The sequence below is a fragment of the Alosa alosa genome, chromosome 12 (assembly GCF_017589495.1).
Source record: "Alosa alosa isolate M-15738 ecotype Scorff River chromosome 12, AALO_Geno_1.1, whole genome shotgun sequence".
Classification (NCBI taxonomy): Eukaryota; Metazoa; Chordata; class Actinopteri; order Clupeiformes; family Clupeidae; genus Alosa; species Alosa alosa.
This window is the reverse complement of record NC_063200.1, coordinates 5,616,503-5,688,591: the sequence shown is the minus strand read 5'-3', so window position 1 is coordinate 5,688,591 and position 72,089 is coordinate 5,616,503. Positions and strand designations below refer to the sequence as shown.

At 44.2% G+C, this 72,089-nt stretch overlaps 2 protein-coding genes across 2 annotated transcripts in view; one reads left to right on the top strand and one right to left on the bottom strand.

Annotated features, from left to right (window-relative positions):
- Window positions 1-13,997, bottom strand: part of nr6a1b (nuclear receptor subfamily 6, group A, member 1b) — a 102,156-nt gene extending 88,159 nt beyond the window's left edge. Inside the window, 1 exon segment of the mRNA XM_048258471.1 lies at window positions 13,801-13,997. Within this exon segment, the coding sequence (XP_048114428.1) occupies window positions 13,801-13,861 (61 nt within the window). The 5' untranslated portion in view covers window positions 13,862-13,997.
- A 3,461-nt stretch (window positions 13,998-17,458) lies between these two features.
- Window positions 17,459-43,236, top strand: LOC125304596 (olfactomedin-like protein 2A). Its single transcript, XM_048258999.1, is given in 8 exon segments — window positions 17,459-17,729; window positions 30,527-30,793; window positions 33,736-33,843; window positions 34,714-34,899; window positions 36,187-36,424; window positions 39,795-40,106; window positions 40,634-40,819; window positions 41,586-43,236. Coding segments are annotated over 8 exon segments (1,980 nt in total). The 5' UTR covers window positions 17,459-17,660; the 3' UTR covers window positions 42,200-43,236.
- The last annotated feature ends 28,853 nt before the right edge of the window (window positions 43,237-72,089 follow it).

Sequence of the window (72,089 nt, the reverse complement as noted above, 5' to 3'; positions counted from 1 at the left end):
ATCCTACTCAGTTCATAACTATCCATGAGGGGTTGTCATTTTCATTAACCTTCCTATAATTTACATAAAATGTTTTTAGCTATTAATTAGCTGAAACAGTTTTAAAAACCATTTGAGTGACCTGACAGTAACAGTATGAATAGCCCAGCCACACTACTACATGCTGTTTTCTTACAGCAGTACAGGACTGACCTCTTCAATTAGTACATGCAGAACATTTTGAGAGAATCCACAGGATGAAAACCCCCCTCACTCAAGGCAAGAGAGTCTCTTTTTCACAGATTCGGTTTTCTTGCCCAGTGTGATTGGTCCAAAGCTCGCTAAACAAATCTGGTGTTCGGGGAAGAGACATGAAGAGAGGGTCCCTCATAAGACTTGAGCCTGAAGGCCTGACATTAAAAACTTGTTTTCCTGCAGCCCACTGTGGTGTGGGCGGCCGGCCGGAGTGGTTAATGGACACGGGCCGATCTGTAGGCACCATCTGGGGTGCCCAGCATGCAGCCCCACTGCCAGCATGGAGGCCAGCGCCTGCACCGCACTCTTCATCAATCACCACCTGGGTGAGAGTGAGAGCACGCTCATCAGTCAGGCCCACGCTACCCCTTACAGACAGACACACACACACACACACACACATGCTGCTGACAGCTGCAGCACTCTGACCCACCACGTGCCAAGTATCAACCCCCCTGCCCCCTGCACGCACACATGCACGCACACACACACACACACACACACACCACTGGCCAGCAGCATATGTTACCAGCAAGCACAGTTAGCAGCACACAGGGCATCCCTTTCTCCTTCCCTTTCTAATTTTCCTCCCTCTCACACAGAAACACACACGCATACACACACAAATGTGCGCACACACACACACACACACACACACAAAGTAGGCCATCTCTTCTGCTAAAGATAAAAGGATTGCATAGACATGGTTCAGCAAACAGTTATAGTGTGCACATCCCACCTTCTGGCAGGTGCAGCACAAAAGAAAACTATACTCAATTGAAAAAAATGTAATGTCCGCAACACTGCTTTTGACTCCCAATTATTTAATGCAACGTTTCGACCCTGCTGGGTCTTCTTCAGGCAAATGGACATATTTTTTTCAATTCTGCATAGACATGGTACCATCATAGTTCTAGTCAGTTTGAACAAAATCGAGACTTACTGGACTCATTCTTTTTCTTTCTTTCTCTCTCTCTTTCTCCCTCTCCCTTAAGGAACTGATTAAAAAGGAGAACAAATGTCTGTCATGGTGGCCTAAATGCATCCCATACATCAGGGCAATGTCCAGTCATCCCTATACTCAGTATCAGAGAGCACGATGACCTACAGCCATTTACACTCTCAACCTGACCCACCACATCTGCCATAGAGAGAGGTGTCGTATGCCAACACACACAGACCCCACAAGTCACAGAGTGAAACTTAGTCCTTCTTAGAGCGTCTCATCATCCCTTGAGTCATCCCAATACACCCCCCCACACACACACACACACACACACACACACACACACAGAAACTTCTATCCCAACTTGGCCCAGATGGCCATGGTTCCACATGGGCGATGAAGAGGTATGGCAACTTCTTATCTAGTCCTTATGAGTGTGTGTGTGTGTGATCTTGTGTGTGTGTGTGATCTTACAAGACTGAAGCTGGAAAACCGGCCCTGACAATATAACTCTGGGGGCATGAACATGGGGGCTCACGGACATGCCCCAAGAGTGTAGCGCTGTAGCTGCCTGGCTTCTTTTAGCTGTTGGAACTAGCAACTCCAGCTATACTAGGTAAAACCGATTGTTTTGGTTCTTCAAGAAACTGAGATCTATGTGAAAAAATGCCAGATTTCTCCTTTAACCCATTCGCGCCGGATGATGCATGACGCAAAATTCTATCTACCGCCGGTTGCTGCATAGCGCAACATTGAATCTCCCGCTGGTTGCTGCGTAGCGCAGCATGCTTTTTATTTCTTGTTTCGAGGTGCTACAGAGGATTAGATATTAAGGTTTTGGTAGATGTTGACAATTCTTAGTATTTTTTCAGAAAACCCTCAGGAAATAAGGTTTAGTCTAAAATGCTATAGGATTCTATAGGCGTTTTTAGCAGGCATTTTAGGAGTAAATGGGTTAACTGAACCTAGTCAACTAACTAGAATACATACTTTCTGCTTAAACAATACATTTACATTATATTGGGAATGCAGCCATATGAAAAGTGAACAGAAAAGTATGGCAGAAATGTAAACATATTTCCTAATCAAAGGTATCTACAAGAGCTACCAGGGGGATACATAGAGCTGCAGTTCAGCCCAACAGGAAGCAGTCAAAGTTGGCTGATGAGATGAGACATCCCAAGCTGCACCTTGAGGACAGCAGTGGCAACAGACATGCTCCCAAAATGGAGACTTGCCACCAATCAAATACGTGTCCTAACATATCAACATCTACATGAGTTAGTATCCACACACAAAGCAATCAAATATGTGTCCAAACATATCAACATCTACATGAGTTAGTATCCACATTCCACACACTAAAGTTGCCAACAAATAAGAGAATGAAATAGTAAAACCATGAAATAGTAATCTGTGAACACCAAAACTACACTGTAGGAATCTGTGGTGTCAATACTGTATCTGGCTTCTCCAAGTCCCCTTTTATGGTCATTCTCAAAGTTGACGGGCCAGTCTCGACTATGGTGTCGTTGGCCAGTCGGCTGCAGCTGGCCCTGGGGCTCAGGACAAAGAGGACTCCTCCATACCCTCAGAGGATCTCGGCGGGTCTATCCAGCCATGATCTTTAAAGAACCTCGGTGCCTCAAACCTGATCACTGAGACAAAAGAGATGGAGCCAACCCACCTATTCTGAGAGAAACTGAGAATTACGTTAATCACACTTCCTGCCTGTACCAGCTTGCAGATCTTGACTGTTGCTGCTGCTGCTGCTGCTGCTGCTGCGTGCGTGCGTGTGTGTGTGTGTGTGTGTGTAGAGAGAGTGAGACAATCAGAGACCGAAGCGAAGTGGGGGAAGTGGGAGTTAAATGACATGAGCATTCCACAACCAGGTCAGAACTAGTGTGCCAATATCCCCTCTCCTCCCTCCTGCCCACCACCATCACCACCTCACTGTCTCTGCTCACCCCGACACAACCAACCCCAGCCCCTCCAATTCATATCACCTCACAGGAGACAAACCAGACAGACAGAGCAACAGTGGCAAAGCCAATCCAGCGGAGTGATCCTTATAAAATAGGAGAGCAATACGCGTCAAGTCCTCATAAACTGCAAAAGGCAGGGTGACTGTGAGGTCACCACGAGCCTCCTTTGATCATGTGACTTTTAAATGACATCACAGGGGGGGTAAGTCTCTACAGTTAGAATGCATGAGGGACAGAGGGGGAAAAGCACTTAACCAGAGGACACTGTCCCTCAGTTCACTCCAGTGCAATAAGTGATGCAACACTGGGCTCCATGGTGTCAAAGCTGATGCTTTGTTGCCTTGACATGATCGCTGTATCATTTAGCCATTTAGTGTGTATGTGTGTGTGTGTGTGTTGGGGGTGGGGGGTAGATGAATGTGGGCCCTCTTGTTCTTGGCCCTACTGGTCAATCTGTGGCCAAAACCAGCAGCTTGCGTTGGGTGAATGGGTCCCATTCTAAGGGCCCCCTGTTCCAGTGACCACCCCAGTGACCTGGCGAATGACCTCTTACCCTCCGGCCACCGCTCAGCGCCGCACGGAGCATTGCCCTCTCTCCGTCCCCAGGGCTCATTGTTCACCCTCAGACGGCCCCTGCGTCACCACTACACACACATACGCACACACACACACACACACACACACACACACACACACACACAAGCACGCGTGTGCACACACACACGCACACACAAGTTTATAACTGTGACATGTCAATTGACCTCTTGGATTTGCCTGCTTGCTGTGGGAGAGAAATGACCTCTAGAACAAAACGACGCAGGAGTGCAGGACCTAGCCTGGACAAGCGACTCAACTGGATCTGGAGCAGGTATGACGCGCTTTTCTCTCTCCATTCCGCCCTCCGCAGACATCCCTTCAGTTCTGTCCAGTGGGTATTAAGAATTTCAAACATGCAACTGCAAGCTGCAAGCAGGGAGTCCAAGTACAACTAGTAGGTCCATCCAAAAAATTCCAAATGTGTCCTTCATACCTCTTTATCTCCGCTACTTTCCCAAACACCTCCATGTGTGCGTGCACGTCAGCAGGCACACACACACACACACACACACGAGGTCAAGCCCTGGTCAGGGGCAGCAGAGGGGGTGTTTATGATAGGGAAGGGGAGGCTGATGTTATTCCTCTGCACTGAGTGACAAGCTCAAAGAGACATCTTCTCTTTCAACATAAAAGGACGGGAGATTTACGAGGGCTGGCCTGGCTAGCGTAGCCTTCACACTGGCTGGACATGCCTGCAGGGCCATTCTGATCAGAGCATGATATGACGCTGCGTTGAAGCCTGAGAGGACAGGCCCGAGATGAAAAACAATCATAAAAGTGTAATGTGTGTGTGTGTGTGTGTGTGTGTGTGTGTGTGTGTGTGTGTGACTGCTGTTTGTTTGTGTGAGTGTGTGTGTGTGTCTGCTGTTTGTTTGTGTGAGTGTGTGTGTGTGTGTGTGTGTGGGGGGTTATATGGGTCTAGGCTAGGGAGTTAATATCAACATCCATATCAAACTAATCTACATGTACCTAGAAATACATCACTTCAAAAGCATATCTAATACACTTTAAATCATGTGTAAACATGTGGTTTAACCTTCACAACATCTTAAATTTACACTAAGGTGACCAGAGGTCATTTCCTATTACAGGAGGTCAGTGTGGAAGTTAGAGGAGCCAGCAGCTGCAGTGTGAAACTCAGTCGGGTGATGGGCCGCTGTGTTTGAAATTCCTGCATTCCTGTCGGATTCCTGCAGGAGAGAGCCCTCATGCTGTACGCTTTTGGCTGTTGACTGAGAAATATCCACTGTCTGAATGTGAATCAGATGTCATTTCTACCCAAATAAGGTCTTTTTTCTACTTTTAACACACACACACACAAATCTATACTACTTCACACACAAGATGCACTTAAACCTAAGTTCAGGAGCCTAAAGGCAGCCTGATGAGGAACAATTTGGAAAGTTTTTTGGTAAGTACGTTTTTAGTATGTACGTTTGATGGTGGCAGTTGGAGGGAGTCGGTCTGTTTTTTAAAGGCCTTTTCCCCACTCTCAGTCATCTGAACTCTCCTTCCTCCCAAAGTCACCTCGGAGCTCAGCATCTCCTGTAACACACTCCCCCTCCAATGCAGGAAATGAAACCTGAATGAAGATCAAAACAATCCAGGCCTTTTTATGGCCTACTCTCTCTCAAAAAAAGGAAAAGCCACAGAAAATCACACCCCTGGCCAACAGCCAAGGTTGAGGTGAGCTTACAGTTATCAAAGTCAGAAGCGGAGGAGGAGGAGGAGGAGGAGGAGGAGAAGGAGAGGAGGAGGAAAGAAAAGGGGCAGATTTTTTTATGAGAGGAGAGGGGAAGTGCTTTAGCTCGCTCTCCAGTTCATAGTGATAAATCTTGAGTCACTGTGAGTGCCTGTGTCCTCTGTGTGTGTGTGTGTGTGTGTTAATGCTGGGGAGGGCAGTGTGTCGCAGCCCTTCCAAGTTCATTGTTTTATTGGGGGACCCGTAAATGCCTCCCATTGGCCAAAAATCTAATCAAGCCACAGTGAGGGCTGGCTTTTATGGCCCAGTTGTTGGAAATCACAGCCTGCCGACAAAAGGCCCAGTATGGGATTGCAGCGGTCATTGTTACCGTACCAACTGGCTATAGATCCTTTACAGTACCATGCTTACACACACACACACTTTTATATGACCCTAAAATACTGCCTTCTGCTGTTTCATCTCCCCCTGAGAACTTGTATTTGATCCCAAATGTTCCAGCTGCTGGTTGCCAAACATCAATGATGTACTGAGACAGAGACAAAATAATGTTGCATTAAAACATTACAAATTTCATGCCAGCAAGTGCTAGTGCTAAAAAAGATCCTTACATGGTGACAAATGACACAAGTAATCACACCAACTGTGTAATTTGGACTGCTGAGCAACAAATATGGCCATACAAACTTTTGTTATTCCTGCATGTAGACAGGGAGAAAAGATGTGTGTGGAAAGAATGAAAAAGACTATTTTCAATGTTCCTGTTTTTTCCCCTACTGTAACTCTAAGAAGTTATACACACTCACACACACACACACACACACGCGTAGGATATCGGAGGGTCACCAGACCAACCTCCGTTTCGTGCAACATCTTGCTTTGTCTCATTCTCAGAGGAAGAGGAGTCAGTCAAATGTTCACCTCAGCGGCCTTCGGTGGCTGCTTTGACAGCGGGGTCAGGCAGCGGTGAGGGGTCAAGGCTGATGACTGCACTTGCACACACTGCTATGCGCATTGCGCACAGGGCCAAATGGGAGCCGCGCGCAGTTTTCCCATGGCAACACAGAGGGCTCTCCTATTCAGCCACCGTAACCTCAGACAAAGGCCAGGCAAAGGACTTGACTGCAGATGATGGTTTCTGTCGGTGGGAGTAGGTGTGTTATGTTTGTGTATGTCCATGTTCTGGCCTCCCCCATCTTTTAAGCAATATCTGTATGTCAAAATAAAAAGTACGACCAAGTGAATTGCTGGAGAGCTCAGAGGTCCAAGAGATACAGGGGCCTCAAGGTCTTAAGGAGACAATACCTTTTCTTAAAATAGTTAAATATATAGATATATAGACTTTACTTTATTTCTGCATTGTTGCACTGTTGGACTTACTCATTTGCACCATCACCTCTGATTGATTAATCACCACTATGTGGATACTGTTTTTAGAATTGATTTAGATTAAGTGTTAGTATAATTTGTATTTTAGTATATTCTTTATCTTCTACTGTCCTTATTGCTTAGTTGTGTTTTTATATTATATACTTTAATTACTCTTTCTGCTGTGAAAGAATGTGTTTGTGTTGTCTGTATGCTGCTGAGACCTTGAATTTCCCCTGGGGATCAATACAGTATCATCTATCTATCTATCTATCTATCTATCTATAGCGGGGAAAATAAGTATTGGACACATCAACATTTTTTTCAGTAAGTATACTTCCAATGAGGCCATTTGCATGAAATCTTCACCAGACATTAGCATTAACTCAGATAATCCACTCATAAAAAATCCAAACATTAATGTCCATAGGTAGAGTTATGTGTAATAAAGTGGAATGACACAGGAAAAAAAGTATTGAACACGCCTGCTGAAATTCTTTAAATACTTTGTGGAAAAGCCTTTATTCGTGATGACAGCTTCAAGGCATTTTCTGTATGACGAAACTAATCAGTCATAGTATTCTGGTGTGAGTTTGGCCATTCTTTTAAACAGATAGTCCTTCAATATTGAATATTTCAGGGGTCCCTCTTGTGAATCCTGATCTTTAGTTAACTTCCAAAACTGTTCAATTGAATTGAAGTCAGGGCCTTGATTTCCTTTCTCTGAAACCAATTGAGAGCTTCTTTTGCTGAATGCTTTGGATCATAGTCCTGCTGGAAGGTCTAGCCATGTCTCATCCTCATCATCCTGGTGGAAGTAAAGATTCTCCCAGAACAAAATGACTCCATTCATCATTCCTTCAACTGTATGAAGTCTGCTAGTGCCATGAGATGCAAAACAGCCCACACCATGATTCCACCACCTCCAAACCTCACTGTTGGTATGGTATTTTTAGGGTGATGCACAGTGCCATTTCTCCTCCAAATAAGGTGTGTAGTATGACATCTGAAAAGTTCAATTTTGCTCTTGCCTGACCAGAATACATTCTCTCAGTATTTCATAGGATTGTTCAAATGTTGTGTAGCAAACTTTCAACAAACTTTGACATGTTTTTCTTCAGCAATAGAGTCATGCGGGATGAGCGTGCATAGAGGCCATGGTGGTGGAGTGCATTACCTATGATTTTCTCTGTAACAATTGTACCTGCTGCCTTCAAATCTTTCTGGAGCTTTCTCAGAGTGGTCCTTGGCTCTTCTGACTATCCTTCTGACTTCCTGGTCAGAAATCTTGCAAGGAGATCCTGTGCATGGCCAGTTGATGATGCAGTGATGTTTCTTCCACTTGCAGATAATGGCTCCAATATTGCTTGCTGGATGATTCTGAAGTTTTGAAGTGCATCTGTAACCAGTTCCATTGATATGTTTTGCAACAATAAGGTTGCAAAGGTCTTGGGAGAGCTCTTTGCCTTTACCCATCATGAAATGTTTCTTGTGTGACACCTTGGTAATAAAAAAAACTTTTTATAGCCCACCAGTATGTACTAACCCATCTTATATCAATTTGCACAGACAGGAGGGATAATTTCTCTAACTACTTATAGATTCCAGTTTGTTCCTTGTCATTCCTCGCCTTTGTGTACTGCTTTTTCTTAGCGTGTTCAATACTTTTTCCCTGTGCCATTCCACTTTTTTACTCATAACACTACTTTTAGACATTAATGTTTAGAATTTTTATATATGTGTGGATTACCTAAGTTAATACTAATGTCCGGTGAAAATTTCATGCGAATAGCCTCACTGGAAGTATACTTACTGAAAAAAAAAGTTGACGTGTTCAATACTTATTTTCCCCGCTGTATCTATCTAACAGTTTTGCAACGGAACATGACTTTTTCCCTTCTCCACCTACAGACCCTTTCAAGAGAGTTCCATTATCAGCATCATAGTTGGCCCCCACAAGGCTTCCGTTGTAACATTCCATATGTTATCTTAATGCAGAGGAAGTAGATTGGGAACCAAATAGAATGTTCAAGCATTGTTTTTGTTTTTATTGTTGAAAGGGTCTACTGGCTTTCACGTGAAGCAAATAAATCCCACGTTGCCAGGTATCTGCACAACCTAGGTGGACTGACCCTGAAGTAGCCCTATGGCTCAAGGGCCAGCTCACAAACAAACACACAAACACACAACCTAGGTGGACTGACCCTGAAGTAGCCCTATGGCTCAAGGGCCAGCTCACAAACAAACACACAAACACACACACACACACAAAGAACCTTTTTTGCCTCCACTGCTGCAGGCCATCTGATTGCTTTTCCACCATATTATGGCCCCATCCATTGAACTGTCAATAACACATACCACAAACCCTCTGCAAGTCATTTGCATGCAAAATAACAAGTGTATGATAATGTTTTTTATGGAATTCGTTATTTGTTGAGCAGAATAGTCAGTATGTTTTAAAGAACAATTGCTCATGGTTCTAACTGATATCACTGAAGGAGATCCAGGTTCCATTCTATTTATTAATAATAATTTTAAAAAAGCTTAGATCTTCTTTATTACAAAAAATGCATTTGTTGGCTCACAAAATAAAATTAATTCAAATGAAATACACCAACACAGAGATTTTTTAAAGTTAGTTGCATTACATATTTCATAAAATCCTATATTTTATTAGATTATTCTATCCATAGGACAACAAAAAGACTCTGGCATGAAAAGGCCATTTTTGGGTACAACAGTCTTCTCAGTTTCCTATCAATCCTATGCAGCTAGGCCTACTGGTCATTAATTACAACCGCGGACATTTAGTGTGCATAGTTCCACTGATAAAAACAACCCAAGAGGGACCTTGGGCCACTACAGCAGTTACTTCCAGTCCTATAAAGAAATGCTGTTAATCAAACAAGAAAACGGCCTTAGAGTACAGCGAAAACAGTATCACATGTCCTGTGGTAGGCTAAAACCATCTCGATATACTAATACAGAGAACTACACAGTTCACCCAAATGGAGCAAGTAAGTGTTTGCTTAAGTGAAATTCAGTACGAGTACAAGTGCTGGGACTGTGGAGGAGCTATTTATTTGGGTGGCAGACTGTGACAGTAAGGGGAGAGAGATAGGGACGTATGGACAGGGGAGATGGGGAGGAAAGGGTTTCCTCCCAAGACGTGATCGCAAAAGGCACTTGATTGATCCCCCCCCCCCCGAGTCAGCAGAGCAAAACCGCAAGGACCCCCCTCCCACTGACACACACACACACACACACACACACACAGTCTTCCTCTACTGTATGCCTCCAGTCATTGTTGCTGGTCACTGCAGGGGAACTAAGCCAGCAACAACCTCCTCCACACACACATCCCAACTCAAAAACCCTCTCCTCCCCTGAATCCCTGACCCCACCAGCAACAACACGACACACCACCCCCCACCCCAGGGACGAGCGGCAACATGTCCCCACTCCCCACACCCGATCACTGCCACTGTGGGGAAATCTCAACAGACTCCTCGGCTACATCTCAAACATCTGCCAGGCTTTTTCCCTGTAGGCAAGAGCCAGAGCTCGGACACACACACAGACACACACACAAACTTCACCCATATACATAGCATGCCACAAGGACACAATCTGTGATCAAAAACATGCAACCTTTGATGCTCTTATTTTGCTAAAAGAAACATGTACATATTTGTGCATTATACTCTCTTTGGTGCCATAGAGATCGAGCTTGGCTCTGGTTAACTTTGAAAAGTAAAACAAGACATTAGATTCTAAAACTTATAACTTACTAATATAGCAACATACAACTGCAAAATAACAACCATCTCATTCTGCCAAAAAGCCCATTTTTAACAAGGACTTAAATGACTTCCCCTCTATGAAAATATGCCCCCATTGGTGTGCAGTGTTGAACTGGTTTAACATTAGGTAAGGCACAAAATGTATTTAACGAATTTGCATATATTTAGTAACAGATAAATCAGCAGCTATGTGTAGAACATTTTTAATAGAATATTTTTAAATGTTTTTTTAAATTATGAGACATGGCACACTCTTTAAATGTAGATAAATCAGGGCTCTACACTAACATTTTTTTTTAGGTTCACTTGTGCGCCCAAGTTAAAAAATTTAGGAGCACAGACAAAAATTTGGGCGCACAGTCAGTTCTGTACTTAACTTACATATAATCTAACATTATACTGCAGCTAACAGTTAAACATGCCAGTGCACCAATTGCGAATATTAAGAATGACTGACAACATTTAGGCTACAGGAAACAGGATTTTAAAGATCAGTGCCTACTTTATTTTCAGTCTGTTCTATTTTCCTACATTTTGTTAATGTAAAATAATATAATACATTGCCATATTTGCATTTAGCCTGTATATCAAGTATCCTGCCAAATGTAGGCTAATTTATTTATTTGTGAATCCATCTATAGCTAAACCAAATATGCCCATGGTGACCTATCTGACTGCATACTGCCTAATACTACTACTAAAACAGTCCATTTTCTCTTCCACAAAACCCAACATAGGCTAATCAAGGATATATGTTTTATACTTTTAGTTTTTATTTGAAATATCGGCATTGATAGGGGCAGTAGGCAAACGTTAGGCCTACTTTCGTTTTGCACTTCAGCTTGTATTCGGTGTAAACAAACAAGCATGCGTGGAAGCCTGGAGTTGTCAGTAGCGTTCTACCTTTGAATAAAATGGGAGTATTACGGGGAGGCTACTTTTGTGCCGGTTAAGCTACAGCTATATTTTGCATATTGCAGCCAATACGTCAACTGGGCTAAAAGGCATGTTAGGTTACCTTTCCTTCTATCACTGCATTCTCAGAATCTCATCCTGTTCTTCCTATATCCAATGAATTCGGTGGATAGAAGAACTAATTTCTTCAATCTTTGCATCTTGGCTGGCTAGTCTAACTTTCCGCTTTTTCTGCGCGCTCTTGGATTTGAAAGAAGCGACTACTAGCGAGTCACAACGCGAAACTGCTAACGTTGATGGGAGGTGTAGTTTTTATGCTGCATTCGCGACGTGATTCTATGGTTTGCACCAGTAATGTTTCTCGATGTTGCGGTGTATTTTGTAGACAAACATTGACATGGTTAAAAGTCATTCGCACCAGTGCGCCTAAATATTTTTTTGCACTCGCACGGCATCATTTTTACTCGCATGTGCGAGGGAAATGGGCGCACTGTAGAGCCCTGTAAATGTTTCAAACATGTCTCTGAATAGGCCAATATGCAAACCATCTAAACCAAAACATTATTTCATGATTGAACTGATATGTAAAGTATACATTTATTGTGGTTCATACTTTGCTAAAACTATTTATTTTTTGATCAAGGGGGTTTGGGTCTGCCACTGGGCATCCATCAACCTCCTCCTTTCATTCGTCATTTTCTTTAGCAAAGACTCACGATCTAGTTTTATTGGCTGGAAAAGCTTTCCTATAATGATCTTATCTTGATCTTGTGTGGAGATATAAAGGGAAAACAGAAGCCCTAGTCCTCATGTGACACAGACCAACATCAAACTGGTATAGCGCCATTGTTCCTTTTAATTATTTAAAGCTGGTCTATCAATACAATGGATAGACTATATCCAGCTCCCAATTCAACAGAAAATTCCCAAATTCACTACAAAAACGAATTTACTTTTATTTGAGACTAATAGAACGAAAGTGATACAAAACGATACACGTTTACTTGGCTGTCTAACCATATCCGGGATAAATGTATTGAGAAAATCTATTGAGATAGATTTCCCCAAAGAAAGCAATCAATACAGGAAACAGAAAAGCAAAACATTTAACCCAGGTGAGTTTGCTAGGTTACAGCACTTGCAAGTTGGCTTCTGTTATGTCATTTACGAACTATAATACATTTCAGAAATTGAATTTAACTTCAGTCAAAGTAAATAATCTTAGACGTAGGCTAGTCTAATAAATTAAAATAGCTTACAATGTAACGTGATAAATGTAACGTGTACAACCACTGATAGTAGTGTATTAGCTATTATAATATTTTATTTATATTTCAATGATTAGCCGACTGATAACCAGAGCAAACAAAAGCCAAATGCTCCAAAGATAACATGGACGCATTGTATTCTAGTCTGTGAAAGCGGACTATGGATAATCCACCAGTAGCCTATAGGACAATTGGTGCATTAAAGCATTGTCTGTCACTGTTGCCATTATTTGCATGTCAGATAAAATATACCCAGTTACATGACTGGACAGGTCTTTCCTCTCATTTAGTTGCAGAATTTCCATTCTCGGTTTGGTGGGTTGTTAGTGTCGAGTTGCGTGGTGCAGGGCGTTCGCTCAAGTTCAAAAGTTCACATTTTACGATCTCCACAGATCCTATAGCTACAGCCTTCCACATAAAAACATTCCTATAGCTTTTTATCTACCAGTTCGTTCGTATGTGCACCAATCGCAGTAGCCTAGCCCTAGCGTAAACCGTTGCTATATTATGAAATGCAATACATTTATTTATTTGCACGTGTTTCTGAACTCGGATGCTCAATAACACGTAATCGTCTACCTAATCGTATTTAGGCCTGCCCCTATGGGGAGTAAGGTCTGTTTAGTTGACTTGCCTTACGTCTTCAGTTAGAATATCCAACAAGTTGTCCGGAAAATATGTTCACTATTGCAGCACACAAATAAATAAAGTGGGTGGAAAACACAGCCTACTATGTAAATAACCTCGCCTATTGGTGATGGTGGGTCTGCTTTAGCCTAATTAGTAAGAATTTCGTTTAAATTAAAATAGGTTACTTTTAAAATTGGCGTCCATCCCTTAAACGGTTACAAATTAGCCTACTGTTGTACTGTTCTAAACTGAGAACATGAATTGCAGGGTTACATTTAAGTAGCTAAGACTCGTCGCAATAGTTTAGTAAGGTTCTGAATGACTACTGAATGAATGAAGCTTGACTCACCATTAATTGCCTTGCTCCGCTCGGCATACTCAAAACTGTTGGTTCGGTTTTCCACCTCCATCCTTATGTTCTGTCTGAGCGTCGAAATGGTCTCTTTCGCCAAAGACTACTTAACGGAAGCTGACTCTCCACTGTTTTAACTGTATGAATTTTAAAAGAAGCTGCGCCACTCCATGTTGCGTATCGCTGTCAGTTCACAGAGCTGTATGCCCGCGCGAGCACGGAATCAAAAACACCTTGCTGTAGTTTTAGCAATCACGTGACAAAATACCATATGGGGGTTCTGGGATATGTAGGACTAGGAGTCCTAGGAGTCCGCGCTAGGAGTCAGCGCTGCCCAACAAAGTCCTTTGCCAAGGTGCCCATCTCAGCTGCGCTCTTGATGATAATTGGGGCTGTTTACTTAGGCCTACATATTTACAAACTCGGTCCTACGCTTTATTTCTACCGTTTACTCTAAAAATACTTGCATGACATCCTGTTATCGGAACTCCCCTTATTACCGTCGGTCCCGTATTTCCGCCGTCTTGCGTGTATGTGTCACTTAATATCCATTTCTATACAAACCAAGACGGCGGACTCCTAAAGAAACGCAACCACCCACACCATAGGTGTATCTAAATTAGCTATGTACCAACATTTAATTTTACCGTGACTCGAAGAGCTGTAAACAGTGTTGTAAGGCTGCGTGTACACAACCGCTTGGAGCTCCAGTGAAATTTTAATTTAATGACGAGAATTCTCGGTCTAACCGTTCATGTGCCGTTGAAACGGCGTAAATAGGCAACCCATCAGGCCAGCATTATAACTCCGAGCGTGGTAAACAAAATCGGATATTTCAGGCAGTAAATGCTCCCGTTAAGAACCAAACCATATTTTGTTCAAATCTACACACCTATGGCTACTGAAAAATATAAGGTTCATTTAGCAAATGTTATTTTGAAGTGTTAAAAAACATCGTTGTTTTAGAATTTCTGAACAAAAGTGGTATTTCAAACTATATTTTTTTCATCAATTTAATAATAATAATATTTTTATCACTTACAAGGACATTTTCAATGAGCATGTATTATTTGATTATTATTTGAATGTAGCCCATTGTGTCATAATATTGTGGTGTGAAATATTAGCAGAAAGAAAAGAAAAACATTTAATCATCCTACAATATTCTCTCACACATTTTGCCATACAACAATACACAAGGTTGCTTGGTAAGTTAAAGGCATATTGGATATTTCAGCCCAGAGTTTCCAGAGATAAGCATCCAATGGATTTATTCTGATATTGATCGATGGGCTGCCCCATAATCTCAGTTGCTTTGGTGCTTTCCTCAAATAATCATTAACATTTGTATAAGAGTAAGTTCCAAGTAAGTGTAAACTGCACAACATTGTGGATTACCTATAGAGTATGTATCATGCAGTGGATTGTCTACAAAACCATGTGACTTGCTGTAACCATCAGTGCCATCAGAATGAAAAGTTCATGTGTCACTGTTATGAACAAAATTTTTCAGTCTCTTTGGTGCATTTCTCAAAACAATTAGTGCAAACTGCACAACATTGTGGATTACCTATAGAGTATGTATCTTGCTCAAAATGCTTAGTGTATGTCTCAAAAGTATTTATGCCAATGAAACGGTCAGTGCAATCAGAATGACAAGGCCTCAACATTGTTTATGAACAGGACAGTCAAACTGTAATGGTGATAAGTTGTTATAGCTTTGCACCAAGTATATTAAAAATCTATTTTTTTTCAAACAAAATACATACGTATCACAGGTGATCATTAGATAGCAATACAATTTACCTGTTTTAATTCCAATAGTTCGGTGCAGTCGTTTTATTGTCGTTTATAGGGCCTGTGCTGCCGAACTGGGGGAGCCACTGAACCACATCTTCAACCTGAGTCTCCGTCTAGAGTCCCAACACTGTGGAAGACGTCACATCTCATCCCCGTCCCCAAAAGCCACACCCAAGTGAGCTCAATGACTTCAGGCCGGTCACTCTAACATGACATGTAATGAAGACCATGGAGAAACTAGTTTTAGGGATACTCAGACCCCAGGTACGCCATGCACTAGACCCGCTATTTGCATACCAGGATAAAGTGGGCGTGGTCGATGCTATCACATATCTCCTACACCGGACACATTCACACCTGGACAAGGGGAAAAGTGCTGTGAGAATCATGTTCTTTGACTTCTCCAATGCTTTTAACACCATCCAACCCCTCAGACTAGGCGACAAGCTCCTGCAGATGGTTGTGGATACTCACCTAGTATCCTGGATTGCAGACTACCTGACAGAGCGGCCACAGTTCGTCAGACTGAAGAACTGCCTCTCTGACACTGTGATCAGCAGCACCGGAGCTCCACAGGGAACAGTGCTCTCTCCAGTCCTGTTCACCTTGTACACGTCTGACTTCTGCTACAACACAGAGTCATTTCACATGCAGAAGTTTTCAGAAGATACTGCAATTGTGGGGTGTATCAGGGATGGACAAGAGGAGGAATACAGGAGCCTGGTGGAGGACTGTGCAGTGGTGCAAACTAAACCACCTACAATTTAACACTGCTAAGACCAAGGAGATGGTAGTGGATTTCCGGAGGTCTAAGCCCACTCTGCTGCCAGTCACCATTGAGGGGGTCAATGTGGAGGTGGTAAACACTTACAAGTATCTGGGGATACACCTGGACAATAAACTGGACTGGTCAGTCAACACTGAAGCACTCTACAAGAAAGGGCAGAGCAGGCTGTATTCCTAAGGAAGCTGCGGTCCTTTAACGTCTGCAGCAAGCTCCTCTGGATGTTCTACCAGTCTGTTGTAGCTAATGTCCTCTTCTATGCTGTGGTATGCTGGGGAGGAAGCACTAAGAAGAGGGATGCTGGGCGACTGGACCGGTTGGTAAGGAAAGCTGGCTCTGTTGTGGGAGCTGAACTGGAGTGCATCACTTCAATATCAGACAAAAGGACCCTGAACAAACTGATTAACATTTGACAATGACTGTCATTCACTCCACAGCACCATCATAAAGCAGGAGAGCTTGACCAGAGAAGAGTTTGATCTATCCATTGTGCAATACTTCCATCTAGTGGTAATTGTAAGTGCCTCCATTTTTTAAATACTTGTACTAATCTACTGCCTACATGACATTATCACAGGCCACTTGCAGGAAAGACATTCAATTATATGTACAGCCGATAAAATAAACTCAAAACGTGTTTCCATTTGGTTGCAATTTGCATAAACTGATGAGTGAAAACGCTATTTACGACTATATGTTTTAATTGCAGAGTAGACTATACCAATCTAGGTTTGGGGACCTACTGGACTCTGTAACTCGTTGGTTTAGAAGAGCATCAGTCTGACTCTTACATCGTTTAGTTTGTTCCCATGGGGGATAAAATAGAACTAAGCAAAAACGTTGTGTGGCTAGAACATATGTAAAAGTATATCGAATCCACAAACAATACCATCTACCCAGACGCAAACGCAAACGCTGTGTTTACGATGCGGCCAAGGGAGGGCAGCATTGTTCTCTTATGTGGCGTGGAGAAAGCGGGAGATGGGTGAGAGCGCGTCTGGGACACAGCCTACACTGAATTAGAACAGAATTGTGTGATGTGTGCTAAGTGTGTGTCAGTGTGCAGGCGAGGTTGGAGCTCCAAACACATGCTGCAAGACTTGAGATATTTTTCTGATCCAGCCTGGGGTTAGCCTACTACAGATGGAACCATAATTCGTGTCTTCTCTTGGAGTGAATTAGATGATATAAACTGGAAAGCTTGTTTTTTACTCTCAGATAATCGGTTATAGGAAATAAGAGTTGCTTGACAGTTCATACGATCTCTGGCGAAATGTGGGGACTGGCAAGCATCATTTTGTGTTTACCTTTGTTTTCACAATATGTGGAGGCGCAAAGCAAGGTAGGTCTATTTTAACAATCTAACAATTGCTTTTTAACAAACTGTTTTAGATCCATTAACGTTATGCATTTTGGGGCTGACATTTTTAACTTTTAAACCAAACGCAATTATTATGTTGTTCTAATTATATAACAAATCATGAATTTAGGTTCATGCATCTTATCTTCTGGCTACTTTGATGTCACAAGAAAACGTATTATTTCAGTGTATGGGAGAGCCTTTCACTTGCAATCAAATTGTGAAGTTAGGCATCAATGATGGATTTTAGTTGCCTTTAGTACTTGTTTCTGATGGCTTTTCAGAAGTTATTTGTGCAGTGATGCATGCCAAACTATAGAGATTTCCTGAGCCTCCCAAACTCAACTCTTATCCTTTTTTTGTAAACCTCAATTCCTCTGGGATTGCATGAAGCGTCCCTTATTGAAAGATTATTGCAAGCAATGTTCGGGATGTTATTATTCTTAATGAACAGATTCAATTATGGTCAAAGACACATGGAAGGCTTTACATAGTTTTCACATCAGTAATTGAGAGCAGACCCTGTGAAGCTAGTCTGTATTGTGCGCAGAGAGCCAGGCAGCAGGTGGCCAATCCACTGAGCGAACAGGGTATCCATCGGCGCGCTATATGCATGGACCTGGCACCGGTCCAAACATCCGTGCTCAGTGAGACGAAAATGGTAAAGTTGCCAATTATGTTGAAATGTTATCTCGACAAGCCAACGCTGAGAGGAATTTGACTCATGACAGGCAGGTTTAATTGTGTTTTTAGTCCCTGTAGGCGAAACTCATTCCAGTTATAGCCTATCAGTTGTTTATAACTGGCAGCTGCCAATGAGACCAGTTTTAACAGAAATAATATAACACCGTCCATTTTTCTTATTGTTTTCAGCTGTAATAACGTCGTTTCATTAATGTCGTGAAATACCAATAATCTTCTTTAAACAAACCTTTGTAGAAGGCTATTTCACGGGCTTGTGTGCTCTTTGTTTTGTTAGTGACTAAAACCACAGACGGCCTCTCGGATTTATACCACACAAGTATTGGAGTACTTAAAAGCGGCTTGCCCAAAAGCAGAGTAGCCTCTTCGGGGTGGCAGCTTACGGACAGATCAAAGAGCTATTCGAGACGGGAACGGGGTAGTGGAAGTCACTTCTGGTATAACGGTTGGTTAACCTCGAATAAAACGGCAGGAGGAAAAGTGACATGGCGACGCCATGGCGCATCAGGACACACACTTAGCAGAGGGCATGGGTCCCAGGAATGCAACTCTAATCAGATAGCCCATGTGAGAGGACAGGGGCCCATGATGCGGAGGGTGGGCTATGATGTGCTGAAATGAATAGACCTTTTCTTGTGTTGTGCCTACACTTGTGTTTTCCAGTCACAGGCTTGCAGTAATGTGTAAATACAGCTGTATTGATATTCTTTACCTAGGTGTCTGACACTGACTCTATGCTACTCATATAAATCATACAATTGTATAGCCTAATTCATAAATTTGTAGTTGAATGTGGTTTGCAGCACTTGGCTCAGAATGGTTTTGGTGTGTACACAACACTCACACACACTCCCCTTCTCTCTCTCTCTCTTTCACACACACACACACACACACACACACACACACACACACACACACACACACACACACACACACACACATACACACACACACACACACTATCACTTAGTATAGAGATGTACTGTACATGCAAATAACTGGGAGGAAGGGGATGCCTAACACATGGTCACCCATTCTTCTTCAGTCTTGAGAACTGGGTAGGCATAAAGGGGACAGCACTACTTTGGTTCAGCTCCTACCTCAGACACAGAACCTTCTCAGTATCCCTTGGTTGCTCCTCTTCCTCCTCAGCTCCTGTTTCCTATGGGGTCCCGCAAGGCTCCATTTTGGGCCCTTTGCTGTTCTGTTTATCATGCTCCCCCTTGGTGACATCATCCGGCAATATTACATCTCTTTTCACTTCTATGCTGATGACACCCAGCTATACCTGCCCTTAAGATCTGATAACTCCATTCAGCCTCTTCTGGATTGTCTCCAGGATATTAAGTGCTGGATGAATGATAACTTCCTTCAGCTAAATGATAATAAGACAGAGGTCATCATTTTTGGTCCTTCTAAAGCTAGACCCCTGATTGAAGGAAAATTAGCCCACCTCTCCTCTTTTGTCAAGCCACATGCCAAAAATCTAGGTGTCATCCTTGATTCAGAGCTCTGTTTTAAAAGGCAGATTAGTTCTGTTATCAAGAGTAGCTTCCATCAGCTGAGAATTATTTCCCATCTCAAACCCTCTCTGTCTTCCATGGACTTAGAAACAGTAATTCATGCATTTGTTACATCCCGGTTAAATTATTGCAACTCCCTTTATCTTGGTCTCCCCCAGTCCCAACTTTCTCGTCTGCAATTGGTACAAAATGCAGCTGCTAGGATGCTTACTGGCACCAAGAAATACCAACACATCACCCTGTTCTGGCCTCCTTACACTGGCTCCCCATTAGCTTTAGGGTCCACTTCAAAGTCCTTCTGATTGTTTATAAGGCATTACATAGGTTGGCTCCCTCATATATTTCAAACCTCCTCCATCCCCTCAGCATCCAGGTCCCTTAGATCTGCCGACAAGGGTCTTCTCTCTGTGGCCCGACCGCCTCAAGCAAAGAGGCGATAGAGCTTTTATGTAGCAGCCCCATGTCTGTGGAATTGTCTGCCCCCAGATGTTAGACTGTCTCCCTCCATCACCACTTTTAAATCAAGACTAAAGACCCACCTTTACTCCTTGGCCTTCCCTGCTTCCTAGCTGTCCATCTCTCTCCTCTCTTCTTCATATTCAAGTGTCTTCTGTACTGTTGCTTTTTATTTGTTTAGGGCTGTCTATTTGTCTATTGTATTTCTGTATTTGTCTTGCTTCTCTCTGTGCTTGCCTTTTATATTTTGCTTGTTCTGATTTGCTTTTATTTTTTATTTTTTAGCCATATCCTCTGTGCAGCACTTTGGTCAGTGGAAACTGTTTTAAATGTGCTCTATAAATTAAATTTACTTACTTTACTATTTACTTACATTCTCACAGAGGAATGCATTTACTCTCAACAGCACACTGGATCAGACTGACTCAGTGAAAATGGAATTTTGGAAGATTTGGTTCGAGGGTCTTTTCCCTCAGTGAATGCTCTGTCTGTTTTCCAGTGCTATGGGTGCTAGCTATGGACACGCGGTGTATATTAGACAAGCCTAGCATGGACTCTTCTCTGCACAAATTCTCAGGCTCGCGCACACACACACACACACACACACTTTGAGTGAGGTCAGAGGTGCCTGGGGGAGAATGACAGACTCAGAGGAGGTTAAGCTGCGCCATAAAGCACTGGAGCCACACAGACTCTCCTCGGCACTCTGCACTTGGCCCCTCACCGTCTCTCCCTGCCTAGCCATGATGCAGGCAAGAGGATTTCCCCAAAGATCCCCTGCGAGAGTGTGTCGCAACAGCTGTGTCCCTCTCATGCCAGATGCATGAATGTACCGCGGGGTGGGACTCAGCTGTCCAGTTCCCCGCACTGTGTTGACTTGGATACCACTGCAGCCTGTTCCAAAATAGCATTTTTGCTCCGGTCTCATTGTTAGCGAATGCCAGTTTGCCTAGGAGTTTATTGTGTTTTCAAACATGCAATTAATGGGTTCTGTGAACACTGCAGAGTGCGGAAGGTATTGTACTTGTACTGGGTGATGTTGAACAGGCGTGGATAATCAGAAGAACTAGGCTCCAATTTCCATGTGTAAGCATCAAAACAGAAGAACTAGGCTCCAATTTCCATGTGTAAGCATCAAAACAGAGCGAAACATGGTGTGCTGCATGCCCTCAGAGACAGAACAACGACAGATTTTCTGATTTTGTGTAAATAAAATGTAGCGTGAAATGGGAACAGTGTTTGAACAATAATATTAGTGTTGTTTGCACAGCTGTGGGTTTGTAGCCATCCCTGGTGCTGTCTTTCGTTCCCTCTCACTCCCTTCCCTTTTTTTCTCTCTTTCACTCACTCACACCCAGTCTCTCCCTTTCTCTCTCCCCCCTCTTTCTCTCTCTCTCTCTCTCTGTTCCCATAGACCACGCTCACCCCCACACCCTTCTATAGACACCAACAGGAGGGTCTCTCTTACCCTGACAGGATGTCAGCCTCCCTCACATGTGGGGTGTCACCTACGGTCAGAGTGCCCAGCTCAGCTCAGCTCAGTGCTCTGGTCCGGTCCAGTTCGATGGCAGCTCGCCTCCCCATCATTTATCATGACTGTGTAACAGAAACAGGAGGGGGGTGTAAGAGAAGGAGCCCTCTGTGGCCCTGTGAGCCACTATATCACTTTTGGAATTGGGAGGGGTGGCTTGTTGTGTCCCACAGGAGGAAAGTCTGGAGCCACTAGGAGTAGCCACTAGTTTAATTAGTCAAGCCATACGGGGGCGGGGGCGGGGGGGGGGTCTGTGGGAATGAGGCGTTTTAGTGGAGTGGTCTTGCATGTGGACTTGCAATGTGAACTCTCACATTCTAGAGACTATGAGTTCTCCCAGGCCGAGGGTAATCCTGTTCTAACAGGGATGGGTTGCCCACCCTTGGCCTTCAATCGGTTGTCATGGAAAATAAAGGCTTGAGATGGGGGGGTCCAGCAGGTCTTTAAGCATGTGACGACTCTTGTGCCTGGTTATCCGCTCTCAGCACAAGCCACAATGCAAACAATGACTAGATGACCACAGATAACAAGAACGGACACCAGAGAAGAGATTCAATGAAAAAAAGACAAAGACTCTCAAAGTGCAACTAGTTGCCTGAAAAAAATCACCCCACATGATTTAGACTTTAGGAGTCAGATCATACAATTGACAATCTCAAGAGCTGCTCCTTGCCCTTGTGACATGGAGGAATGACCGGATGGATATACAGTAACAGACAGAGGCAGACAGAGACAGCTGCCCTCCTGAGTTTGATCAAGCTGTAGTAGTAGAAACAGGGCATTTGAGTGCTACTGTGCAGTGCAGTGCTCCTGCTGCTGCAGGCCTCAGCCACTGGCATGTTGAGCAGGGCTCGGGAGCCAGCCAGCCGGCCGGCAGAGGCAGCAGGAAATTGAAGGTATCAGTGACTTCAGCTCCACTCCACCGTCAGCCCAGGGACTGCCGTCAGTCTCTCTCTCTCTCTCTCTATCTCTCTCTCTACTTCTCACTCTTTCTCTCTCTCTCTACCTCTCTCTCTCTCTCTCTCTACCTCTCACTCTCTCTCTCTCTGTCTCTCTCATGGCCAGATTAAAGAGTGTTGCTCCTCATGGAGCGCTGGCATCTGTTGAAGGAAGAGGCAGAGTGAGGGAGTGCATAGACACAAAGAGATTAAGAATATAATAATGCCTATAGCGTGTGATTGGAGAACGTTACCATGCATCTGGACTCAGCTCACGACACGCTGTCGAGGAATTTGTAATAAATCACATTACCTGGGGCATAAGTGCTGTGCCTTAATGTCAACACCCAAAAGGGCCCCCAGCTCAGAGGAAGAGAAAGTCAATAACGTGTCACTTTTTGTGTAAACCGCATATCTCCTATGTCTTCATCGAGCTGTTTGCAGAGCGGTGTTCATATATACAGGACAGTTGGGAAGAGGGGTAAGGAAAACTGGAAAAGAAATCTGTCCCCTGGATATTTGTTGAAATTTCCTATTATAGGATAGCCTGGCTAACGTCAGACCTCATCTCATTGAGATGGGGTCTGGGAACTAGACATTCATTTTCTCGTATTTGAAACGTGGTTCACGAATGCCCAGAGCCGTTTATTGGGCGCTACGAATGTCTATCAAATGCATCTGTGCATAGCTCATAACGGCTTTGGTGTGTCATCATCGTCTTGCTGCCCTCCCTCCGTTCTGTGATTGGTTCCTTCGTTGAGGGGAAAAAGAAGTCCATAGAATCCAGGCTGCCTAGCAGCGTGAATAAAATCGTGCGCATAAGTCAGCATGGGAAAACCCAGGCTAATTATAGGAATGAAACTGGGATTGAGGGTGCATCGGAGTCTCATATGTGGACCAAGCCATTTCTGAAGGGCAAAATTGCCCCTCTGTAATCCTCTCTCTCTGTTCATGGAGTCAGTGCTGGTCAAAGGCACCGCTTTATGGTATTATACGTCTCATACCGCGGGACGTAAAGCCATGAAGTAACTTCCCCGGCCACCCTGTAACCCTCCCAGCCAGTGCAGAGGGTCTTGGGAAGCTCAGTGCTCTCCCAATTAAAATGGTCCTGAGAAGAGAGGCGAGAGCAGAGGGCAGGGTCTCCCTGCGGGCACCGGGCACCTAATGAGGTTTGGGCAGAGGTTCAAGACTGCAGATTGTAACCAAGCTAATTACCTGCACCCTGTTTGACCAGCAGGACTGAGTGGTGTGTGTGTGTGTGTGTGTGTGTATGTGCGTGGAGGAGAGCCTGCTGCCCCTTCAGCTTCTAGGCTTAGGGAAAAGGACATTCCACAGCGATAGGATTACAGTGACTTTGATCTGTTGTCATACACCAAACGGGTGGACATCAAGAGGAACAATTAAGCCGCATGTTTATTTTTTCCCCTCTTACTTTAAGAGTCTTCGGTCAAGATGTTTCTCTTTCTTCCACTCTCTCTCTCTCTCTCTCTCTCTCCTCTCACTCGTGACTGATTGAGTTACTGTGGTGATGGTTTTGGAATTTCACAAGAGGCCCAAACAGTGGTGTTGTGATGCCCTTTGATATCAGTAAGATACTGTAGCCGTATTGTCAGCAGGGGAGAAGGGAAACAGCCACCCAGCTTCAGACAGCTCATGCGTTTCAGCACATACTCAATGTAACAGACAGGAAGAGAAGGTCTATCTTAAATTCATTACACTGCATAATTCATAAAGATGAAAGGCCTGGAGAGGCATTTTTATTGAGTGAGTCAGTGCACTCACACCCATGTTTGGGTTCCTCTGAGTATTTTTTGCATGGGGCTAATAATTTGGAGTTCACATGACCAGACAAGTGATATTTTGACTAGTAGTAATCAGTCTTTGTGTTTTTCCACCCAGTTATCTTGTCTCCTTGCACCCCCTACTCAGTCTGTATCCCCTGTCTCTGTGTGTGTGTTTTTGTGTCCGTGTGCTTGTGTGTGTGTGTGTGTGTGTGTGTGTGTGTGTGTGTGTGTGTGTGTGTGTGTGTGTGTGTGTGTGTGTGTGTGTGTGTGTGTCTACAGTAAGTATGTGTAAGTTTCTGCGATTGCATTAGGGTGTGTTGTAGAGAACAGTAGCCCCCTCCGTCTTGGCAGAAGGCCTAGGCCAGGCTCGCAGTTGTTTGGTCAGCTGCCCCTTGCCGATGCCAGCGCCGATAACGGTGCTGTGCAAAGACAGATCACATGGCAGCTGGCCGGGGGTTCGCGTACCGAGGGCAGATATGCGAGGCTTTACTACGCCCCCCCGACCAGCTCTGCCACCTCTTTCACTCTGCGGTCAATTGGCTACCACGTGCCCTCCGCACCTGTGAAGGGACCGCTGGGATTCTGTGCACGGGCTGTGGGACTTAGTCAGGGATCCGGGATGAAAAGCCCAGTTTGTTCAGCAGTGGAACCAGCCAGATTGTCGGTTAATCTCGGCCCGGGCACGTCTTCCAGGGACTATCAACAGGGGGGCAACAAAGAGATGAAAGGTTTGGAGAGGAATTTGATTTCGAGGGAGTGATCTCACGGCACATTTATTCTGGGGCTTACCAAAAGAATAGCAGTTTGGATGAGATTGGAGACAGCTGCCAAGATAGCATGACTGTGGCTAAAGTGAACTCTGCCCTGTGGGGAAAACAAGGAAGGTCATTTGGCCCCATTGAAATATCAGGCACTATTTTGGTCCACATATTTCCCATCAGTTTAACATTAATACCCAGGGCCCTGTCTTATTCTCCCAACAATGCAGACACACCCATCCCCACTGATAGAGCCGGTTAGTGTGTTGAAAGGATGAGCTGTCCCATATGTAGACACTGAAGAGCAATTTGGACCCAAACCTAGTGAGAAGTATGTTTGAACAGGGACCACAGTGTGTGAGAAACTGGGCTGAATCTGACGTAATACATCTCCTGCCTGTCTCCTTAAACTGGAAGATCTGGAAATTGAACACACACCCCGCTCCCCAACGCCCCCGGCTCCAAAACCCTCTAAATCACATCATGGCACTGCTCCAGCATCCAGACATGAGACTCCACCGTCACCATCGACCCCACCTGGCATGCTCTATTTCTCCAGAGAAGGAATGTGAATATCAGGAAATTATCACTAACCCTTAACGCCCTAACCACTGAAGTTCATCAGACTCGGCCCATGTTGCTATGAAGTCGTATTGAAGGGTCTTTGGCTTGGCCTGCTAAGGGTCCCTTAACCAAACACTCGCTGAAAGGAACCCCCTTAACGTCCAACTGAATTGCCATGAGAGAGTGGCAAAACACAAACACACACACACACACACACACACACACACACACACACATTAGAAAGTGTTTCTCTCACACCCAGCCCCACACTCTGACCCAGTCCTGTTGGACTTGGCCACTGCATTCCTCAGCTAATGAAACCTCAAGTCCTTCAGTTATGCTCAGACAACTTTAACGAGAGGCTCAGCGTTGGCAGGGCTCGCTCAGGGAGGCTCAGCCAGACTATTTTGCTGAGCAGAGATGACACAAACAAACAGAGAGCCGCAAGATGCCATGAAATCCACATATGGGCCCTTTATTGCACCTCACAAAACTGCCCACTGTATTCTCAGGGCATCATATGGATTTACTCGCTTTATGAATATAATGTGTGTGAATGTGTGTACAGAAATATCTGATGATGTTATACAAAAGTGAGCCAAAAGTGTGTGTGTGTGAGAGAGAGAGAGAGAGAGAGAGAGAGAGTGTGTGTGTGTGTGTGTGTGTGTGTGTGTGTGTGTGTGTGTGTGTGTGTGTGTGTGTTGCCGTAGTCGTAGCAGCAGCAGTGACTGTGTTGCATAAACTGAGAAGGAAAGGTTATTGAAGGGGCATCTTCAAGTTAAGTCAGATCTGCACGGTTCATAATCAGCAGAATCAAATCTAAGCAAATTAACTCAGAACTACCTTCAAACACCGACTGGGACGGAGGAAGACTTGACCTGACATAGATACCGTACGTGGACATTTTGTTAAATTTAGGTCAGACTTGCAGTAATTTTGCAAATTTTGTAATTTTTCATCAGTAACTCTTTACCAAGACATCGAAACACAGAAACAAAGATGTCACCCGTTGACTGGATCCTTGCCCCTCTGCACATTACTCCGGACAAAAGCCCTCCTCCCCACTGAGAGACAGCATCAGGCTAACAGAGACATTTCACCATGTCTGGTCCACTGGTCCTGGAGAATGTGACCTCTGCCGACAGGAGCATCCACAGAGCTCCGTCCAGTCCGCCCCAGCAGCCCTCCTCCTCATCCTCTTTCTCACCCTCCTCCGCCTCTTCAGTGTCCTCCCCTACCAGGTTCAAAATGGAGGCAGTGGAGCGTGGTGAGGCGCAGCTGGCCCTGGCTAACCACATGGACCAGCAAGCGATGACTTACTCTGCGCTGATCGCAGGGGGCCGTAGATTGGGTCGAGCCAGGCTCTGACCTCTCTATCCCCTTTGACCTTCAGCGACCTTCAGTGTCAATGTCCGAACAGTGACTTCAGCGTCGGGTATCTCCTATAATAATAGTGTCTGTCAGAGGATAGAGACGTTAATACAAAGATCTGTACTGCATTAGGGCTGCTGCAGAGAGGGGAAACACCCTGGGTTTGGGCAAGACAGTTAAGCTTGAAATTTCAATACAACCACAACTGAGAAATTTGTTAGTAAAAGTCACATATTGTAGGCATGTTTAAATAAATAAAATGTTTGGGTGTGTATGCATTTTATAGTGTGCACATTCTTCAGCCTGAATAAGTTCTTATTTGATTTATTTTTTATTTTATAATGTAATGTCCTCTTGGGTCCTTCAGCAGACTGAGGAATGCACTGGAAAGGCATCATGAAATGACAGACAATTCCAAGTTAACTAACGCCAACTTATAAACGGAGAAAACATTTGTGGAGCCTGAGATGCTTGGAAATGCCCCTGTAAAAGTTCATTTTTACGGTTTCCTTCAAACAGAAGCGGTAAAGAGAGAGTTTTCCCACAGGAACCCAGATCCCAGTCCTAGGTGGTAGTGGTGAGTGTGACGCGTCTAAACCTCACATGACGTAAAAGGGCCTGTCTGCCTAATGACTCTGATCAGAGGCGTACTGAGAAACTGCTCCTCAAAGTCTAGAGAGAAGGGTCGACTGTGGGAACACAAGGCTGGGAAAAGTGTTTGTGTGCCTGATTGTGTTGGTCTACATTGTGTGTGTGTGTGTGTGTGTGTGTGGTGGTGGTGTGTGTGTGTGGTGGTGGTCTGGTGGCTGATCTGTGTGATCTGTGTGTGTGTGTAATGTTTTTTCAGTATTCATAGTTCCGTGGCTGGGCTACAGTGCAGCTTTATATTCATATGATATGTATTGATCTCTACTGCTCTGGTGCCATACTAGCCCAGCTGGTCCTGTTGGGGATATTTTATGCCAAAGCAGATTCACCTGGTAACTCATCCTGTCTGAGCCGGAAGATTGTATCTTTGATCTAAATATAGACATGCAGGTGTTCCATTGAGACTCTGTAAGCGAGGAAGCAGTTCCCCTGGTCTACAGAACATGCTCTTCCCCTCTCTTGCTGATCAACGACTTAACTCTTCACCACATTCCTCCCTGATTCTCATTTAATTACGTGTGGAATGAAAACCAAAACAAATATTCAGGAGTTCAGTCCTTACACAATGCTGTTCAACACAGACTGATATACAGTATAGGTACCATTATATGAGCACTTCACATGCAAGACTCCTTAAGGAATGTATTCATGTGATGATGTGAACTCTCAGTATCGAATCACCTGAGTGCTTTGTCTTAATTTTCTCTTGTGAAATGGGCCGAGAGTGATATATTTATCTAGCCTGATGAGCCAGACCCACATTAAAATGTAGGGTCTGGGCACTCACTGTTCGCAGTGCTCAGTCCGAGGGGCGGGATAATAGGTTGTCTTTCAAATTCCCTCTGCACGCAATAGGACAGCGCTATGAGTCCCATGCGTGTCCCACCAGCGGAGCTAGTTGGCTAGTTCAAACTTTTGCCAACTTAAAAAAAGCTTAACTCTTGTCACACTGTTCGCCAACAGCAACATCCATCTTCTTTGTTTCAAGTAGCAGGGAATTCAAGCCAAACCGTTGCAACTCTGCTATCAATCATTATGTTAAGCCCGCCTAACGACTCTATACATGATTTGATTGGCCTGATAGAAGTTTAATTTTTCGAGCTCACAAGCCAACGGAGAGTTGCTAGACTAGCCCGCTAGGGTGCGTCTAGATTTCTAGGTTAATATTTATCTTGAGCATTGACATTTTTTCATATTGTAACGTCGGCGCAGAAGACAATGTTAGCGTTCTCCCATGCAGGGCATGCTGGGATACGGGAGCGAACATTTGGGGTTTATGTCTTTATATCTCCTAAGTTATACGTGTGAAGTTAGCGTCTTTATTGTGACATGTTTCCCTTTTAGTTCTCCCTTGTGTGTGATCCTTTTTGTGTGGGGGGCTGCGTCCTCCCCTGTATGTGTAGTGTGTGTGTACTTGACCTGCCCCATGTGTATGGTGTTCTGGGTCTGTGTCTCTGCTCTCGTTCTCAGCTAATAAACCTTTTGATTGGACAACTGTGTGTGTCGCTATCAAATTGTTACAATATGTACACGCGCTGGATGTGGCTATCTGTATGTGTCACCGTTTGGCCACTAGCTCCGCAGTCTCGCTGAACTCCCATTGTCCTCCTCATTGCTCATCTGAGGGTGCTGGGAGCGCCACTGCTGATGGTTATGAACCAGGCGGTGAAATTGTCATCTATCTCACTGGCTGTAATTTACTGCATGCGAATGAAGCCGCCGGAGAGAAGTGCTCTGTGGCTCTTGGAGGAGGATCAAACCGAACCTCCTGCCTTTGTGTTGACGGGACCGGTTTTCATTTAGAGAACTATGTGGCACGATTGGGAGCAGAGTGAGCGTTAAAGAAAAATGAAATGTTTGTAGACAGTTATTGGACTGTTACAAAGGCCTCGGGTCTGAGCTCAATATCATAGTAAATAAATCCATTCATAGCCTTCACCGAGTTGGAAAAAAAGACTGATTTATTAATTTAATGCTTCGCTTAATTGCCAGAGGGATCTATGATTTACGAGGCATTTGAATGGGACATAGCCTCGGCTGAACTTCTGTGGCCTATCTTAATGGAAATTCATTAAGCAAGATCAGCTTGCTTCTTCATCATCATTCCCTCTCTCCCTTTTAGTGTCCTGACTTGTGCCCTTGTGACCTACTTTTCCTATGGTTTGGAGAAGCGACGGTGAAAACAGATTGTGTTGTGATGCTAGTGGAGGAGATCCTTCAGAGATACATGTGTGTTCCAAACAAGAGACCCACTGATATTCTAGCACAGAACATCTGGGTACCATAGGTACAAAAAGAAATCTACGGCAAATAATCGTAAACAAATGTTTTGTTGTCTCGGCCAATCTGTTTAACTTCTGTCTCATCATCTTGTCGTACCTTATGCCTCAATCTTAGACAGATTATACCTGTCTCTCTCTCTCTAATTTGAACCCAATTGGTGACCAAGTGACCAATGGCTGCCTCTCCCTCTCTCTCTCTCTCTCTCTCTCTGTCTCCCTCAGATCTTTGGGGAGACGGAGCCTGTGCGGATGACGTCCGAGGGTTCGGACTGTCGCTGTAAGTGCATCATGCGGGGGTTGTGACGCATCATCGCGCGGCGCCTGCCAGCTGCGGAAAGCGCAGCAGTGGAGGACTTCTACACGGTGGAGACGGTCAGCTCGGGCTCTGACTGCAAGTGCTCGTGCACCGCACCGCCCTCCTCCCTCAACCCCTGCGAGAACGAGTGGAAGATGGAGAAGCTGAAGAAGCAGGCGCCCGAGCTGCTGAAGGTAAACACTGGACAGGCCAGCCAGCCGCCTCCCACCGGACACTTTTCCTTTTCTCTCAGTTGCAGTCCCCCCCTCTCTCTCTCTCCCTCTCTTTCCACCTCTCTCATCATTTCCTCCAAGACGTCTGTGTCTGTCTTTCAGTGAAGGTACTCAGGGTTTAATCCATGTAGACTCTAAGGTTACTGCTTTGAGGTTTCTCTCTCTTTTTACTCTGTCACTGTCTCTCTCTCTCTGTCTCTGTCTCTCTCTCTCTCTGATCAGTAGTACTGAGGATTTTGTATCTCTTCATTTCACTCTACTCTTTCTCTCTCTTTTCATTTCAATCTTTCCCTGTCTATTGTTTTCTCTCTCTTATATTAATCACCATGTGGTCAAGATGCATCAGTAGCTCGGAGACTTCTCTTTTGTCTCTTCATTTCAACCTCTCTCTTTCCGTCGAGGAACTCCTCTCTCTCCTCTCTCTCTCTTGCCCACAGACTGGTTGACCTTCCCCCTTATTCTCTTTGCATCTCTTGCCCAGACTCACACTCTGTCTGCTCCTCTCTGCCTCAATCTTTTTATCCTTTTTCCTTTGTTTCGTTTTTCTAACTATTGTTTCTCTCCCTCTCTCTCGCTCTCTCTCTCTCTATATATATATATATATATATATATATATATATATCACACACACACACACACACACACACACACACACACACACACACACACACACACACACACACACACACACACACACACACACACACACACCAAAACTCACACACACAGAATGACCTATTGTGTCACTGTCATCCATTGGGCCTCTGCTTTCATTCATCAATCATGAAGTCAATAATCAATATAATCAATAGCCTTTTCAAATGAAAATCTATGCCCAAAACTGACCAATTAATTAAAATCTATGCCCAAAACTGACCAATACAATTAAGGCCCCCTGGGGATCAATAAAGTATCTATCTATCTATCTATCTATCTACAAACACACACACACACACACACACACACACCCACACATTCACCAAAACTCACACACACAGAATGACCTATCGTGTCACTGTCATCCATTGGGCCTCTGCTTTCATTCATCAATCATAAAGTCAATAATCAATATAATCAATAGCCTTTTCAAATGAAAATCTATGCCCAAAACTGACCAATACAATTAAGGCAGTACGGGTATTCACAGTATAGTATGTTCTTCAACCCAAGGTATGTTAGTGTGTCCCTCTGGAGATGACTGCTGCAGTAGGCTGCGTATTGTCATTCAGCACCTCAACACAATGGTGATTAGTCAGACAAATGGTCCCAGCTCCATGGACACTGAGCAGACGCCGCATGTCTCCAATCTCACCGAATCTCACACTGTACTGAGTGAGCCATGTGGAGAGATGGATTGATAGAGAGGGGCCGGTTGAAGCACATATGACTTTCATTCAGGGCGAAGCCCTCAGATGTGCACACAAGAAAAACAAGAGAGGATGGAACATCTGAAAAGACAGGGAAAAGACCATCTGATGCAATCGTGCAAAGGGCCAAAACTGACTCCACCTGATAGGCCACAGAGCAGAGGCTGCTTATCAATCAGATTGTCAGGTGTACACCCACAAATGAGTCATGAACTTGCATGGGCACGCAACAGTGGGTTAAGAAAATCAACACGTTGGATAAATGTCAACGAGGCATCAACACGGATCAGATTTTCCACAAGAGTAGATTGATTATTGATTGGAGCTTTGTGTAATTATTTACCTCTCTCTCTCTCTCTCTGTCATTCAGTTGTGTGCAAGTGAATGTACACAATATTATCCCAGCATGTTTTAACACCCAGATGGCTGTGTAAAGTGGCCTTGTGTGTTTGTGGGTGGACATGTTTGGAATGGAGAAATTTTATGTCAGCGTTTAGCTCAGCGGTTTGGTAATATGCTGCTGGAATTCCACCCAATTAAATCGTACTTTTATTGCGCTTCAACAATGACTTTTGTCTTGTAGTATAAGCCATCCAAATGAATGTTGTTATGACGGCAGTGGTGTGGAACAACCTCCCCTATTTCCCTCAATCATCAGATCAATGAGCAGAACCTTGTTCAAATGGAGAGGCCATCTGTCTCCCACCTCTCCTCTCTGGCTCCGTGTGTTCCTCCGGCCCACGCCATCCAGCTGCATTCCTTCACACACTCTTGTCTCCAACAATCTTCCTTTCCACACATATTCAGTCTTCCTCAAGAAAGAGTGAAAACACTACAGGTGTCAAGAAAGAGTAAAAGCAAACCCCGTTCCCTTTCAGGTATATGCCAAGAAGGAAGGTGTGTTTCCTTTCTCTCTCATGGGCATCCGACAGACTCTCGCTTCCACTTTTAAACATCTCAATGACATCCAAATGCTCTCACTCACTGTCTGAGTTTGATCTGAACAGAAGCTGGATCTGTTTAGAGTGAATGGGACAGTGTTGTATAATTTTAGCCACGTGTTTTATGCTGTGCTGTTGAGGGAGACATTGGCCCATTGAGAATATTTCTGTGTCACTAATGATAAACAGGAACCTTTTGCAGGACAGTTCTCTCCCCCTCACACCCTCTCCAGTCCTTAAAATACGCCCAAGGGCCTAGTTCCTGTTAACGTCGTGTCTTTCTTACATTAGCTGACATCCACTAGATGAGCAGAGAACTCAAACAACAGATGGAGGACCACATGGATTTTTTTCAAAGTCTGTCCGGCAAGACAAATAAACTTAGAACGACTTCATGCAGACAGATACTCGACATTCCTGTTCAAGTAGACTGCTCCCCTAACGTCATCCAGAGAGAGTAGTCTCCCAGTCTGGGTGTTCTGATCCACTGAGAGAACTTCAGCCTTTGATGCTGATTAGTCATCCTTGCTCTCTTGCGCTCTCATTCGGTTGTTGTCTTGTCTTTTCTTTTCTTTCTCTTGCCTTCCTCCTCTAGCTGCACTCTATGGTGGATCTCCTGGAGGGAACCCTGTACAGCATGGACCTGCTGAAAGTTCACGCGTACATCAGGAAGGTCGTCTCTCAGATGAACAACCTGGAGGAGGTGAGTCGTCGTCGTCCCCCCGTGACCTTTCTAGATTTAAGAGAACGTGGGAGGAAGAAGGTGAGGAGAGTTTGAGAAACAGGGTAGAGGAGTGGAGAGTAGTCGGGAGTCCAGAGAAATGTCGGAAAGTAAAATTAAGTGGGAGATTGTGACACACAAAAGAAAAAAAACATCCACATAAGTCATAAAATTGAAGAAACACATTCAAACAACAAGCCACAGCCCAGAGAGAGAGAGAAAGGGCTTAAGAGTGACATGCAATAATAAGGCAGGGGCAGCTGTGAGAAATGGAATAATTGTAGTGCCCTAAAACGTCTCCTGTGAGCTATTCATTAGTGCTTCTCAGAGAGTGGACAGCAGGGAAAGTGTCCATTTGCATTTTGGCAGGGATTGCGTAATGAGCATGTGGTCGAATTAAACAGCCCTTAAGGAAATTCTGTGGTCTTTTTCACTTAATGGTGGTGTTTTGCTTAAAACCCCATCCCTGTGCAGTGGGAGCTGCACATGGGCCATGGGAAACCACAGCCATGTTGGTTTAGAGAGGGCCGTGATGGATATCAACAGTGCCCATGAGAACATGCGTAGAGACTTAATTTCACCACACATGTGGAATGCCGAGTCCTAGATCATTCTGATGAGCTTCAGAGAGGATTCTCAGGGATTGAAAAATCACATTCCTGTGTGTTCTATGATGTTGTTATGTTACGGTTTAATTGGACAGAAAAGATTCATTTCACCCTGGAGAGAAGCAGTGGCCAGTGGGATAGTGTTGAAGTGCAGCTACTGTGGCTGTGATCCGCATTCGTCTTGTGCTCTTGTGCTCTGGGGTCTATGGGAAACCCTAATGACACATGTCTGTCTGTACTCTAGACCATAAAGACCAATCTGACCCGGGAGAACGACTTTGTGAGAGACAGCCTCAGCTCCCTGACCAACCAGCTGAAGCGCTATGACAACTACTCTGACATCATGATCAGCATCAAGAAGGAGATCTCCAGGCTGGGCCTGCAGCTGCTGCAGAAGGACTCTGGAGCTACGCCCAACAGCAAAGCCCAGGTAGGCCACTAAAAGTCCTGCTGGGTACATCCACATTTAAACTCCCAGGTTGCCCCTCTGCACGCTCACTCATTTAAGGCTGACTACATTTTCAGATCCAGGTGAACCCTTGCTATTTCCAGCAACAACTCCCTGGTGGAACCCAGTTATGCTCAGTAGCACAAAACACTGTCTATAAACATTGAGAAATAACAATACCCTTGGGTTGATATTAGCTAGGGCTAATCTTAGCCAGACAGCTCTCACAGCATTAGCACAACAGGCATCTAAACAGGTTTCTGCTGTTCTCAACAATATAGACCTGAATGATTAATAGGATGTCCACTAGACCTTTGTATATGTATATGATGCTCATTTGTTAGACCAGAGACGTGAATGTGGATTTTTGAAATGTGTAATTTCCTGACCTGAAGTTGTAGAGATCCAGAGTTGTAGTGTCTCTCCCCTACAGTCTTCCACCTCTGCTGAGCTCTTATAGACCCTTTCAACCAGAGCCATATAGATATCTTAGCATTTTTTACACCTCCTTTATTGAAAGTATACTGACCTTTTCATCCATGTGCTGGTTTCACTCCCTCTCAGTCAAAAATAAGAAACACCTCCAGAGCATTGTGAACACATGTTCTAAAATCATTGGCCACCCTCGTCAGTCTCTGACATCACTGCATGACAAGGCAACATTAAGGAAAGCCAACTGCATCCTAGAAGACTCTACCCATGTCCTACACAGGGTTTTTGAATGGCTGCCCTCTGGCAGGCTTCTGCGCTGTCCTCTTGCTAGGACTAACAGGAGGAAGGCCACCTTTACTTTTGAGGCTATTCGCCTTTTGAACTTGAATCCAAGCCCCTCCAAGCCCCCTCCTCCTCCATCTTCTGGGACTAACCCCCCTCCTTACACTCCTGTCTGTCCTATTCTTTCTTTGTCTGTCCTGTCTTATATGTTGTGTTATGTCTTATAAGTCACTATGCCTGCATAGAGAAAATTGCCCCTCGTGGATAAATAACATTTTTAAATTTAATTGAATTGAATATCTATAAGGCTCTGCTTTCAACAATAAAAACAAAAACAATGCTTGAACGTTCTATTTGGTTCCCAATCTACTTCCTCTGCATTAAGAGAACATATGGAATGTTAAAACGGAAGCCTTGTGGGGCCAACTATGATGCTGATAATGGAACTCTCTTGAAAGGGTCTATAGCAGACAAGCAATATATACACAGCTTACATATACTTTCACTATAAGTGCTGCAGTGCAGACACACAATAACAACCCTCCCTATTGGCAGGACACGGCGGGAGACAAGGCGAAAGAAGCAGGCAAGTACTCAGCCAAGAAGCCCGAGAAACCCAAACCACCCCCAAAGGCAGCCAAGGAGAAACTGGTCAAGCCCAAGAAGGAGGTCACCAAGCCAGACTCCGCAGGGAAGGCCAAGGCTGCAGGTCACCAGCCAGGAGTCATCAGGGGCATCACCTACTACAAGGCCACCAAGACAGACGGAAGGGACGGCACTGCCAGCAGCAGAGGTAACACAAAAGAATGCACTCTCAGGAACAAAACACTATGGTAGAACCTTCTGGTAACTTTTGGACACTGCCAACTAGTCTTTTGGGCATGAACATTTTTAATTTTGGTCTACTAAGAAAAGTGTTTGTGTTAGTAACTTAATGGCAAAGTATGGAGCCCCTAAAAGAACATGTGAGATAAAATATGGTGAGCACCAGAACATTTCCTGAAACTTTCTGGTGCACATGAAAAACTTAATTCCTCTTGCATGTCCCCTTAGGGCCTCCGTAGCAACAAGCTCTTTTAAAAAAAAGCTTAAAGGAAAATTCCGGTATTTAGCACTTTGAGTCCCTTTTCTGGTTTGTTTTGGATGAACTAGAGTGGTGGACACCGAAATTTTGACAATTGGTCCTGTCTCGACTTTTCTGACTCGTTTTAAATCGCCTTTGACTACTGGCTGCCAACAGGCATGCTCAAACATGTCCTAAAACAACCCTTAACGTTCGTTTTCAAAACTGTGCAACTCACCGGTTTCTATCGTGTTTTATTTGGCATTTTGTAAAATCCCATTGATTTCTGTTGGAAGACTCATTGCACGTTGATATTACTGCGCCACCGTCTATGCTTCAGGTTCAAATATTGAGCGGAAGTTTATACGCGGTTGTGAGGTGTCTGAAAAAATAGTTCCACAATAGCAAATAAGACGGCTGGAAATCATACATTGCACCGATATATTTGATTTTAATAATCAACGAACACCACTAACCACCCGGTGAGTTGCACAGTTTTGAAAACGAACGTCAAGGGTTGTTTTAGGACATGTTGAGCATGCCTGTTGGCAGCCACTCTGAGTAGTCAAAGGCGATTCAAAGGCGATTCAAAATGAGTCATAAAAGTCGAGACAGGACCGATCATCAAAATTTCGGTGTCCACCACTCTAGTTCATCCATAACAAACCAGAAAAGGGACTCAAAGTGCTAAATACCAGAATTTTCCTTTAAAGGTCAGGACAAATCTTAAAAGCTCTTTTTGCATGCGATGAATGAAAAGACAACGGGGGGAAATGACAGAAAACACACCAGATTCACGCTATGTGTTAGAACACATTATTTCACTCAACAAACACTTGTGTTGAGGGAATGTATGGCTCTGATTTCCTCCTTTGAGACAAAATAGTTTCCTGCTCTCCAGTGGAAAAAGCACAACCAGCTGCACTGTACCGCACCATCCCAGACAACTCCGACAGCTCCTGCAGACTCCGTGGATCGTTCAGAGGCATCAGATTTCTGACATGCGGTCAAACTTGTATTTGGTTTAAATAGATGAGTTTTCTCAGAAGGAATGATTAGCTTTGCGAACAAGATGGAGAATGAATGGGTGGAGGTCTTAAACATCCCGCAATTCCCCCCTCGAGAGGTGTACCGTTTATGTGTAATGATGTTCTGATACAAGCTGAGAGATTGTGTAAGGGTTGCCGTGGTCCAAAACACACAGATCGGGCCGAACACTGATGACTGTAATAATAACCGTCATATATTCACTCTCCTCTCTTTTTTCACTGACACACATACACAAACATTCACTCAAACTCTCTCTTGCACTCACACACACACACACACACACACACACACACACACACACACACACAGATGCGCAAGATACACACTCACCCCTGCCCCTTAACAAAACATAAATCGGATGCGGATGTGCCGATCTCAAAAGAGACACACACGCTCCATACCATGAACTCATCTGTATTGTGTTACCGCGTCAAACCCAGATAGTCGGCCGCAGAGGAAACCTGACACATTATTATTATCGGGCCACGCTCCGTGAGATAGCGTGGATATAAACATGTGAGGAATGCGCCGCACGGGGACACAGCGGGCCCCCAAAAGCCCCATAAATCTGCCCTAATTTGGAATGACGAGAGCGATGGCCCCTCCGATACCTCAGGAAAGCGTTCACACTAGTTTAGTAAACAGCGCTTCCTTATCGGCAACGAGCGCTGATTTGTAGAAGATAGACGGGGCGTGCGTGGCTTGGGAAGGAGAGAACAAATACCACACCTGAGCCAAAAGCGTTGAGTGAAGAGAATGTGCGGCCAACTCAAGATGAATAGAGGTCAGGCTGAGGTTCTGTCGTGTTGATACACATAGTCTGCAGATAAGAGCACATAAGGTGCCTGCATAGAAGAATCTTCTATAGAGCTGTATATATAATGTTGTGTAAGCTGTGTGCATGTGTGTGTGCATTTGTGTGTGTGTTAGAAGTAATGTAAAGTGATGACACAGCACACAGTCAGACGTGCAGTTTCTCATATGGACTCCAGCATTAAAAGAGCTCCCAGCAGACAGCGTTTGTTTACTGTATGCGTTTGCTTTAGGAAAGCGCTCTATCTCTGGCGGCCCACACCAGTGTCCTGTTATGGAGATCTGTGCCCCCGCTGCTTGCATTGATTGAGCTCATCCTTAGAAGGCTCCTCTGACGGAGAGCCAGTTGGCCAGCCAGTTGGCCAGCCATTTGGGGGCTCAGTCCTACCTGCAGGAAGACGGACTATAAACCCTCTGCGCTGGAAAAAGTCAACGCTTTCCTGACATTGTTTGTGGCTGCAGCAACGGCAGCTCAATAGAGGGTGTGTGTGTGTGTGTGTGTGTGCGTGTGTGTGTGTGTGTGTGTGTGTGTGTGTGTGTGTGTGTGTTGTGTGTGTGTGTGTGTTTGTGTTTGTGTTTGTGCGTGTGTGTGTGTGTGTGTGTGTGTGTGTGTGTGTGTGTGTGTGTGTGTGTGTGTGTGTGTGTGTGTGTGTGTGTGTGTGTGTGTGTGTGTGTGGGGGTTCTCCCTCCAGGAACAAGTGAGTTTAAAAACTAGGCAAAGAATGAAGAGGCAGAGGGCCAGATGCAGGAACCAGACCGATGATTGTGTCGGATGGAACCAACACATTCTGGGTGGCCTCTTAGGACACACACACACACACACACACACACACACACACACACACACACACACACACACACACACACACACACACACAAACAAGGGAACGGCACCGCGCTACATGTGAAGCCGCTGAGGGCAACAGGCTGAATGTGAGCAGCGAGCTGCGAGCTGCATCCAAGCTGGGGGGGTCCGTGTGTGTGTTTGTGTCAGAGCTGGAGCCTTGCGTGAGCTGGCGCGTCTTCAGCATCTTCATTAGGGGTTTATTTTCCTTGGGAGCTCCTCTGTGTAATCTGCTCAGCTCCACTGATCATTCCCCAAACTTCCAAAGCAAACGCTTCATCTCCCATCTCTCTCCCTCTTTCTCTTCCTCTCTCTCATTCTCCATTCTCTCTCTCTCTCTCTCTCTCTCTCTCTCTCTCTCTCCGTATATCTCTCTTTGTCTGTGGCTGTTAGAGAGCACGGCCAAGACTCACAACGCTGGCTCTGACCGAGAGGCTCACGTCGAGGAGAGGCCCGAGGAAACCGACACACTCCGCCGGGTCGAGGACATCGACAGTCCTGTCACCACAACCACAGAAACCGCGGCGACTGTCGCCCCGACGACCACCACCACCACCACCAAAGCTCCCACCACTACCAGCAGCACAAGCACCAGCTCCACCACCAGCAAGACGACAGGTAGAGGAGAGGACCGACTAGTGCAGCCTGCTCCCACCATCCTCCTGGTGATTGACAACTCGGACAACAGCAGTCGACTGCCGACCGGTAAGCAGCATCGATTTTTTGAAGACGTGTGAATTCAGCGGTATACGAATACTGTAGGCTTATGGGTATACTGACAAAACGTTTAGTGATAGAGTAGTACAAAATGGCGCTGGTGCTGTACACTTTTCATTTACATGTAAATCTTTAAACAGTTTCCCATATAAATGTATTCCACAAGGGCCCTCCCAAGAGAATCTGTTTTAGCCGAAAACAAAATAAAGGGGTGGAACCTGGACTCTGAGTGTTTTGGTTAGACCATGGAGGCACTGCTCTGCCAAGACCTGTAATGCAGTATGTTGCACAAGCAAAGTGAGCTAAATTATAGCACTCACTCTACTCTCAGGGACCTTGATTTATAACGAAAACAACTTTCTCCACCATGACTAATCTGCTGCGTGCTATCGTCTTTATACATAAGCATCCATCACTGACCACACGAGCGATATCAGGTGGAGATAGCTGCATTGGGCGGAGATTAGATTGTGATTTAGATGGTCAGATTAACCCGTCTCTTGCGTGTGTCTCAGGGAAGGACCTGGAGTGCGAGGGGACCATCGCCTCGGTGGAGATGCCCGTGAAGCACCACAGCTACGGGCGGAACGAGGGCGCCTGGATGAAGGACCCACTGGCCAGGGACTCCAAAATCTACATCACAAACTACTATTATGGCAACAACCTGGTTGAATTCCGCAATCTGGAGAATTTTAAACAAGGTGAGACTTTTACTCGCTCTTTTTAAATGTTGAACTTAATGTTTTTAAAAGAGCCACCTGTCCCATTATGTAAATAAGATAAGAATAGACATAATTCATTTAGCAGGTGATTTCCAAAACATTCAAATGTCAAATGACAAATGTTCTCTAAAACACTGCCATTAGTTTGAAGAATAGTGAAATTGCATAATTGCAATGTCTTGCATAACAGAACTTTTTGAAGGCCAAGATAAAGTTGTATTGCTCATGACAGAAATGAGCACCTGACATCATATGAAGGATATGATTTGACTTAAATGATCTTTAAAACTATTGAATTATAAATACTTATACGTATGCACGTAAATGTTGTTACACAGATTTTCCCTGACTACATGACAACAATAACCAAACATTGTAACAAAAGTGTCCACAATGGCCACACAATAATAGTCTAAATAAAGGTCACTCTGGCTTTGTCCCTCAAGGCCTATACTGAAGCGGATATTTGGCTACTTCCTGCTGCACAATGTTGCATGTGCCCAGTGGTGGTAGATGGAATATGTCAGTACAATTATATCTGAAGGAAAACGCCTGGTTCAGTTTTTATAAGTCATGTTGGCTTTAAATACCTGTCAAGGCAGATGTTACATGTGTTCTAAGGAAACAGTGTGGAAAGCCATGAGCTCAAGTTGAACCCTATTTTCTTTTTTTTTTAAATGACTGCCAATTGTTCTTTCTCTCCCTCTCCTTCTCCCTCATTCACTCTCTCTCTCTTTCTACAAAGGACGCTGGACCAACCTCTACAAACTGCCTTACAACTGGATTGGAACAGGCCATGTTGTCTACAACGGTGCCTTCTACTACAATCGGGCCTTCACAAAGAACATCATCAAGTACGACCTGAAGATGCGATACGTGGCTGCCTGGACCCTCCTGCACGACGTCGTCTACGAGGACACCACGCCCTGGAAGTGGAGAGGCCACTCGGACATCGACTTTGCCGTGGACGAAAGTGGCCTCTGGGTCATCTACCCGGCAGTAGACTATGACTACGGCCAGCAGGAAGTCATCGTGGTCAGCAAGCTGGACCCCACGGACCTGTCCATCAAGAAGGAGACAACCTGGAAGACGGGGCTAAGGCGGAAGTCCTACGGGAACTGTTTCATTGCTTGCGGCGTGCTTTATGCTGTCGACGTGTACAACCAGCGAGAGGGCGAGCTGTCGTATGCTTACGACACACACACAGGCACGCAGAGAGCCCCCCATCTGCCCTTCATCAATGAGCACGCCTTCACCACACAGATTGACTATAACCCCAAGGAGAAGGTGCTGTATGCGTGGGACAACGGACACCAGGTCACCTACTCCATCAATTTTGTGGAGCATTCAAAGTCTTAAAAAAAATGGACCAATTATTATGCCTCTGCAACCCTTTCCCTCAAAACTCCATCCAACTGAACAAGCACTTTCTTTCTTTTATGCTATTCGAATTAGTTGTTTTTTTTTTTGTAATGCGCTGTTCTTTGTTTTCGTTGTTGCTCTTACTGCTGTTAATAAGGTATCTTCATGTTCGGGCCATGTTCAAAGACAGCAACAAAATCATCAGCTAAACTTTTTTTTGTAGACTGTATCAGCTATATGTTTATATCAGCTGTAGACAGCTGATCGCTTATGTGTGTTATTATTATGGGTGGAAGTGATAGTCACACTTCAGCAAATCACGATGGAGCTCACAAAGACGTCAGACTCAGACTGGTTGTTCATTAGCCAAAGACAAAGGGACTTACATGAGAACTCTCTGAAAATCCGCTATAAGGTACAGTCAGGACTGAGATTATTTTCTGTTATTTTTTGGTCATTTATTTTTACAAATCCAGGGACATACATGTTTATTTACACACATAGATGTACACACTGTGTATATTAAATTATGCTATTCAGTCAGAGATATCACTCTGGAGTTTGGTGGACTGCAATCATTGATTAGACTATATATGCTTATGAGTCTGAATTTGAATGTTAACTTTTCTAAGGTTATGTGATAAAACTTTTTTGAAATTAGAGTGCTACTCTGTAAAACTATGTAAGACTTTGGCAATCTGTAAATATTTTAATCATGTACTTTTTAAAATTGCCAGATGCTTAGGTGTAACCCACTGTTCACAGTAACCTCTTTGATAGAGTTTTCCACAGGAAGAAGAAAAAGTAATTTAAAGCTGAACTGATAAAAGTAAAGTCCCCTGGGAGAGTAAGTGTTGGAATTTAGACCGTTCCACTGTAAATAACATTAAAGGTGCACAAGTGCAAAGTAGACATCTGGGTCAGTTTTGCTCAATTACATGTGACTTCCTCAAGACATTTTGTTTTCAATGTGTTCATTTGTTTCAATCCTCCAAACATGTTTCTACAATGAACTAAATAAAAAATTAAATTCAGAGTGATGGGTCGGTCGTGTGGTGCTTTTTGAGCCAGGTCAGATCTAGATTACTTTAAAAGTTCACTTGATGAATGCAGCAGTACAAATACCCCGAAAAGACAGATTTTCCTACAGAGAAATGTTCTGCCGCTGTTTGTAGAAGCACATACTTGGAATATTACAAACCTTACATGTGTTTTCTTAACTGTAGAATAACAACTACCCTATGCACTGCCATGGTAATGTTGTTCAAAATTAATCACAATCACGAATGCTCTTTGAAGACTGTTGAACAAACCTGAATTAGTTGAAGTACGCCAATTCTAATCTGGTCAGATTACGTCAGGAAGACGGGAACTGCTGAAACAGAAATGGTAACAGCGACAGCAGATCTCCACAGTTATGAAGTCAGAGAGCTCAGTTGCTGAGAGGACTGCATGCCATATGTGAAACATAGCATGTGGGGATAGCATGAAAGTATGCAGATAAAAGTATGCACATATCTGAGTTCAAATGTGTGTTGACTCTGACATTGTAGACTTAAAAGTCACAGTTCAATCTGTTTTGTGGACAACCTCAGAATTGAATCAAATCACCTATATGTAAATTCTTCATAAATAATTCTTCATTGTAAATGGATCATAAGCCTTTACACCTTACATCTTGAACTTTTTGAACTGTTGGTGCTGTTGGTATCTCTATCTACTGTACCTCCTCTAGACTCCGAGTGTTTGGTGACTCCTCTAGCACATCGCCACATCAGAGGACAGTTCACGGTCCATCCACTGAGTTAAAACAGTCCGAGCACCGTGGAGCAGACTTGGAGCGAAAGCTGCAAATCTGGCCGTCTCAGCTCTCCTAATTGGATTACTTTCATGCCAGTGTCTGCTCTCAGTACAGGACACACCCTGAGCACCCTCCACGCCAGTGTCTGCTCTCAGTACAGGACACACCCTGAGCACCCTCCACGCCAGAGCTAGAGCAGCACACCCATGTCTCCTATGCAGAGAGACAAAATGGCAGCACAGGGCAGCACAATTATGCCATGTAAATTCATTAAACTGCTTTTATAGAACGCAGAATTAAAGTAATCCAGCCAGTAAATCGGACTAATTTGTATAGGTTTAAAAACAGTTTAAAAGGATGAACGGGCCACTGAGATTAGTCATTTAAAGTTTGGCACTGACAATAGATTTGCTCAAAATAATGGTATAAAATATTGTTTTGTTATATTTCTCTTGAGGGAAATATCTGAAATGGCTAAGTTGTGTGTAATGTTCTTTTTAATCATACTCTTCCTGCTTCCATTAAACCTGACTAATTGGGCTGAGTGACTCTCTCCAGTGTGCTGTTTCTGTGAGCTGCCTTCCTCTCTGACTGGGCTCTGATGTGGCAAACATCTCCATAAAATGCTTTTACATTTATTGTGATTTTCGCTGGATCGGGATCAGGAATTTGGCCAATTAAATCAATCCAGGCACACTCCCTTACATGTAACAGTGCATTATACAACATTAAAACAATTCAATAATAAAAGTGGCTTTAAATTATACCATGGATCATAAAGAATTGATTCTTACACTTACTTGATATGTAACAGTCTAATGTGATTTGCTGTTGATAACAAAGGGCAGGTGTGATGTGTCATAGTCCAACGCTGCAGGGACTGTAGGGGAACAGTGTGTCTCAGTAGTTCTGGGCCCTGAGAAAGTCATAGCATTGTGAACAGAGCTAAGGTCAGAGCCCAGCAAAAAAACAATGATCGTCTCACATGCACAGTGGAGCAATCTTTACTGAACAAAAATCTTGTGCACAATAGAATAGAGGTACCTGGTGTGCAAGGATGTATGGCGAATCCACTGATTTACACCCACTGACAAGACAAAAAAGATTACATGTCTTAACTTACAGATTTAAAATGTGGTTACTAAGGAGACACTATTTCAATAAACTCCCTTCACACAGGACATTTGAGCTATGTGCTTAAGCTGTAAGCTAAAACTGATCTGGTTAATATAGAGATACAGTGCACAGGAAGGAAAGCATGTTTCTTAGGCTGCACACCAGTTCACTTAGTTATTCTCCCCTTTCATAACTGTTTAGATGAATGATAATAAATATGAATGGGTGTGGATGATACTGGAGCGTTCTCTAATTCATCTCTGTGCTGCTAGAATTCATTTTAGGATTGGACTGAGTGAGTGAGTGGAGGCTGCTAACGTACCCACAGAGTGCTCTTGTGATGTTTGCCAGTGTCACCATGGAGCTCACATGGCTAAAGAGAGAACATGCCTGAAGTCATGTGTGTAACTACACTGTGCACAGTCAATCGCTTGGACCATAGTTGCATAGTTTTGGACCATAGTTGGCATCTCATATGATTAATACAAATCACTTTTTTCATTTAAACCTGAGAAAGGAAATAACTGCTAGCTAAGATATACTACACTGGCAGAGACCAGGAAAATTGTTTCTCATAGTGACAGAAATATCTTCCCAGTCCATCCTTTTCCCGATAGGAACTTGGCTGGGAAAACATCCTTAAATAAAAGTGGTGTGAATTAAAATTCCCGGCTGGAGTTCCCTCTTTGCCTCACGCAGACACATTTTGAAAAGGCACATTTTAAAAAGGCACTAAAAACTTCAGTAATTTTGTCTCAATTGGAGGGAAAAACATGAGACATCACACAGCAACAACCTGGTAATGCCTACAGGAGCAAGTGTGAGTCTGTGAACTGCCTTGTTAAACTAATTTTGAATTCAATGGCCTATTCAGTGGATGTCAATGCCATGATTGTGTAGCAGAGTGTTTTTAAACTGCCGCCTTCACTGGGACTCTCTGGCACCATGGCAACATCAGTTGACCTGCCCTTTTAGCTAGTGGTAATGATGCATGGGGCTACATCTTCATTCTGAGGAGGCTTCATCAAAACCTCTGCAGTCTGAAGGCATAATCAATCATGTTCAGTTCAATTGGATTTAAACTGTCAATCAATTGTCAGAAGTCAAACAAAGGCAAGTTTGGAGGCCACTATTCACATGCATCAAAAGCAGAGGTTATCTTGTATTGAGAAGCAATTAGCCTCAACCAAGTGCACAAAAGTTCACAAAAACAATGGCCAAAAATGTTTATTTATTAACATGTTATTAAACAACTCTATCCAGCAGTGCAAGGCATGTAAAGGAAAACCTGTTTGCTGTGGGCTGTTGATGACTAATACAAGCCACTCATGAGTCTCTGAGGCGTGTGCAAAGTGGGCCAATCTTTTTATCGTGCCAAGACAAAACCCTCTCCACTGGCTCGGCTGAGAGACCACTTGCTTTCCAAAAGCGAGGCAGCGAGCGAGGCTTTTTCCATGGCCTTATAAAAAAAAAAAAATTCAAAAGGCCCACTCATGGGACGGGGAATGCCATTGGCCACGGGGCGATCAGAGGCCCGAAGCACAATGATGCTGGACTGGGGGGAGGGGGGTGAATGGCGCTGTGCCGCCCACACAGGTCCCCTAGGAGCCACTCCCTCAGCGGGTTTTTGGAGTTCCATTAATAACGCCCTCTCAAATGACCTGAAACAAGTGTTTAAACTAGCGCATTGTCCACAAGCAGTCTTGCTAAATTTGTTATGAGGTCATTGTGGTGCTCATAAACTGACCAAACACGCATTGTGGTCCAATCATGTTACATTTTCCATTGCTGGCTGTGTGGTAATTGTGGTCATTAGAATTTTGATGATAGTAGACACTTGCATGCACCATGCAAAAGTACAGGCAGGTTATTGTCAGATGATGTTTACACATGAAGGTGATGAAACCAGTGGAGGTTGTTTTTTTTGGTACTCTGGCTCAGACATCAGGTATTTGGTATCTGCTTTTTGCCTCAAGTTGTACGCTTTAAGTGGTCTTTGAGTGGTCATCACCAGAGATGCTAGAAAACTTCAAACAGGCAGGAAATGACAAGATAGTAGGCTACCTTTTCTGTGGGGCCTACTGTATAAGGTTTCTTTGTATTTACAAAACATGGATTGGGTTGCACTCCACTTCCCAATCCCAAAAAGTCCCAACTGGTGAACTCTATCCATGTACTGTATGCACAGCATACAGTTTCCTACATACACATACAGCACTGCCCAACCTAAAATCCTCTGTTTGTGTAGCAGAACACACATTGCCTCATAAACTGGAGAAGACCAAACTGTTTCATAATAAGGGACATGTTTTGGAGTGAATGACCAGTACTGCAGACGTGGGGGAGAGCGGTTGTTTTAGGAGATGAAGACATGCCTCTCTCGCTGAGAAGGTCCATTTACTCCAGGGAGGCAGAACAGAGGGCAGGTCCTGATTACTACCACACTACGAGGCTTGTGTCCTTGGAGCCGTCCCAGGACCATGACATCATAGCGTAACATCACTGGCCGACTGAGGGACAGAAACGAGGTGTAGACAGATGACGAGACGGTGATAGACAGACTGACCAATAAATAACCACAGAGTCAGACGGAGATGAGGGATGAGACAGATGCATTAGGTGAAGAGAAGAGTGACAGGGGGAGGGAGACTGCTTTAGACCTTTTCTCCTCCCCCACGCTTGCTTGTAACAACATGAGCAAGAATGTGTGATGTTGTTGGGTCATCAGCGTGGCACACATCCATCGTGAACGCCAGGCATCACACTTGGGAGCACCGTTTACCCCTAACCAAAACAGACTGGAGCAGCTTACAGTGTTATATTGAAACCATTCGCACTGTCATTGGCTGCACTCTCATTGTCGAATGTAAAAGCTGCTAACTGCTATGCCGGCACTGTGAATGACCTCACCTTCTGTGGCAAACACAATGACAGACGCCAAGCTAACGAGGGCCGACGCGCCGTCGAATGTGGTGGCTGATTGTCTGGGATTGGTGACAGAGGCATTAACTTTATTGCCTCAGATCAGTGAGAGGCGCCTACCGTTGCGCTCTTGCGTTTATTGAGACCATACTGTTGCTGCTTCCTCAATCAATCAGTTTGTAATAGTGCAGCGAATCCTTGGAGGATTCCCCTTGCATTAAGCTGATTAAAGGCAGCCAATACTGTGCCATAAATGTTATCACAGAACATTCACAATGGTTCCGCCAGATGATTAATGGTATAGGCCTCTTCACCACTTACAGGTTTTATTATCTAAGACCTGAGGCCTACGACATTGGATTAATCTCCAAGCAGATACTACAGCATACCTTTAAAATGACTAACTGCCCTATTAATATTTTATTACTCAGAATTTGATGGCTACACACCAGCTTCCTATATTTTGTTCTACTAATCCACAGTTGCACCTTGAAGTAATACCCCTGCCTTTGAAACCTCCTTTACACCTTGACACGGAGAGAGGTGAGAATAACACATTACACACGTCTGGTGTAAAAACTCTCTGTTAAAGACTCACTAGTACAACGTGCTCGGAGATGTTTATAATGCAAATCTTCCGCTCGAATTCAGATCTCCGGCTTTTAATGTGTCTCACACATATTGAACGCGGAGGAAGAGGAGACTCTTTTACAAGCATCCCTCCCTTCCTCATCAGAATGCCCCCTGGCCTCTCACCTGCATCCTCCATTCCAACCTGCTCGCTAACGGAGCTCTGGGGACTTATAGAGCCGGGGAGGGCCTTAACACAGGCAGGAATCGCTGTGATTGCTTCCATACTGAGCTGCTGGCTCTGCAGGGACCTGCCGTGAAGTTGCCAGGTCTGCAGTGCTCGGCCAGAACCCGCTCCACCCTGGGTACTGCGAGGGGGCCCGTTTACGAGCTGCCAGGGCTGCCTAATTATGGCATCCCGCAAAGGTGCTTCGGTGTGGGCTACGGCTGGCAATGATCCCTCGTGATGATGGTGTTTTCAAAAGAGGTGAAGTCCTTTATCGTTTCACGACCACAAATCGGAAAAGATAATCCTGTTTCATTCAGGATTGTAAAATCCCAATGGTTCTGTGGTCCTAATTTTTTTTATAATGATTATCTGTGCCATGGCTGTAACACAAACAAGCTGCATTAAACAATAATAATCAGCATCGCAATCAAAAGGGCATGTCAGCAACAGCATTAGATGTATACCAAAGTATATCAGTGTAATTTAAAAACAAATGTTACCCCAATCAGAAGCAGACATCGTAGGCTACAGCATGGACAACATAACATGCATGCTACATTAATTTGGGAACTGGAATGACAGTGATGTCATGTGGCATTATATATACTCTCTGAACTAACATATTAAATTTATAATGGAATGAAAAGCTATAAACAGTATTGACACTATAGAAAAACTAAAAAACTCGCCTGGGAGTGGTGGTCCTTAGAGAAAACCTGGACGTTCAAAAGTCTATTTAGTTGTGGGGCTGTTACAGATTTTTATGCACATGACTAGTTGCACATGACTCAGTGGCTTTAGAATGAATCAGTTTTCAGTTTGGAGACATCTGGCATTGCAAAATACACTTCCTGAAACGGCAAACACTAAAATAGAAAAGATTGCCTTTGATTTGCTAATCCTCCGATATTTAACAGAAACATACACACACACACAAACCAGATCCTTGTCTTCTCTTACAGGCTCTTGTGAGTATCAAAATATTTTCTTTCAGAACTGCAGCAGAAAACAAGTCCATGCTCAAATTAGTCCTGGAAATCGCCAACACTACCAAGAACTCTTATCAGCCTGTTCAACACCAAATGTGCTTTACGAGACCCTGATTCCACGCTGTGAACTGGAGTTAGGCTTTATTGCCCAAGCATTTTCCACAGCCATAATTAACACTACATGGCGTTATACTGCCCCTTTAGTGTCTCTATATAACGCACCATTTAATGGCAGCTCTTCTTACTGGTAAATAAAAGCTGCATCAGAACAGACCAGACCAGACGAAGGAGGTGAGAACAACCACCATGAATGTGGGCTTTTCACAACAACCACCATGAATGTGGGCTCTTCATGGACATGAGGAGGTGTGGTGGTAAATCATTACCATACCAACGGCCAGCAGGAGCCAGACTTGATGGGAAATAGGATTTCTATCTTGGGTTGTCAGATGGGTTGTTTGTTTGGTTTCATTTTAACCAGTGTCATAACAGAGCATGTCTATCAATGATTGTGTCCTGTTGGGATAAAGGGCTGGTATATATCATAATTTCCTGGTTACAAATGCATTTTGACAGTGGTGCAATGTATGCCACTAGAATGCATTTGGCTATTGAAAGACTGAGAAGGCCATAATACCTGGGAGGCCCTCACACTGATTCACCTCAGTGTTCCAGATCATGATGTAGTTGGGCTCCACTCTACTGTATGTACTCCACAATAACTAAGGGCTTCAGCAACTCATTTTCCTCTGAGTACCTCAGAACTTACTCAAACAGATAAGATTCCTCCAGCTGATTGTGATACTGATAGAGACTGAAGGAGAGTTGGCACACACTGAACAATGTCTTGCTGCAAGTGTGTGTGTGTGTGTGTGGGGGGGGGGGGGGGGGGGTTTCTTTCTTTTTCCTGATGTCTAGACTGTTCTGAATCCAAGACTAAAGGGCATTATTGAACAAGTGAGTGTTTAGCATTTACCAACAAAGAGACTTACTGTGGATGCCTGAGCCAGGCAGAATTAGGACTGACGGATCCGGAATGCACTGGACTCCTACACTGTACTCGTGAGGGCAGAATCCCAGACAAGAGGCTGCCACACACCACACTTCTCTTGTTTTAGACCGCTGAGTATGGGCCCGACTGTGCATGCTCATTTTTTTTATCAAGGAAATTGAATTACGGTCAATTTCTACATGTTCCTTATATCAAGCCTAACAAACATAGTCCTCTTTTTATTTTTGTTGCAGTCTTCTCCCTCTTTTTAAACACATCCTGAGTGATTAGCAGGCTTTTGTCCTGCTATAGAGTTTGCGAACCCCATCATTCCCTTAGGAACAATACCCTCCGCACCAACTCCCACAATCCAGATCAGTGCATGTTTGCCAGCAGCGCATTGCAGTTTGGATGTCAGAGAGAGAGATTTGTCAGTGTGCCAGGCTCGCTTGCACACAAAAGCGTGACCCCTATACAGTATCCAGCCATTGACACACACAACAAAAGCTCTATAGACGTGCCGCCACGGCTGTAAATCAGACAGCAAATACAGCTACAGCGGACATGAAATCATGACCATGTAAAGAACAAAAAAAACAAATGTCACTGAAAGAGATGATGGGTGTTGACAGGACACCAACTGGTTTCCCTGGTGACAGGGGCCATGGCCTGTAAATAGCGGTACAAAACACGGTAATGGTGCCAGCTGCCCGGTCAGGGTGCGTCAGCAGCTATGATCCGATGGCACCGCTTTGAGTGTTGGGCAAGACGGGGTGCCAAGTGGGTATGGCACGGCCAAATCTGTCGCCTGAGTGCAGCTCTGTTCTCAGACTGGCACGGGAAAATGGAGCCTTTATCAACAACATCTTATTCTCACTCATCCTCAGTTTAACTGCCTTTGTCTGTTTTTAATAACGAGAGCTTTTAAATGAGGAGTTGTCTTAATTTCCTATTAGGATGTGGTATTGCGCTGGAAAAAGAGACAGTGGGTGAAATTACCCTGTCACGAAGTCAGAGGAGTAAATACAAAGAAAGCCAGAACTATAAAGTGAGTGGGTTTCGTAACAGAGAGAAGCCATGGTTTGATTTGCGTCTTTAAACAACTTTGATGACCTTTTGAAGTTTGATTTGTTGGTTCTGAAGCTAGACGGCGTTCCTAGCACGGGGTCCCTTAGCCCGGCCGGGTCCAAATCCTCTCATCACTGGCAGGACTGCTGTCTGACTCGGCTCGGGGGTTCCCACTCTCCCCATAAATACATGACAGAGCATCATCTCCAGCTGAGTCAGAGAACCTCAGTCTCAGTGGCCGCGCCAAGGCAGACAAGGCAGCTTCAGCCACCCAAGGCTCACATGCAGAAAAAGAAAACAGGCAAATTAAAAGATCAACAATTGGAGTCTTTTATAAACACACGCAGGAGAGAGAGAGAGAGAGAGAGAGGCCGTCGCGGTGGTGTGTATTGGGCTGAGCTGAATTAGCCAGGTCCCATGCCGTGCCAATGTGTTTCCATAGCTGGCCCTGCAGGGAGATGAGCCCATCCTGACCTCTGACCTCTCACGGAAGCCAATGAGAGCCACTTCCCGACGTTGCTGGCGGACGGCGGACAGCAGGCTGAGGCCTTTTTCCTGCGTGTTAACCTGCGTCACTCTGCCTTGTGGTGTTTCCACTGTCTGTCTCGCCAAGAAATGACCATTCCCCGCTGTCACAGCTTAGCCACTCTTGCGTACTATGTGACAGATGTGTTTCATGCTTTTGTGAGCTGGCAAAGAAAGAGAAACATTTAAGGGTGTTTTGTGGTATTTGTGCAATTGCATTCCTTCATCACGGTCCAGAGCGATTTTAAAAGCCTGTAAAACTGCCTATCAAAGCCTATCAGACTTTGAGACGACCTGAAAATCAGACTGGCCTGTGAACATACACATCCCTCTCGCAGGGGAATATTTCATACCTGACGCTGAAATGATACACTTCATTTAATAAATAATACACTTCATGTCTGATATGTTCAAAAGAAAAGGATATGCTGTATGAATAATATAGACCATATGCCGCTTGTTAGCTGTAAATACTTTGATCCAACAGCTGAAATTTTAGAAGAAAGGCATTGCCAGGACTTTAAACTGACAGTTATGATATAGTGATTGAGGACTAATTTATGAGTAAATTCCTTTTTCTTAAACTCCTTTCTGGCTCAATCTGTGGCACTAACTCTGTTTCAGCACAATACCATGGCAACATGCCATTGGTAAAATCCCACTTCAAGGTAAAACAATGAAAGTTAATGGTCATCAGAGCAGGTTGTGCTGAACTGTGTGAGAAGGTTGATACTTAACGCTGCATTTGACAGATCTGACAGATTGAATGTTTACAACTCTCATGCCCCTCCCCACTACCACCGAGAACCCTCTCATCAAGTTTGTGCTCACAGTGCAGACTGTGATTGACAGTCAGATCCCACACAGCCCTGCTCTGATTGGACCAGAAGAACCGGGAGCTGTGGATTTTTGCAAAACAAATAACAGGCGGAGGTAGAAGTGCAGGTTTTTTTCTAAAACCAGCTGATTTATGTTGTTCTGTCGGAGAATAGTGTCTGTTTCAGTGAATATGATCAAAAAAATCTTGCCAACTGCAGCTTTAAGGTACAACATATATGCCGGAGGTTGCACACAATATCCTAACATTCCATCTGAAAGGTATGCCATTCCCCTTCCAGTCCCCTTCTAATGGAAAGTCATTCCACATGGGATCCATCCTCGCCGGCGCAATCAAAACAAAAACTCAGAAAACCACAAATAACGAGGACAGTTGCGAATGGGAAAGGGGAAGCATAACAGGACGTTCCACAATGAGAACCTTGCCAGTCAAACGGCCCCAAATCCTCCAGAAATGCAGGAAGAGACAGAGACACGTATCAAGAAATACAACCTGATTTCTTTCAAATAAAATCTCATTCACAAAATACCATGCAAATGCAACTACTACCGTAAAGATCTTAATCATTAGGATCAGTATGTCACATCATGGCTATATGGCCAAATCTATGAAGAAGGCCTTAGCTTACATATATTTGTACAAACCAGTCTTTTAGTGTGCATCCCTACACCAGATCTCCCCAAATCTATTCAGGCTGTGCAAGGATGACATCATTTTCTCAAGCTGTGCACAGGACAGACTTACACACATGCACTCCTGTGTCCCTGTCTTGTCTTGTATTTTATTCAGGAAGTGCTTCCCCACTATTTTTTTTGCAGGGGGAGGTGGAGGAGGGGGCATTACCCGTACGGCTGTCTGTATCGGCAATCCCAAAGAGTCTCACATATCCACCATCAGCTAATGTCTCTGCAGCTGGGATTCCTGGGGGATTCAGTATGTCATGTTAAATACAGGGAAATACAGGAGGCTTGCCCATGTGATACATACACACACAGTCCATCCATCCACACACACATACAGACATACTGTACATACATACATCCACACACACACACACACACAAACATACATACATACAAAATTACTCAATAATACAGCAATGTTCACCCTCACACATGAAAGTGTGAATGATTACGGTTACCCTCACACATGTCCACTCACATTCCTTTTCATTCACACATACCCCCAAACACAATATTCGCACCCCAGCATAGATGGCCACCTGTTGTTTGCCATTCATCTCCAGCCTGACCCACACTGTCCCTCATAATGAATGCACACTGACCCCGCTTACTGAGGCCAGATCTGGGATTATTCACTGGGGGAACACCCATGGCTTTACACATCCTGTGATGGGATATAATAATAATCGAATAACTCACAACTCATGATGCAGGCGCACAGATTGTCAGTGCTCTCTGCATTACTGGCGAGAGTGCATGTCCGAGAGAGTTAGCAAAAGTGAGGCCAAAAGAAGAAACGGAAATACCTAGAAACATTGGTGGTCATCCAGCAAGTGCAATCCAACAAGTAACTTCTCTGCATCCAGATTATTTGTGCACTGCTTGTGGAGTTCTAAAATACTCTAAACATTGTAGCCTAATTTAATTCAATACAGAGTGAAAGCTTTTTGTACATTTCCAAAAAAAGGCTAGTATCACTTGGCAAATATACAGCAACCACAAAAAACAATACAATTTTCTTTGGTTGAAACCACATAACTTATTTTAGTACTGTGGTGGTTAAAATGTAATGAGTCCTAATAGGAAGGAATGGCCTGCTGATTTTTCTGTAGTGCCCTGCTTCAACTCAAAGCCCTTCGAGCAGTCTGCCCGCAACATGTGCTGTCCAAATGGATTTCATGGCAATCGGGACATTACCCATATCACTTCAATGTTATTCCTGAACTTCCTGTCTAGGACGACCGCATCCTCTCGCATGAATTTGTCGTCACATCATCGCTGAGAACGTGTCCAGCCAGTGCAGGCTACCCAGCGGCCAAATCCACCTCACCCTTCCCTGATGAGCTGCCTGGACCAAGCTGTTAAAAGAGGGCTTGCAGCGCGTCAGGGAGGCTGGGTTTCAAGGCAGATTACCAAAGACAGGCATTTCCTCTCCAGGTGATCCCCATTACGGTTCTGTTTGTTTGCCATGTGGTCTCGGAGGCGCTACTGTATTGCGTGGGTCACTGGAGACGTTACAAAGAGAAATGACGGGTCTCTTTGCCGTTTTCTTTTTGTTGATTTTAGTCACTGGAAAATTCAAAAAGTGATGAAAAGTGTACCATGGCTGCATTTTTTTGTTTTGCTTTTTAACTACCGAGGTTTCTTTCATGTTCCTCCCCGTAGTTCCTGCTGGCTGAAGGAGATACGGATGGCTGTGATTAATTTGATTTGGCTGTTATGGTTTATAAACAGACTTCCTCAGAGCTTCCATCACTACTCAGCGAGGGTGTGCCGGAGAGGACACAGAGGCACACATACTGCCCACACGCTAGTCATGCAGCACACAGCAGCCCCAATACCAGATCACATGGATCTCTAAGTGAGATAATCAAAACATTGTCACACTAAACATGTAAATATTGTCCAGTGAGGACACTACAAATGTTAAACAAATACAAAGGTTATACAGCATCTATTCTGATGATCCTGATGTTTTAAAACGGATTGTTAAACACAGTGATGGATAATGCAGTCATTGTTTACGCATAAGACAGGGTATTTGTAAAAGCATCATGGAACCCTTGGATCTTCTATCATAAATCTGAAAATTCTCCTCTTTCTACATTACCAACTTAAGCAGGTACCCTTGGGATGATCATATGAGCAAAATATATAAATTAGAAGAGTATCTGTGAATGTAATAGCAGCAATTTCCCCTACTGACATTTCGGATTAGAATCTTTATGTATGTGTCTGTGCATTTGGAGACTCTTAATTTAGGTGTATTGGTTACATGGACCTCAGCTGTCAGCACCACTTACAGAACTGTGTCTTGTCCAAGGAGGCCCCAAGGCTGAGATCAGAGACTCGTCCTCCAGAGAGGTGAACTGTAGTTACTGTTGCTGGAACCAGGAGACCTGCAAGGGCCCGACTTCCTCTCCGAGTCCACAGCCGAACCCCGGAGTGTGCTGGGGTCAGCAGTTATATGTGCTTGCAGGACCTGGTGAGGCAAGCGTGTGTGCTTTCTGAACTGACCTCAGATCAGGACACCTGGGCTTTAACGGGGGGATGGGGTAATGGTATAGATGGTAAACCTCTCAGCAGCCAGGCCAAAAAACAAATCTGTTCCACTTACAGTACTAAAGTAGAAACACACACACACACACAGGAAAGCACAGTACATTCACCGTAGGGATAGTCACAGCCATTAGTGGTTGCAAGGTACGTTATGATCATATCATGGTAAATTTGTGGTCCAACTTCCTGTTCAATCACCCAGGTAAGGCATCCCCTCTCTGAGAGATTAGGGGGCCTGTCTGGCAGACAGGGCGTTATCTGATGTTATATTGTGTTTCACTATGGCGACGCTATCTGTGGAGGACAGGGGGATGGATTGGATGTAGGAAGGAGGAGAGGAGAGGAAGGGGGGCGGGATGCAGCAATGAAATGACTGGAATGTGGAGGATATCTCCACTGCCCCGTCCACGCCTGAAGCTGGTGCACACATGGCCTGAGTGGCGCCCTTTGAATTCTAAAAATACTGGGCATCGGGAAAGAGGGAGATTCAACAAGCACTCAGTCCACGTCCAAACGTTGTTTAAGAGATTCACGATGGGAGGACAACAGATGCCTTGTTTTTTGATTAATCTCTTTTGGATTTGGATTAATCTTCTTTTCCTTACAAGGAAAAATGGTGAAATATTTCAATCACAGCCATTCCAGTCAGTTCAGTACACTTTCCTGGATGAGGGTGTATTGTTAAACTCCAACATACACACAGGTTCGTTGCAAACTCTTGGCCAGACAAATTCCCCATTTTTATTGCACGATAGTGAAAATCGTTTATTTGATACTGTCAATGAAATTGAATAGAGGTGCACTTTTTAATCCCATTTCACACCTAAAATCAATTTTCCCCTCATGGTTGTCAACTAGGACCTGCTCCAACATTCTGTTCTCTCACAACCCATTTTGCTGAGTGCTGTTCTCAAGCTGCAAGTGGGGTACATGGGGGGATACTTCTGTCGGTTTCACTCAGAAGTTGTGGGTGAATATGTATTTATTCTGTGACCGGGGAAGGTCTTAATGTGAAAAGACATGGCAGCAGGCTCACGGTTAAGGCCATGGCAAAGAATGAGGTCATTAGACATGAGAATCTGAGAAATTGAGTTTGATCGAAAGAAAATAACTTAAAAATCATTTACGGAGAGGAAATGAACAGCACACAGCTAGAATAAAACACTGTGACATGAGTTGAGGAACTGGTGAAGCCACAACAGCTCTTTAAACAATAGGCGGCCATTTTGTGTCAACAATACCTCATCTCTTCAGGGTTGTTGACCTACTGGAGCCAGCATGCATGGGCATTCTGTCATATACCTCCCATTGGTAACTCTTTTGACATGTTATTACTGCCATTATCCACAGAGGCCACAAGGCCAACTGTATTGTGAGGCTGTCTCAAACACAATAAAGGAATAGGCCACAGCTTGAGGTCTTTGTCTTTTGTTCAGTGAAACTCATCTTGTGGAGAAAAGGGTGCATGTTGTGCAAGAGAAAGCTCTCAGTATGACACCAGGCAGGTTTCTCTATTCATGTCAGTGTCACATAAGACACATTCCAGTCTGACGTGGATGCTCTGTAACCCACCAGCCGCCATGGCTCATTAAACCAGTTTATGCCCATGACCCCCACCTCCTGTGCCAGGCAGGGCCCACTGTAATAGCACCTCTCCTACCCCCTTCACCCCCGATCTCTACTGTAAAACATGCGTATCAGATCGCTCTGAGGGGCCACGGTGCATGTATGCTGAAATGCCCAACGCAGTGGTGGGGCTAATGGTTGAGTGTCAGACTGATTCTGCATGCTCCTGAAACAGATGTCACTCCAGGGTCTCACTCACTTGCCTTATTTCTCAAGCCTGGATCTCATTACGTAAGCCCCGCCACTGGCAAATTTGAAATTGAAATAAATATCTGTGTTTCTACAAAGTTAGACAAAACTATACAGACATGTTAGACTTTTGCACGAATAAGAGTAAACACACATCCTATCATTACAACAGGGTGAGTGTAATCTAGGATCCTGAAGTTGTGACTGCCATACAAATTTGTGTATAATTGAGAACACTAAGGTCAGCTTATGGGTGAAACAAATTCACAACAGCTTTTATGATTTAAAAAAAAGTTTTGCTCCTTTGCTAAATTCAGACCAAATGGTTCTCACTCCCAAGCACCAGTGACCCTCGGTTCTCAGCTCCGGCAGGCGCGGAGCAGAACCCTGCCAGTTCAGTGCAGAAATGTGAGCTGGATTAACACCCGGCTCCGTGTCGAAACGAGGGATTTCCAAATGGATGCCTTTTTTATTGAACAGATTGTGTACATTAAAGGGGTGGTTCCATTATGGCTCTGTATAGGCGAGATCTTGGACAACTGCAGAGAACGAAAGAGCCACTCCAGAGAGAGAGAGAGAGAGAGAGAGAGCGCAACAGGCATCCTGATATCCATGGGAACGGTGGGAGCGAACGATGCGAAACATAGATGGACTCAGGGCATAGCCAGGCATGTGCTACTGGGTCCTGCACAGAATGGCATAGATGGACTCAGGGCATAGCCAGGCATGTGCTACTGGGTCCTGCACAGAATGACATAGATGGACTCAGGGCATAGCCAGGCATGTGCTACTGGGTCCTGCACAGAATGGCATAGATGGACTCAGGGCATAGCCAGGCATGTGCTATGTCCTGCTGGCACTCAGGGCATAGCCAGGCATGTGCTACTGGGTCCTGCACAGAATGACATAGATGGACTCAGGGCATAGCCAGGCATGTGCTACTGGGTCCTGCACAGAATGGCATTGAACCGGACACCACTTTCTAATTCACCATTGCTAATGCTCCTAACACCATGGCATCTGTGGATTCAGGTGAGGAGCAAGAGGGGATTTAGGGGATTTCTTAATAAGGGAAGAGTGTAAAGTGATTTTCTATGGCTTCATGGTCAGTATGAATACGTCTTCAGTGTTAACAAGACAAATGTGTTGGAAACAGTGTTTCTATTTGTTTATGTTCCAGTCTAACCCCCACACACAATCAAACAATGAGCTGCCAATGTTAATGGATTTGAACTTGCAAAATTGGGTCCCACCCTTAGTACTGCATGGTCCATTTTCAGTCCATTTCACAGGATTTAACTCACATTTAGTTTGTGTGAGGTCATAGCTCAGTGTTATCACTACGTTGTTGCGCTTAAGACTGTGGAGCAACATGTTTTCCCACAATCATCCAAAATCACGGCCTTGCTGCTCTTATTCACCAACAACAGCATCACAGAGCATAGGACTGTCAGTCCGCGGCAGGGAGGACAGGAGCTCAAAGGTCAGCCAATCAAACAGGAAGCCAGGAGGCCCAACCCGGGAGGAGCGGAGCTGGCGGGAGAGGAAGCTGAGCTCAATCTCAATCTAAATGGAGGGAGTGAAAAGGAAAGGCCAGAGGGGAAGGCCTGGGGCTCTCCTGCCTGCCTCTGCACCCAGCCAGCAGGACCTGATGAGGGACCTTGGAAAGGAACGCTGTGGAAAGGGAAAGGCCCAACCAGCTGACTCCCATTAGCTTCCTCCAGGAAGCATAACGCCCAAACTATGTTCAATATGGTGATGAGGCCTGTGGACCTCTACATCGCCAAAGGACGCTGCCACTGAAACATTTAGACTGCAGTGTTAGCCAGATGGAAGCTAATGCCTCACCAATAGGAGTAGCCAGATAGCGACACACTGGTGAAGAGAAGTCATTTATTATTTGATAAACGGCCCCATGGCCAGCCTAAAGATACTACAAGTTGTGGTCAGTCTCTGGCGAATGTCTTCAAGACTATCACTGCATCTTTTGTTCCACAGTTGTTTGGGCATTGCCATAGAAACATTCCTGTGAGCGTGTGTGTTCTGGGTGTGTCTGTATAATTTGTCTCCTGGTACCTCTTCCTTGTCTTCCCACTTTCTAGACTTGTATCCTGTAATCTTTACCACACCAACCTAGACTCTGAGCTCAGTATCTGTGATCTCACTCTAAACATACAGAGAAATGTAATTAAACTATATTAAATTCCATCATGTTTGTGTTTTTTAACACAAATGTGCTTTGCTCAGGACCGGAGCACTCTGAAAGGTTGATACAGGAAGAGACCTTGAGCGGGTGCCAGTTCTTGAAACAGCTCATAAGTCTGCACTTGGCCAAGACAACGTCCCAGATGATCCTGGAAAGATCCTCCCCATTGCCTTGCAAAGAGGCCTAACATACAACGGGACAGAATAAAATATGTATAAAATAAGACAATCTGTTAGAGTCCTGACTGTAAATCAGCTTTTAACCTTTCCTCACTGGTATACTGAGTATATATCTCCTGTAGCCCGTTATGTCAACAATAATCACTTCTTTTCCAAATAAATCCAAATCCGTGTCTACATTGTGCACATACAGTGTGCTCTTGGACACTTAGTGAGTAAATGGGCACCATGGGGACTACTAGTAGTGCAAGGCAAGGTAGATAAGGGATAAACCTTGGGTCACGTATGTGTAGCTATGCTTTATTTTTTGCTCAATGTGTTGCTTTTAACTAGACTGTCATGCTTGAAAGCCGCTTGATTAGTTTTGACTGATTTAGGTTTTCACCAGATTGTTTTGACCTGTCTGGAGTTGTTTTCCCAACAGTCTGCCTGCTGTCTATAGATGAGAGTGGGGCTCAGAAAAGAGGCCTTTAACCCTACTCGCTGGTGTAAATGAAGTGCAGGGGATGAGCAGAGCGTACGTGTTGCTGTCTAGCGTTTCTCATCAGCTCATAAACACATAGTCTGTTGATTCTGTCACTGCAGACAGAGCCCCCCGCCGCGAGAACATGGGAGTCCTGGAGTGATGGGATCATCCAGACCAGTGAGCCAAACAAGTCAGACGTGAGGTATGTGTCTGTGGTCTAACCAATTAGAGCCAAAGGGGCCGAGAAATCTTTACAGTACACACACGCACATCTCAGTGCCCATACATTTACAACAGATGGACCTGCTATGATGTGTAAAAGAGGGAAAATTGGACTGTTTTATGACTGCATCGAAAGTTTGAAGGAGATACTGAGTTTGATTTTCACCTGTTCCTGTTTTTGATGGTCTGTCCCAGAGCAAAAGTTACTGTCTATTGTTTTTGAATTTCTGGCCTAGGGACGAATAGGCCTACAGCTATCTTTTATTTGTTTTTGTTGTTTGTTTCATTTATGCAGCATGTCCGGTTTTTCAAAGATGGGTGTCTTAGGTGACCAGTTTGGTCATGGATCCAAGGGGAGGCCAATTTTGCCTTTTTTCTTTTTTGCTTGGAAGGTTTAGTCCCATATGGAATGCATTTGGGGTCTCCTGGGCAGCCATTTCACCCTCATGTAAGACCTAACTAAGGGATTTCCTCTGGTTTGTCATAGATGCTCTAGGTTAAACAGCTGATCAAGGCAACTGCTCACCCATGACCTTAAGAGACTTTAATCCCACAGATGTTTAAAGATTTTGTCCCTTTTTAAAGGATTTGCCCCTCAGCAGATTACACATAGGGATTCCCTTACTTCCAATTCTAATTCTGAGTGGGTGACTAATGATTGATCTGCCACTTCCTTTGGTGATCTACTGTTGCAGTGACTACAAAAGTGATGAAAGATGACATTTCGTGCAAATTCAAATGGCTTCACCAAATTTTAGCCAACAGACATTCCAGTTAAATATCCTCAGCCAATGTCCTCGGAATTAGATCAAAATGGGTTGGTTTGAATTTAAGTGAGGTTGTAATCTGTGCAACAAGAATGTTCAAAAATGTTTGGTTAGGGCTAAGTGGACCGTAGGGGGTTTCTCAACATAGTCCCTGGATGCTCATTTTCCCCATCAAGTCTTATTAGAATAACAAATAGTTCCGCAGAAGTCTCATGGAGAACTTTGTGCAAAAACAAAACAGCTCTCCCACAAATAAACCACAAATGCATCCTCCCAAAACATTAAATGTCACCACACTTGAGATTGTACACATAAGTCCTTTTGACAGGACCAGTCTGTTTCTATGTCATGCATGTCAGCTGCCCAAAAAATGGCTTTTAACATTTCCCACATCTTAAAAAAAAGTCCTCTTGGTTCAAGTCAATTTGTCAAATATTAGACAGCACGGACGTGGTGGGGGTTATTCATAGACATTGAGAAAGTGAGCTCAGACGCAAAGCCCTGGTTCTATTTTAGAAAGTCGCCCCCTCCAGCCATGAAGGTCAGCTTCTCTCTCCGAAAAACACAAAAGCTTCTTACTCTCAGGAAATTAAAGGCACAACAGCCTCCCCTGCCTGCTTAATTCACTTAGTCCAGTGCGCCTTCTTGCTGGCTGTGGGAAAGCACCGCCATGCTCTCGTCCACTCTCCCCTCCTTGTGCGTGCGCTCAGGTCTCCTCCTCGACTCTCCTTGGACGCAGGAGGAGACGCGGAGCACAGGGCCAAGCCTCTGGGCTAACCTCTGACTCTCCATTCAGTAAAAACATGACGAAGCTGGCCACACTTCAGTGGGAGGAATGGGGGGACTGCGGTGAATCCCCTAAATTCCTCTAGGTCAGTGTAACAGGCAGTCTGTTGTCCTTCAATTTAAAGAAAGACAAATGTGGCTAGCTGTCTAATAGCACTCAATTAAGTGTAACTGCAGCTTTAAACTGTAATACCATCATGTGCTGAGAGTTTGGGATTATTCCATCAATTGATTTACGAGCATCTTTCTCTCAGGTTAGTTTATTGTGCCAATGAGGGGTCCCCCTTGTGGCTCATCCTACAGTACATATAATATATAATCATTTCTAAACGGTCCCTGGCATCTATCTCATCTGCGACATTTATGCAGCCTAAAGTTGGTTAAAGCTAGTAAACATCACAGGACTTCAGCCATCTGAACTCTCAAGACCCCTAAATGTCAGAGAAGAGAAACAGTTATCTATTCTGGCAAACCATACCGCAAAAGGGATTTCACACAGAAATACCCTCAACCCACTCACAGGCAATCCCAGTCACAGTGGGAAGCATTGTCTTTTTTTGGAAAGTAATTTTCCTGGCTGTGGGATGTTGTCTGCATTACAACCACAGATTAGGATGCATTATCAGCCAAACAAATGCCAAACTTAATTTTCAAAAAATAACACAGACATTAGCATACTCTTTATAAAGTTAACAATTGGCAAAGTGCTGATACAATGCCAAAATTGCTCAAATTCTCAAGGATTTTAATTACTATTTTGTTGCAGAATGGGACAAGTACCAAAAAGAGTGCATGCAATATCTGAATTTGTTTCAGTGGCAGGTTTTCAGTGGAATGCGGCTAACTTGAATAGATTGACTTTTTGTTTTTGTCCAAAGGAACCAGAAACACTTGAAGATAAAACTATAACTGACAAAAAGTTAAGATTTAAAGGTTAAGTAAAGGTTTCAGTCTGCAAAGGTGACAAATATCTTAGGTTGTTAAAACTTGGCCTATCGTTCAGTTGTATAATTCAATTAATAATGTTATATAAATTCATGACAATGTAAGAAAGTGGTCCTAATTGTAAAGTTATCAAACTTGATGTGTGATAAAGGAGCAGACTGATATGATAAGTTATGGCATGCGAGTGACCAAGTCGCTCCATATGACTTCATCCTGGAGATAAAGTTGAAGCTGCTCAAGAGCAGGAACATGCCATGACTCGGTGTTCACGCTAACGTCTTGCCAAAGTGTTTCTGGCAACCTCTAATCACTCTCAGTGGTGAGCCAAAGAAAATATTGGATTCAGGTGTTGATAGCGCAGAGGCAGTGTCTCCGAGCCTAAGCCGAGCTGTCATCATGAACAGCGAATAAATTAGAGACAGTTTCCAGCGACGAGCAGGAGGAGTGGAGTTGACTCCACATAGATGTGGCCTGTTGTGTGCAGCTCAGCGCAATGCACATTCCTGCTACACCGGCTGTGACACCACACCACTGCAGCAGACTGATCTGTTGTTAATTAGGGGTAAACAATTTGTCGTCCGCATGACATCTTCATTTTTAGTCTTAAGGCACTTAATACAATGCCTGTCACGGATACATGGAGATAATGTGGTCACATTAGTGCAATAATGAATGTTTAGCTTACAGTGAGTGAGAGCACATTTGACTGATGAACTTCTTACACATCTAGACCAAGCATATTTAAACATAACACGATAAACTGAGCCCTGAGACAATCATCTAAACCACATGCACTATATATTGCCAATATTGTTGACATTCTGCTTTAAACTATTTCACAGACAACTGACCTGAGGAGAAGTGGCCTCAAGTGGCCTCCCATCTAAATCATCTGCCTTTTGGCGAAAACAGTGGAACACCTCAACTGCAGGAAATACACTCAGTGGTGTTTTTTACATGCAAATTAGCATTATGCAGCACATACTGTACATCGTCAGTGTGTGACAGCAGAGACTCAGTGAGCCTCGGGTCTGAGAGCGAGCATGATGCTGTGGAACACTCCTGCCTGCCACACACACACACACACACACACACACACACAGACACACATACGACTGGGTTGGGCCTTGGAGGAAACTTCAAACAGTCCCACTGGGTTCGGCAGTGGAACATGATTCTCCTCTCTCGCCGAGGTCCCGAAGAGTTCATTTTAGGGTGGGGACGCCGAGGCTACCCCAGGGGGTGAGGGGCTTAGCCTAGCCTCTTCCCATCTCTCTCCCTGCTAACACAGGAGACACTGTTCTGTGGCGGCTAAAGAAACACTCGCAAAAACTCCACGGAGACAAGAGAGAGAGAGAGAGAGAGAGGAGGAGGAGGAGGAGGAGGAAGAGAAAAGAGAAGGGATGTCCAGGGGCTGTTTGTGTTTGATGTGAGTTCAAGGGGATACAGTGAATCACCAACCCAAAAACAATGTGTTTCTCTCAGAGTTGTTTAGATAATGGTTAAAATCCCCAGCACTGATGCCTGTGGAGATGATTGAGGGAGAAAAAACTGTAGAAGAAAAGGGAGATTTGTCTGTTAACCTGCAGTATCTTCTGTTTGAGTAAATGTCTTGCAAACAACGGCTTGGTGAATGACCCCTGGAATAGAATAAGGCTTTGTCTCACTGGACACTGGAAACTAGAAACAGTGTCTGCACAACATTTGTGTGCCAAGATGCTTACAGCATCTATATAAAGCATATAAAACAAACAAAATAAAATAAATCCATAAACACCCTACGGACAACCCAGGCAAAGAAAAGTACTATTGGACGATTGGACGTAACGGGTGTCATTCAATAGAAAGCATGAAATGCAAGCACTCAAGGACATCTGGAAATGGAATAAAAGCAAAATGGTAACCAACAACATATTGACAGGCCTTTCTCCACCAATGAAAAGTAGGCTTCCTAACAAAAAAGTTCTCCCTCTGAGATTTCTTTGTTTGGGATTCAGTTCCATCAAGTAACCATTTAGTGACATCAACACCCATGTTTGTGGGGTCAAATATAAAAATGTTCACAAGTGTGGCGTCAGCTAGCATGTTATAGTGTTAACATGTTATATTGTTTCGTTCTCAGTGGTCCAAGCTAAGCTTCCCTTGAGAACGTGGCAGTCCATCGTGACAAGTCATACCAAGGTTTCCAAGACAAAATCAAGCCTAGATTGTAATTATCCATATGAAAGGTCTATGCTTTTAACTACATGGACAATTGGTCTCTTTGAAAAGCATTTTACTTGCTGTAACCTTGCCAAATGTGTTCAGGCATATGACAGAGATGTTCTCATTGTAATTTAGGCTTCGATTAAAGCCACTGACAGATTTGTATCTGTTTCATGGTTCTATGAAGTTGAGATGGAAGTTCTGACGATAGATATGTTCTCCAGACACTTCTTTGTGTTTTGACAAACTAGATCATCAGATTAGAGAGATTCTGCACAAGGTCTTTCAAAGAAGTTTTTTAGTGGTTAACTAAATTTGGATACATTTTTCTATTTTCATGTTACAACAAGCAGTTCTGCATACCACTGACATGTTGTATGAATACATTTAAGCAGAGTCACACACACACACACACACACACACACACACACACACACACACACACACATACACACACACACACACACAATATAATTCTTGTACTAGCACACATACATACAAACACACACACTCATGAGTAGCAGATGGTCATGGCATAGCGTGCACTTAGTGACAGCTCTGGTGAGGGATGGTGCTTGTGTGCGTGTAGAGGGCTCACTGTCTCCCATCCCCTCCTACCCTGGACCTGCCAGTGCGGCGAGACACATCGAGTCTCTTGGGTCCTTCATCTGCTGACATCTCTCTCCAGATTTGATGCAGGGATGCAGGGAGCCTGTAAAGATGAATCACACACACACACACACACACACACACACACGCCAACGCTAAAGGGGAGATGGCCCCTCTTACACTGATATGTGATATACTCCAGGGAGCAGGATATTCAACCAGGGCAAGGATGGATGATTGATAAAATGGCATTCACTGACCATCTGCCCAAGATGAGGGAAGTGTGGAGTAAAGCAAAGATGAAGTCCATAGTGTAAAACACATCAACCTGCTGACATTATAGGCCTGAAACATATACCACCTAGCAGAGCAAAGTTTTGACAACAAAAAATTGACAACATACTGTTGCTTAGGTTGAATAATCGAAAGCATTCTGCATTAACTAGCTTTACAATTTGCCAAACATGCAGTATTTATTACAAAAGAACAGCTGCAATCTCTTGATAATAATTCAGTCAAAATGAGTCAAACATTTTCTGTTTGTTCTATGATCACTACTTTCATTAAACTGTCAAGGCAAAACGGTAACCCAGCTTCTGTTTGAAGTTGAACAAAGTCAGTCAGTTATGAGTATGTAAATATCTCAGTATATCATCTTTACACAGTCAGGAAATAGCCTGCGTCATAATGCAGTCAAAACATGTAGGTCCCATGCCATCCAAAGTAAAACTGATATCAGAAATAACACTAATATTACAAACTAAACACAAGAAAAGATTCTGACAGATTGCAGTGTTGCTAAAGCATTTACACATGAAGTTTCAGTTAACATACTGCAGTTGGATATAATCAACAGACTACAGAGAAACCACTGACTCAGACAAGACTCTCTACAGACTAGCCATTTAATTTGCCTGTCAAGTGACTCAGATTGGTGAAACTGTGACTGGGTATGTTGACCACATGTTTGGTAATGGCGACAGTTAGACGTTTCATTCTGGTAGTCTGCTACACAGAACAAGTGCCCGGCACCAACGTCCTCACGTCCATGTTTAACTCACTCCCACAGCATTGGCAGCAAGTGACAACAAAAACAATTGCGGCTTTACGTAATGTTTCATCACTTCAGCAGGATGTTGTATTAATCGATTCAAAAAGCTAAGAAAGCTGGTGTCACTGATCTATATCAAAGCGTTACAGTGTCAAAGGGGAAAATGACCCGTGCAGAAGACTCAGTTCGTGGAGTGGAACAGCAGCAAAGCTAAAGAGACGTTTTCCTATGTCAGTTACACATGCAGTGTTCCCAAGAGGGGCAGTGTCATTGATAAGAGGAACAAGAGGGTCAGTTTGGGGTCAGTTTTGTGGGGTGGGAGGGGGCATTAGGATATCCTACCCCAACATCCACATCAGTAATGGAGCTTGATCCACCATTACCGGAGGTGCTTTTCTAAGGACGTTAGCGCCGGAGCATAGAGAATCATCCCTGGCCGAGCTCGTTTCCGCTGCTCCATGACGCGGATGACTTCATGTGGCCATCCAGCGTGTGATGCAATCTGAAATGGACACCTTGACCCCAGCAAGCGGATGAACAACATGCCATTATGCTCCACTCATCTGAGAGTCACTCTCATAGCTCAAGGTGGTGCACATTTAAGACATTAGACTGGGATAAGATATGGTGGAGTTATCATGCCAAAATAATTAACTGCCAGTCCGACTCTAGGTTAAAAAATGGAAAAGTCTTTCAAGCTGCTGCCATGGTGGTTTCATGCAGTGGCATGCTGTTTTCTACCCCAAAAAGTCGTAGTCTGATCTTTGTCACACTGTTATACACTGAAATTATACTGATTAACAACTTCAAAAGTATTGATAATTTGCAAAAGAGCAACAAACTACATGAGCTTCCTGGCAAAATGTTTGTTTTAAAGGGACACCAGGCAAGCCTGATGCTTTTTCTCTACAAAACTCCCCCTCGCTTGGTCTGAAGCTCTTTTGCTTTTCTTTGCGTCTTCTGTCAATGGTTTTCGTTGCTTCTTCGCCGGCTCTGCCATTATACACACGTTTGCAACAATCTCTAGCGTTTCTTTAGCCTGCGTGCTTCGGTCGGCGGGTAGGATACACTGAACTTGCAAGCGAGATATTCTTCCTACAGGCAGTAGGGGCGGGCGAGAGAGTCTTCATTCACCCTGTAACGAGTCATTTAACCATATACCGACTTACGAAGATGAGTAATTAACACGAAAACGTTGCCTGGTATCCCTTTAATTTGGATTTGAACAAACATTCAGATGAGGTGTATTTCAGCTACATTCATTCAAAGTTGTTCCAAATGTATGTCTTTAATGTTTTTCTGTCCATTCATATATTCTGGAACATTTGACGATTGAGACAATGTCCAACTATAACTAACCTAAATGTTGAAACACTCCATCTAATTACTGTTCAAAGGGCATTTACAAAGTCTTAAGGCCTGTGGTACTTTTGTTTTGTGGTAGTTTCTTCTCCAAATTAAACACTTGACATCATAAAACCCCTTTATGGGAAAAAAAGAAAAAGCCATCTTGATATAAAGTCAATCTTAAAGTCAGCAAGCACTGTTTACATTAAACACAAAAGTCTGTGCTAGTTCCAAAGCAATTAGATGCTCATTTTTAATCTAAGTGCCATTTGTTTTGGTGAGGCAGACTGAGCATGGGGCTCAGAGGGGATATGAGGGGTTTGGAGGAGGTGGGGGTAATTTTTGACTTCTGCCCCGTCTAAATGAGGCCTTGGCAGCTGAAAACATCCCCTGCTGGTCCCCCGTCAGGCCCTGTGCCCAGTCAAGCCCCTTCTCAGCTGGTTTCCGCCCTGCTTATAGACTCCTGACTTGATTGCATGCGAAAGGTACGCAAATGCTCGGTTGCACTTTTAACGTATTCAACTTTACCTGCACTGGCATTTTGTTTGTCAAGCTTTGTTTATATTTTTTCTGTCTTAGTGGGGATGATAAATGCACAGAGAATTTGGACTCAGAACAAGAACACTGGTTGAGTAAATTCGTCATTGCAGAACTGGCTTCATTGTTGAGACGAAAAAAACAGATTTTTCTTTCCCCTCCCTCTTGTATTATTCATTCTGTTGAGGTAACCTTGTGCACCGGCACATTGTGAGATGAACTGTCACAACTGTCCACCTTAGCCCCTACCCCCTTTTCAAAGATAAGAAACCCTGGCTTGCACTAAATAACACATAATAATTATTTGAGGATTAACTTCGAAGGATTTATATTTCCCTTAAACCCCACATTCTTTCACATCATTCTCAGTGAACCAACTCTTCATTAACTGCTTGCAATATCCACACTGGCGTTCATTTCCTCCACTTGAGCACAGCTAATCAAATTTGGACAATTAGGCTTGTCGTAAGTGGATCAGTAGAGGCCCTTGGTCACATCTGGAGGCAGGGTGATGGATGCTGGCCATTCATGTCAGCATCTCTCTTAAATTTGAAAGGGTCCTTTGATCCCTTTTAAGAAAATTTGCAATCTCACGTCACACTCCCTTGGTGCTTAGCTTTATCCTAATCAGGAGACGCCGGGCCCCGGCTAACACAGAAGAATTCTCTCCTGACCGAGCGATAAGATCCAACCACGTCCAGTTCTTAAGAAGGCTCTTTCCAGTTGAACGATACGTTAATGAATGCAGCCGTCAGGTTTAAGGTGAGTGGCAGATGAACTGGAGTGCTGTGGGACGTCTCCAGCAGTCCTTTCAAGGTTTTAACAGACTACACAACACAAAGGACTGACCGCCTCTCAACGGGTCTAAAAGGGGTTATCGGAAGCGGTGCAGCCGAGGTGAAATCGCCACGGAGGCCTGGTGCCCAGCCGATGACACGCTCTTCGTCACAAGGGCCTCTGTATTGACGTCTCAGGACCGTGAGGCAGAAAAGACCGGAGACACGTTCCACTACGGCTCCACAAAACCCTGTGCAGCCGTGCCAAACCAGACAAAGCGTGCAGACTCCACAAGGCCAGTTCACATGCAGATACAGAGCTCAGTCTGGTGTGAGGACCGCACTGTCTCTCTCTGTTCCACAGCTGTGTATCACAAAGGCCTTCAGCCCACTATTACCATTACTTATGGTGTGCAAGGATCATTGTGTTGTGAGAACCCCAGAACATGAGCATGGAGTTAAAAAGGTCTGTTATTGCTATCCCTCTCTGGAGAAATATATGGGTCATGTGGTGGTCTGACTGATTTCTTATTCTCAGCAAATTGGTCTATTTTGGTGTTGATTGATTTCTCATGTGGTGTATGGATCATGACGAGGGACTGATAACATAAATAGTTGTGGCTTGTAAATAAGTCATAAATAAGTGACTTGACCCAGTCTTACAACATTCGGTCACTAAACCACACCAACTGAAAAGCCATAGAGATAGCCAGGAGCACAAAAAAACATGTCAGGGAGTACGTGTCAAAACTGACTCTATCTCAGTTATACTCTCTACAAGCCACCATCTGTGTTCTATGTGGCCCCAAGAGAAGCAAGTAGGGTTTCTCAAATCACTGTATGTAACTTATGGAGATGGACACTTTGGACCTAAACTACTCTTTATAATGACTGCTCATCTGTTCACAAACACACACATCATAGACACAATCTGCAACACAGGGTAAATTATACTGTCAGGAAAGAGTTATGAGTAGAGCAATAGTTATTCACCCCAGCAGAAAAACAGGCGAGAGAGGCAAATTTAGCAAAGACCTTAACTCTTACCAAATGGCTGCACAGATCAACCGCAGATGATAGCTGTAAATGTGTAGTGTGTGCGTAGATTGTGCGTAGATGGAACAAAATTCATTATCAATTAGAAGCTAAATCAAAAACAAATTTGAACTGTGTGAGATTGACTTTTGAGCGCGATAGAAAGCAGACCTCGAGATGGGGGACTTCCAGCTCGCTAGCTAGGATCCCTGTGGAGTGGTTGCGATTGTGGGGATGGTGTGCGTGGGTGTAGCCGCTCTGATCCTTTATAGTTGGATGGTCTCCGAGGCACGCTAACGCTAAGCGGCGAGGTGAGGTCCATGCCACCAGTCCTCGTTTGCCAGCACATCTGTAAGGTTTAAAACAGATGAGATCTGTGTTCGGCCAAGAGAACCAGAGTCGGGGGGTGCTTAGCCATGCTATTGTTAGCAGTAAGGGTGGTCTTCTGCCAACAGTGAGTTTTGTGAAGAAGAAGGGGTCAACAATGTGGTGAAAAAAGGTCGAACTGAACCCAGGTGGGGGGTTCCCCAGCTCTGGATTTGGTCCCGAGGTTGTTGGAAAGACTTTTTTACATTACACAGTGCATTACCTGTCAAGACGAGGGTGTGTGAAACCACAAAGCCAGGGGGAAATTTTGTCAGTTTCACATC